Genomic DNA, 72,089 nt, shown 5'->3' with positions numbered 1-72,089 from the left:
AAGGTCCTTCACTGGCTTCGCCATGTGTTTGTTTTGAGAGCACTGAATGAAACCATGCACTCTTGATGACACAGCTATGGCATAATGCCGTCTCTCCTCCAGCACCTAGAGGATTACTTTGTTTCTTTATTCGCCCCTCCACCCATCCCGTACGGTACAGTGGGCCCAAAGGGTTTATCCACCAACCGCTTCTATCCCAGCACCCTCAGGCCCACACAGATGAAGAAAATAGAGGTGTGGAAAACGCAGCTTTTCTGCTGATCTGTTCCCGAGACCATTCGGCTCAGTTCTGCAGCCAAAACAAGCTCACTGTCAAGTCTCGGAAAATTTTCAGGGCTAAAATCGGAGAAGTTGATATAGCGCCGTCTTGCCAACTGGTACACGGCTGCAGAAGGGCTTAGAGAAGAAAATGACAGAAAGAAGGAGCGGGGGAAGGAAAGCAGGATGGGTACTTCTAATTTGGGGACTATTCATTTGGGCCTCAATCATTCTCTTAGACCAGCAGATATCAAGACCTTCTAAGACCTGCCAAAATTTTTCCTTAACAAGCACTTCATCTCCATTACCCAATTACGGTGTCTAAGGGCAATTTGAGTCAGCGTAGCTCAAGGTAAAACATATAATTTAAAAATATGTTATGTATATCTGGTGAATGAGTCTTGGCATGGCGTTGACTGGCAGAGGTTGTTCATAAGAATAAGAACGGGTTTTGAAGAACGAAGCCCTGGATTTATTCACATGAATCATTCTGTTGCTAAAACCGGGCAACTAGTACCAAGCAGCAGTTACATTTGTTTAACCAAAGGCCATTTAGATGTGGAACCTTGAGCGAGCTTTGCATATGAAAATGAAGGCGGTCTTTAGCAGCAGGATTGTAGTAGAGTTGCCAGAGGCTCATCTGGACTACTGTTAAACTTTGCTCCGGGGCTGCTCCGTGACACATGATTGCCTGATCGCCTCTTTGCATATGTGAACGAGCGCGAGCATGGATATATCATCCTGCAATAAACCAGAGAATTACCTCAGCGCGCAAAAACTCAGCATGTTCCATTCACTACATCTGGTTCACTTTAGCTCCAGCATCCCAAGGAGCTTTCACCTCCAAAAGCATGCACACACACAGCATATTAGGTTTGTGTGTGTGCAGGGGGCTGTGTTGCAATGGCTTACGTTGAATTCGCTCAACTTGAGGTTTTATGGCTAATGTTTTATTTATCAATAACTTCACCGTGTTATGCTTGAAAGAGCCATCCATATTCACAGGAAGAACCAAAGGGAATAGAAACGTCCAGCTCCACTTTGTTGGACCTTGTCAGCTCGTTTCCCTTTCAAGTGCTCCTCCATACGGAGTTGTGGTTTGTGATCCAAGCTAGCAATAAAAGAGGAACTGATGATGAATTTTCTTGAATGTTTTCTACATAAGTGCAGTTGGAACTTTTTGGGAGCCATTTTTAGCTCCGAAATGCAAAGTGCAGAGTAACCAGTCATGATATGGGGCCCTGACGGAAATTATGCGATTAGGAGGAGGCATCGCTGGAAGAAACCGGTTTATAAAGGTGTGCATATCTGGCAGCAATTGGGATGGATAGAGGGAGAGAGAGGAACAGAGCAGAGGAAAAACAGGAAAGGAATGCATATGGTGTTTATAGTCACACTCGGTTAAGACTGTCAAAGCCAAAGTGTATATCTTTGATTCCAGGCAGTAGAAAGTGTAAAGAGATGCCAAACCCTCACTGAATGCCAGAACTGTGTGTACTCCACGTCAGTCTAGAAGGAGCCCCTCCAAACGCATGTAAAACATTGAGGTTCACCTCTGTACCTTTAAAGGAGTCCCATAGGCAGACCGGTCCCCCTCTAATAAAACTGCACTCTGTACCATTTCCCTGAACTGAACAAAGATTTCTTTGTTCCTCTGGTAATACAGAAGAAAAAATGCCAGTAATACTGTTCCATGCTGTAAATCACTCCAAGCAGATGGGTCACAGTTATGGCTGCACTTTATTATCGCTTGGGCTTATGGGATATCAGTCACTGAGGCTCTTATGATTTTGGGAAGCCAAGGACTGTGCTGGTTGGACAGTAGCTGGGCTGCTTCCTAGATTACATCAAGTTTCTATTTCAACTCACTGCTCAATATGGGCCACAAATAAATCTAGACCTGCCTCTGTGTAAATCTCAAGAATTTTACAGCAGTACAGATCGCATGTGATAAAACACATACACTTTATATCGATGTGTAAATACAAGCCTGACTGCAAACAGCAAAGGTAGGTTTGATTATTCCTGAACACAATCAGATTGTTGCACATGGCACCTTGTTTCACCAAGGATTTCCTATTTAGAGAGGAAGGACCAGTCTGATCAACATGAAATGGGAATAATTCACTTTCAGAAACTAGTTTTACCACAATAACAGATCAACATGCAATAAAGTAATAGTTAATTCAAATAACTGCACAGCAGAATCCACAAACAGTGCTACCGGCAAAACAAAATCAGTGGAAAATGACTGTGGTCAGAATTTCCTTCCATCCAAAAGTAATAGGTTACCAATCATTTCATGGACCTAATACATAAACCAAAGCAAATGATCTGTTTCTGCATAAGGTTATCATTTACTTTTTACTGACAGCCTCAAACAAGATCTTCCAAAAAAAAAAAAAAAAACTTGCAACCGTTGATAAATCCAGTGTCCACTTTTTCCTAAGAAGAACTCATTGTGGTGCTACCTTAGAAAGATTCAAGCTAGTGATTTTGGAAAGCTTCTGTCATTATTGTGTGCAATATATCAGACTGAATTAATCTGAGGCTGATTGTATATACTATCAATTTATTGTGATTGGAGGGAATTGTGACCGTGAAGAATTGTGCATTTGAACAATGAAAAATGTTCACATTTTCCTTGCTGACTTTGGATGAAAATCTGCATAATGGGTTTAAACATCATACTGCACTTGAATTGATATCTACAAGCATAATCAAATTAGCCATAATATTTAATAATGCATTTGTGGAACTGTACGTTTCAGTTGTGGAAATCTGCTGACCATTTTACAGCACAGATTCCATGTTGATTTGCCTATAGCTACTATTTCATGCTGCTCTACTGATGAGTGTGAATCAGTAATATTATCTCAGGTCAGTTTTAAAATTTTTAAAATACCTATAAGCAAATCTGTATTTCTGTGGGCGTATAAAAACAAATCTGGGGCCAAAAATACAGGCAGACAGAGGGAGGAGAGGCACTCAGAGGGAAAAGAGGCGGGAGAGCAAACTTAATTTTAGCTGTATGTGATGCTGTAATCCAATCTCCACAGCAACTCTTTGTGTGCTGTGGAATAAGACTGTGGGCTTTGGCACTCGCTGATTCCTACCCTTGATAAAACTTCCACTTTCCACCCCCATAAGATGACTCTTTAAAACAAAAAGAACGGGGGAAAAAGAAAAAGAACATGGAGACTGAGGAGTCGGGGGAGTTTTAGATGACAAATAGAAGTCAGGCGAGAGATTTGATGATTTGGGGAGAGAGACTGATGTTAGAAAAACAGGGTAAGAAAGCAAGGGACTTAAAGAAAAAGAGGCAGCAAAAAGGGAAAAGTGTGTGAGGCAGAGGGGTGAACTGAAGTGCAAATAGAGCTGGGTGAGAGGAAAGGGACATTCCTGGGCCAGCTGTGGCTTAAATGGGAATTCAGAGTGGATCTGTCAAAAGAAATAAAATGCAGAGCTATTTTGGTATTTGCTCAGAGACCAAAATCTCCTCAGATGGAACTTTGATTGAAATTGTGACTTCAATAATGGTGATACCAAACTACTCTAGAGAGGTATTGCCGACAGAGACCGAGCACAGGTCAAGTCGGTTGACCTCTGACTGCAGCACCGCCATTCACGCCAGCTTAATGTCATCAGGGGGGCGACTCGGGGGCCAAGGAGGCAACTGAGGAAATGAGTAGCTATACTGTCCGTCCCCAGAGACAGGTGCTGAAGTGTTTAACAAATAAATGACTTGAGCGAGAGAGACTGAAAGGAATAGAGTCTGAAGCCGACACTCATTGTTAACACCGAATATGCTGCCAGTCATAACATAACTACTGTTCCACTGAGGAGCGATTGTTACTGTACTAACTATAGATCTCTCAGGGAAGCTATACTTTTGGCCGGAATATGATGACTTGTCCTCAGCTGACTCTGGTAGCAAAATACAAGGAGGTTATAACATATGGAGAAAGCTATCTGTTAGGATTCATTTTAATGGCAGTTGCTTGGCTGGCGCAAACCCACTAGAAGACTATTGACACCACAAGAATCCACACAGTCTTCACTAGCGACTATCCTGAGTGATGAAGTCCAAAGTTACAAACGGGAAGTCCATGTTTCATTTCACATTTTAAGAGCCCTCAAACTAATAGATAAATAAAGTCACTTCTAAAACTTCTATGATATAATGATTTAATTATTTGTGATTTAGATGTTGCTCTCAAATGTTCTTCTATCTGACACAGTTGCTAACACAGGCTCACTGGTAAAAGTTGGTGCCTCATTGGTGCCTCTTCCAACCTTTTCAAAAACTCCATAAAACATACTGTATCCACCTTACCCCACCGTACTCTACAATTCATTTCAGTTTCTTGCTAAAATGAACACCAGAAACTTTAAATTCTTTTCACACAAATCATCATCACGGGGGCAGATTTTCATGTTTGCGTCACATAACGAGCTCCATATGTATTTGCTGATGTAGTAAACTTGCTCAGTAGCTCACCTGGTACAGGTACTCGAATCACCATAAAACTTGAATCACTCAAAGACTTGTAGAAGCAAGCTAAATGGCATGGTTGTTACAGCAAATGTATTTTTTTTTTATCTCATATTTGAGTTTGCTAACACTGTCGGTTAGGTTTAGTGTAACTTAACTTGTTTTCAAATGTGACAGAGCATTTAGCGTTACTCAGTGGACACTTCATTTCTGAACTTTTGGAATACATACAAGAACCAGTATAATAAAATGCCAGCAGTTTTATGTTCATCTGTTCTCACTGGACACACATTTCACTTGGAAAGTGACGCAAAATCTGCAATGTAATCATTTTGCTGAAAAGTCACCACTGGCACATTTTTCCAATGAGGCTGGGTTAGATTTTGAAGAGGATTTTTTTAAACTTCTGGAAACGTATTCAATCAAGACCTTGATATAGAAACTAAGAAAGACAAAACTGGTCACTAATCTCAAGCTAGCTCACTGTATAGTATCAGAGATGCCTTTCAGAATGTAAACAAATGTGTCTTTGTATTCATTGGGTGACACAGATAACACAGGATTATGTTTTGTCTATGCTAGCTTTGAGTAGCCGTGCTCACAGTTTATCTCTGCTGGGGAGTGATGTGACCTGTCAACAGGCTTAAATTTTGGGAAAATATGGCACAGACGAGGCAGGGTTTCAGCCAAGGCGTCTGCCATTAAAAACACAAACCCTTAGTAAGATAATGACCTCTATTCACCTCATGACTGACAGAGCGTCACCTCCACACCTGCTGCACCGTAATCTTGCTAACTGTCTGTTACTACGGCATACGTGTATGAACCTGCATCTGCGTTAAGAGTCTGTGAGTGTTTTTGGCTCTTTTGTACTTGCATATGGACGTAAGCTCTAGGTATACATCCTGTTTCCAATGCGCACAGCGGGGCCATGCTGACCCCTGAGGGCCACACACGCACGTGGAGCTGGCAGGGACAGACACACATCCTGGTCCTGAAACAACAGGTCAGGCAGGCTTGGAGTCAAGAGCACCCTGCCTGTGGCCTGAGCCATTGTGTCACTGTTTATCACCATGGATCGTTGCCCAACAAAACATTCGCACATGTCATTGTTCCTACACATTGCCCACGCCTTCTCAGTAAACAGAGCGGGAAGTGTGTGTGTGTGTGTGTGTGTGTGTGTGTGTTCGGGATTACTGTTATCACTTCTTTGCTATTCACTTATGTTTAATAAGAAATTGTTACCATCTGCCTTTGTGTATACAGTCTGCAATTGTATATGTACAAGTATGCACAAGGTGTTGCTAGCATATACTGACTGCTTCTATGCGAGAATGTGTAAACTATGGTAAAAAAAAAAAAAAAAATATGCCAAGAATTTCGGCTGTTGTTATTTCTTTAATCTTTATTTGCCCCTCTGGATCAAGAATTTAATACTTATGTACTCTTTAGTATGAAAAGATAAATGTAAACTAGTTCATCTACAGTCAAACTATATGAGTTATGCAATGTCAAATGAATGAATAAATCAAATTAATCCTTTGAGTTTTACCATTTCAATGAAATAGTTGAACCATTTCACATTTATGCATAGATAGATAGATAATGCAGAAATAATAAAAAAGAAATTATTCAAAATACATTTACTTCATTGAATGTCAATTCCATGACAATTTATCAACATACATTACATTTTTGAAAAATGTGTAAAAGAAATGTAAATTATTTTTCATATTATTTAATGCAAGAGTAAAATATACTTGAGTTTTACATTTCTTTTTATGAGCTGAATCACAGCTGCAGTGAACTGAAGTGTGACACATACATTACAATAAATTCCTTATTAATTAACATAATAAACAGCAAACTAATACAAATATTTAGAGAATGCAACATAACATTGTGTATAAATCCAATTATTTTCCATAGGGACAATAAAGTAAGGTATACATGACCTTAAGAAATGTCGAGGTCATGGAATGATTTAAGTATGTGACGAAAAAGAACTGCTGAATTGTTTTGATTAACTGGATCATGTAAATAAACTGTCATAATTTATCCACCCTCAACTTGTTCCAAACCTGCATGAGTTTCTTTCTTCTGTTGAACACAAAAGTTGACGGCAGCCACTGACTTCCATAGTATAGAAAAAATACATAGTATGCAAGTCAATGGCAACCATCAACTGTTTGGTTACCAACATTCTTCATAATATCTTCTATTGTGTTCAACAGAATACAGGTTTGGAACAACTTCAGGGTGAGTAAATGATAACAAAAATTATCACTTTAAAGAAAATTATTTATTATCTCTAAGCTATAGAAAAAGCTGTGAAGCTATAAGCTAACAAAAAGTTTGTAATTACAAGTAGCTACTAATTAAGTAGCATAACAGTAGTTCAGATTTTACAGTAGCAAGATAATTTTCCTACAATTAGCAATGTGTGATAAAACATTGCTGCATTGCTGTTTTAATGTCAGACTACATTCCACACTAAACAAAGCAGCTCAGACAATAATCAAACACGCTCTACCAGAATATCTCTCTCACTCAATAAGTGCATTTGAATCATTGCTCTTTTGATTTCCCCCTGTTTCGCATTTTATGTTAGAGTATTAGAATACATTTATTTGAGTAAATTAATGTTTTACAGTTTATGCTATCACCCAAATTGAAATCCTTGATCTTTTAGTACTAGATAACTACTGATGTTTTGAATTTAAAGGGATAGTTCACCCATAAATGAAAATTACCCCATGATTTACTCACCCTCAAGCTATCCAATGTGTATATGACTTTCTTCTTTCAGACGAATACAATCAGAGTTGCAGTATACATATACATATAGAGGATTTTGATACACGTCAAGAGGAGACTGGTTTTCCTTTGCTGTAAACAAAACTTGGTTCTCGCGAGACTAGCATATTCTCACTGGAGCTACATCCTATGTCATTCGCTGGAACGCCACTCTCTCGTGAACGCGCGTACGACAGGAGCCAGAGATTACGCTTTATAAAGTTTTAAATATGAATATTCTTATATATACAAGCACATCGCTTCTCTTCAGAAAAGCCAGGACATTCATTAAATGAACTCTGATTGTATTCGTCTGAAAGAAGAAAGTCATTTACACCTACAGTAGGACGGCTTGAGGGTGAATAAATCATGGGGTAATTTTCATTTTTGGGTGAACTATCCCTTTAATCATGCAGTCTGACAATTACATAGCTTTAAAATTATTGCCCTCTTATATAAGTACAGTTAGTTTCTCTACAGCAGAGATTGGTAGTCAAACTTGTATCATCTGCATCATGACCAATTTCAGTTATACATTTGTAACTGATTAAATAGTAACAAAGTAGTGTAGAGATGTTACATCTCAAATTCTTGTAATTTGTTACTTATTTTACACATATATTTGTAATAGCTCATTTTCACATGGAATACATTAACTGAAAAAAATAAATAAATAAATAAACTGCAGTTATACATGCATTAATCTTCTGTATAAGAGCTTGCAGTATGGACTGGGGTTGTGCACCAATTATTTGAATTAAACTAGCAAACTGAATGTAGAATTGAATGCAATGAATTAAAAACGAAAAAGAAAAGAAAATCAAAGAAATGTATGTTGTCACAATTTTTAAGTAGAAAAGCAAAGTTTGTCAACACTTTAGCAAAGCCTTGTTTGCAGTTTGGTAAAAATAAGCTAATAAGCTTTTGAAGATTTATAGGGCTTAAATGCCTCAGATAGATTTCCTGAGCTTTGTTGATTATATTTAAGAATTTTCCAGTGCTAGTTGATCCAATCTGATTACAATTTTAGTAATTTATTGTACAATTAGTTATCGGAACTTATTTTAAAGTAACTATTCCCCCTCTAATTATGCTAATGCAGATAGCGGGCACTCTATCATAGCTAATGGGAATTGTTCGCAGTAGAGCAGAGACTGCAGGCTCATAATGGAGCTGTTTGACAGGCTCACAGCAGGCCCACTGGAGCAGATAACCGCAGAATTCAAAGCCCCTTTGTGGCGGGCAGAGCAGGACAGGCCCGTTTCCGGCTAGTGCTGCTCTGATCTCATCAGCCAGCGGACAAAAGATGGGCTCCATGTGCAAGCGGCTAACCACATCACACACCACTCCGGCTTCCCTTTACACTAGACAGAAACTCTCTAAGCGTGCACAATCTCTGATTTGAGCCCTTCTCACCCTGTCTTTCCTTCCTTTGTCTAAACCACAAAAACATGCTGTGGTGGGCATGAGGAGTAGATCCTGAGACACACTGACAGGCTTTTGTAACTGCAGGCTTGTTATGGAGTAGCTTATCTGTTGCAACACACATTTGAAAAAGAAGAAATGCAGTCGGTTTAAACGAAACATCACATTCTGTTGTTCTCAACATTGCAATAGCATGCAAAGATCCAATAAAGCGAATCAAACTTAACCTAACTTTGCAAGATCAAGAGAAAAAATGGCAACGAGCAACGGGATGTCAGGACATAACATGAACAAATTCATAAAAACCACTTATGGTTTAAAGTGGTTGGGATGGAGATCCTGCAGTCGTTCTCTTCTGAGGAGGGATTGTTACTTTCCACAACAATAACCTAGCATGAATGTCCACAGAAACCACATCCACAACCCTGTTCTCATGCTCAACATCAATTTTCGCTGACAGCCTGCTCGGTTCAGCCACTCACACACAACAATAGGACCGCCGTGCTGCCTGGCTGAAGACAGAACAATGGCAGCATTTAGAAATCAGCTACAACACCTCTGCAATGGCATCAACCCATGAGAGTGACTCAGGCTCTGACTCAGCTCAGCTGGTGCTGTCTATTGCTCTGTGGAAAACTTTGGGTAGTAACCAGGGAATGTTTTAAAGATGGAGACCATCCTCTAAACAGGAGGGCTGATGGAAGTGATTATAGACGTATGGGCGTAATTCAACTCCCCTCGGTCTCGGTTCTTAAAATAGCGTGATGGAGGGGGCGACGGGTAGAGCGGATGTGGGAGTTCCTGTGCTCTGATGTGGGGGCTAGGGCCACACGAGCATGGCGGCATGCCCACCCCCTGGGGAGGCGATACGCACATGCCATCCAGCTGAAATAAGGAGACCTGCAAGGAACTTTCAAATGGACGCACCCCTTAACACCAACAATTGGGAACCAACTCATGGAAAATATGGATAAAAAGAGTGCTGTCTATCATACATGTGGATTAAGAAATGTAAGGAAGCAGTAACAGCAGACTGTGGAAATCATCATAGAGTCTGGTCCACTTTGAAGTTTATTCTGGCGAAGCTAGTAAAGTGACCATTCACATTTGATTTTTTATTAGATGCATAGGGGGAGGTTTTACATGCTTGATACTGTGGTCTAAGTGAAAGAATGAGAAAGCTCTCTGAAAATTATTGTATACAACACACTCTCATGGCAATTACATGTTGGCAAATTGGTGAGTAATTCATATACATTTGTACAATCTCATTCTTATGACGCACTGATGGTTAAGTTTAGGGGTGGACATACTTTTGTTTCTATGTGATTCGCCAGTCTGGTCTCATTGTTTATGCGTAATGTTTACAAGCACAAAACATACATTTTTGTACTTTTTGACTGATGCTGAAATGTACAATTTGGACGTATTACAATGTTTAAAATGTAAAGTTTACTACATATTTTTAGCTGAAATTTTTTAAAATATTTACAAACCTTTTACATGAAGATATTAGTATCAATGTGTTTTTATAATTTTATCGAGAAGCGATTTAGATTTTTAGACCCCTTAACCTACCCATTTTATAGCAAATATAAAAAGATTTGTAATAGACCAAAATATGCAGGGAAATTACCATTTTAGTAACAATATAGCCTTAAAAGATGTTTTTATAGTCACTAATCTCACTCCTACCTCTACCATAACCATTTCTTAAAAATATGTACAGTATAAAGAAAAATATGCAGATAAGTGCAATCACAATAATTTATTGAAATTAAAAGTAGTCCAAATGACAATGCATTGGTGGAATACAGTAGTTTTGTATGAGGTGCAGGGTACAAGTTAAGTTGTTAATCACTGAAAATATTATCCAGATTATTGTCCTGATCCAGTCCGTGAAGGCGCGCATTTCTTATTCAAACACACCTCAAGAAACACGGCAAGTCACAATCTGTGACGAAGCATGCGAGAGCCAATGAGCGTTCAATTTTTTGCTGTAAAACCTGTCGTAAAGCTTTTGAATTTGTAACAAGTGCATCAGCGCGGGTATTGCAGCTTATATAAACCAAGATTAAGCTATAGTTCAATTTGGACATTTAAGTAATTTTTTTTAAATGTGTCTTAGAAAAAAAAAAAAAACATCTTGGGACAAAACAATCGCACTGACATATCAGTACAAGTTTCTTTTAGTTAAAACAGCCCAGTCATGCATTGTAATCTGGGACTAGGTATAAACCTTGTCTGTGAAACTGGGGGGCTAGAATTTTATTGCAAACCTTGCAAACTTTAGCAAAACAGTAACCACTCCAGCATCAAAAGCACTCATGGTAACCTACTTGTCATCTGAAACTGAGACTAGCAGCAGTAGTCTCTACAAAATGATAGATTGGGAACATTGTGCCTGGTTCCACTACCTGAAAATAAATGTACGCAGTCTGTAATTTGGGCTCCTGTTAAAGAACACAAGAAACGTTTTATAAAGAGCAGTAGCACAGGCAGCCAACTCAAACCAGAGTCGGGTCAGGTAATAATCAGTGTCTTTGACACACATCCAGCCATATCCATGAGGTTAACCAGGCAAGACTAAATACCCACCAGGAACACAGACAATCAAAGCGATTCAGCATAGAGCTCAAATCAATCCCTAATTCTAAAAGCAGGGTTAGGTTAAGAATAGACACATTCTCAGCTTTCAATTAAGTTCAATGTGGCTGCCTTTCCCCTTAAACAAAACTAAACTGAACTGGCTTATACCTTACAAACAAGGCCTAATCTGTGTGGTTCCAGTGATAAACAGACATATTCTCCTGCTATCAACAATAATAATCAGGTATATGTCAAAAACATAGTGACACAAAGTGACAGCGTTGTTGTTTGTATTATTTAAGCCCCAGCATGCACATCACAAGAGCTCATGTGAGAAGGAAATGCAGAGGCATTGAATTAAATAACCCTCCTCCTGCATCATATGACAGAAAATTATAACCAAACATTGTAAAGCGTAAACACACAGACAAAGGGTGAAACACAAGGGAGATAATCTAATTTTGGTGTCCTGTGATGTGCGTTTGAAACCCTCTCTTAGTCCCGGGGCCCTCGAGGGTGCGCCTTTCCATTTGTTTTTGATCACAAGTTCAAGGCCTAAGACTCAGCCCCCCAAATTAAAGTTGTGTCCTTTGTTTGCACCTATTTGGCAGTCACAGCTTCATCACATGCTTTAGCAGCACAGATCATAATCATAATTTTATATACAAGACAACTTGTGGCTATGTTGCCCTGTGGTGCAGGTTGTCTAACTTTAATGAATAGTGGGTGGTGTAGATCTTGGTAGCTTTGGCTAAAATTGTCAACTTAAAGAGAGCATATCAAAATCAGCACTGCAGCGGTCTTATACAAGAACACCCTGATGATCACACAATAAGAACATTGACCAGTGTTGCTGCTTAAGCACATACTTAATTTAATAACAAAGTCAAGTGGAAAACACATACCGACAAAACAGACAACGCACTGAAATCTTGGAGAAAGCAGAAGTGCGCCTATGAAGAGTTTCTTCAAGAGAAAAACAGCAGGCAACATTTTATATCCTTAACAAAACAATGCTAACTATACTCTGTAAATGCAATGGGTTTATGGGCAGGAAAATATTTCCTTAATTCATTTTCCTTGAAGCAAAGTCTTAACCACCTGGTGTTTTCGTTCAGAGATTTATGGGTGAAACTATTAAACTAATGACATCTGAACAGTGTGTTGTCCTTAATTTTCATACATAATTTCACTCTTTACCAATGGAAGACTACTAAAGCGATTCTAACGAAATGAAACAGAGAGGTATGTAAACAAAGACTTCAGCCATAAAAAAGTATAGTAAAAAGTAAGCCATGTCAAAGGAGATTTTATGGAGTGCTGCTAAATGAATCAGACAAGATGTAAGAGTCAGTGACTTGCATTCGACATTCAATCAGGGTTTGTGCTTGATCCTAGAGTAACCAAGTCCCTGGATCCAGCTGTGCCTGAGATCCAGAGGTGTCCAGGGCTAGCCAACAGGCTCAGAGTGTGAGGAGCCCTTCCACTGACCCCTCCCGGCCTCCCTGTACGTGTTTGGATTGGCTCAAAGAGATCCCAGGGAATAGCCGTTAATCTACAGAAGAACGTCTTTTAATTATTGGAGAATTCTGAAGGAATTGAATAATGAGATCCAAATGCAGGGTGCGGGTAGGAGAGGGTACAAGGGAGAAAGGAGATACGACTCTGTGGCTAGTGCTGACCCCTGGCTGGCCCCACATGTGTACGCCTCCAGAAGATTGGCTCCAGGTTGAGTGGGTTACTCTGAGCTGGAACAGAAATCCTGAATAACATTCTGACTAATGGGATCACACTGATTCTAACGACTTTATCCACTGACACCACTAGAGACCATTCCTTCATGATGCAGTGCAAGGATCTGGAGTGCAGCAACCTTTGAACTCACACTGATTGGCTTCATGCGAACACAGCCGTGTACAAAGCCAAAAGTCCGACCTTAGGCGACCATTGCCGGTTGAGATCTAATAGTAGTAATTCAATAGCACTCCGCAGCAGACATACCACAGCACACTGTCAAATCCGCATACAACATAATACCAGACCAGCCTCATTCGTCTTCATTGGATGTGACAGGGAATCACGATTATGATACATGGCATTACATCTGTGTTCCTACTCCCAAGACGCAAGGAAAGTCTAGACAGATAGAGTAGGCTTACCATGAAAGGCGCTTCGCTGCAATTTAGAAAAACACCACAAAAGTAAAGTACAACATCCTCCTATTATCTACATCTGAGGACAACACACTCTCAGTGGACCACCCCAAAAGACGAACTGACCCCGTGTCTCTGGCTGCTCAGTGCTGGAGTTAGGCCAGACCAAACTATTTGTCCTCCCTCTACGGGACTCATTGCAGAGCACTGGCTCTACCGCTGCTCAGTCAGGCGCCGGAGGACCATCCGGCAGCCATCGGCTCAGTGAGAAACATACTCTTAGAAGGGGGTGGGAAGCACGTGAAGGCCGACACCACACTCCCAATAAGACTCAAAACACACTAGAGGATGCAAAGAGCAGACAAGGGTCAGGGGAGCAACGGCCTCATCACCAGCTGGCTGTTGTTTTGGTGATGAGCTCATTCTGGACAAGAGCCAGACAGGCCCTGAAGCCTGAGCCGTCCTTATGAGGTCACCAGTAAAACACACGGAAACCCTCCTGAGTCAAACGCAGTCACAAAAAGGGTCGAACGTTGACAGAAACCCCAGTCATGTTACACCAATGACGAAAGTTCTCTTAGGCAAAGAACAAACAGCACTGGAAGAAAAAGTCCTGAGAAGATACAAAAAACATTCTCAATGTCAGTCACAGGGTGAGGTCATGGCAGGTTGGCTCTGTAGGTTTCTGCCAAAGGATTCAAGGAAATGCCAAGAGAGGGCTGCTATTTTCAGGTTGCATGCATGCTCTGGAGCCAGATTATGCAGTCCGATGGGCCGGCCAGTAGTTTCAAATTTAAAGAAAATATAGATCTGAATTGTAGACACTCAGTGGACAATTTAGAAGGTATATGTGTTCAACTGCAAATACGCAACTAGCCAATTATCAGCAACTCAGTTCTCAAAACCAACTCAATAAACAAAAGCATGCAGATCAAGAAGGTCAAGAGGTTCAGCTTTTGTTGAAACCAAACATTAGAACATGACTGAGTTCAGTGTACCCAGTGGCCTCTACAATCACTGGACCTAAATCCAACAGGGCATCTTTGGGATGTGGTGAAAGAGCAGAACAGCCAAAGCATATTTCACAGAAGCTTGGCTAATTCAAGCTTGATTTCACATTCCATTGTGTTTCCCAAAATGTCTTCATAACTGGGGATCCTTAACGGTGCCAATAACAATTTGGCTATTACTTAAAAATGCAGTTCTTATTGTTTTCTTCAGAAGTTGCCAAATGATGAGATCATTTCAGATGTCAACATAAAACATAATCAGACATTTTCTTTTTTACAATTCAATAAAACTTTTTGTACATTTTTTTTGGAAGCGCCACAAATGCAGTCGTTTAAAATTAGCTCTGCTTTACGTGTAGCTTCAAGGGATAGTTCACCCAAAAATGAAAATTCTGTCACTAATTATTAAATTCTTCATAAAATTACGGTTGAGCCACTGACATCACATGGACTACTTTACCGATGTCCTTACTACCTTTCTGGGCCTTGAACATGTCAGTTGCTTTGCTGTCTATGCAGGGTCAGAAAGCTTTTGGATTTCATCAAAAATATCATAATTTGTGTTCCAAAGATGAACAAAGGACTTACGGGTGAGTACTATGAGGGTGAGTAATTAATGACAGAATTTTCATTTTTGTGTGAACTATCCCTTTAATATGGTTGTTCTGTCTGACAAAAATCATGAAATCTCACTTGGCCAGAAAGTAATTAATCTTTTCTGAATTGTTGAAATATTGGTGTCGGAACAACGTTAACTCAGAGACTAGTGTACACGGAGAGTTCTTGCAGGAGTTCTACACATGGATAGTGTTCACAAACGGCTGTAAGGCAGTATCCACACTAGAAATGGAGTAAAGACATGGACCCATGCAGCAACAATATGACACAATTTAACAAACAGATAACAACGGCATATGAAAGTAATATTAGGTCCCTTGAGTATTTATGATCGTTCCTGAAACAGTATCACAAGAACACACGATACGTGGGATTCAACACTTGCAATGCAGTGTCATCAGCATTTATGTGCTTGCGTAAAGTTTCTGGCCTTACTCTCCCTGGAATATCTGACACACACACACACACACACACACACACACAGAGAGAGAGCCTTCTGAGAGGAATCTGGTAACTTCAGACAGAAAGTGACAAGGAAATGAGAGGCTAATTGGGGACAGTCTACTTTATCAGAAGGCAAGCCCACAGACTCAAAGAGGACAAAGACACGGGAAGCCACAGTATTCATTTCATTTACCAGCACAGGATTCAGTAGCTAATCTATTTTAACAAGATAAGATAGAACATATGTGGAATAATGCAAACAAAAACATCCCTGCTCAATCAAACACCAACAGCATGGGTGTTATGACTCCAGGCATAATGACACTGATTTTAAAGGGACAGTTCACTCAAAAATAAAAGTTCTGTCATTCATGTCCTTAAGTAAATGTCATTAAGTCAAACCTGTATGACAGGCAAGAATAAGAATTGCTGGAAACACTTTATGATAAGGTTTCATTAGTTAACGTTAGCTAATGCCTTCACTAACATTAACAACGAGCAAAACATTTGTTACAGTATTTTTTTTTTTTTGTTAATGTTACTTGCAACTCATTAGTTCATGTTAACACACAAGAATATAGTTCAAGTTAACTAATGTTTACAAATGGAACTTTATTGTAAAGGTTTGGAACAAGACGAGTAAATGATGACTGAATTGTCTGTTTGTATTTCAGTTCAGATATGCGTGAACAGAAGTACAAAAAAAGGTGTGAGAACAACACATTGCTAACCTGAAGAAAAAAAAAACCCAATACAGCTAAAACATGTCAATTAAACTAATGTATGACCTCATTAGCTAGTCTAGATTTGACATCAACAGCATGTCAGCAACTGAATCTGACCTCTCGAGTCAATTAGCAAGATGATCTATAGGCATCCCTCCGCACACGCTATATAAAAACGGCCTGCCCATTAACCTGTGGTCTATAAAAGCACACGACTTAGCAATTAGCCCACATTCCCGATGCGATCCAGCAGCCTCCGTCCCCAAATTACTATAATTCCTAACAACAACGTGGCAATTTCTAAAGCAGGGAGCGCATGCCTCTCAAACTGTTCATTAAAGCTTTTGGAAAGATGTAAGGACCGTGGTTTCCTGGAGAATGACCGCATCAGCTGTCATAATCATAATTATAGCATCTCTGCTATTTCTACTGTAATCATATAATTACAACATATCTGGTATTTCAATCATATAATTACATTATTTGGCCATCCTCACAAAAAGATACCTTTTCTGGGGCCTCTATATTTTCGAAAATGAAATATCTGCGGATGTCCACAGATATTTATCTAGAAGCGTGCCACGTGTTTGGCACTGGGTCCTCTTGTTTGAGTCGAGGAGTCTGCTAGCTTTGATAGATGGTAACATGATGTTGAACGGGCAAGACTTTCGTATCTGTTTTCTTGAAAACATTTCCTGTCGACTCCTATTGCACCACACACGGGGCATGAGATCTGAAAACATGATCTTTTAGAAACAGAAATCCCTATCTGAAAACAAACAACAGCTCGTTGGTATTATAACAGCGCTGTTATGAAATCATGATCCTCTCACAGTTCGCTCAACTAGTTTTTCATGTTTTTGGAATATTATCTCTTTAATAAAGTGATTTCTTAACTCTCTGTGGGACAAAATGTTATGTTCCTCTTTTACTGGGCTTTGAATTTTATTAACGCAGACAGCTGCCATGTTTTATCAAAACAATGAGCTCAGGCAAAACTTTCATTCTGTAAACATTTTTCTAAAATGCCCACACATTTTGGATGTGCATTACTCTCAGTTTGGTCTCAGAAAAGTAGCTACCTTAACGAGAGTCGAGGTCTGTTAACTGCAGACCCTCCACAGCTTCTCTCCATAAAATCCTGGTCATTATCACGAAGGACTCGCCAGCCGGTCTGTGGCCAGGAGACGTTAATGAGCACAGGGTGTCATTTCTCTCTCACCAGGTGTTAGGAGCTCCAGGACTCGTGTGCTGTAGTTCCACCTGGGCGTAATTAAACGTCCCACAAATTTATAACGATTTTATAAAGGGCCCCACATATGCAGTTACCTAGGGCTGTGTCCAACAGGGCTGGATTTATGACTCACTGTCCAACTCTTCTATTTAATGAGATACAGAAGAGATGGTTCCTATTAGAAACTGCTGAAATAAACATAGCAAATTAAAAATTAATGTCCCATGTGGAAATCATCATTTGGGTATGTGCAAGAATATCATTCCACACAGGATACACCACAAAAGTGGAACATCTGCTCATGCTTTGTAAAACATTATTGTGAACCCTTTTTTAATTATTTAGCATTGCTATCCATAGAAAATTCAGTTTGTCTTGATTTTCCCTGGAAACACAAAACATTCATTAGACCGATTATCCAACAACAACAAGGATAAAGAATACTTCAGTCAACATTAAAAATATCACAATACATCAGTGAGTCTGTGAAGCCAACATGACTAAATTTCACAAATGAATGTGCATATGATTTCAAGAAATCCAAACCTGTCAAAAGTGGCATCAAGCTAAGCTATTATATCATGTGACTCAAAAAAGGGAAAGAAATACAGAAATAATAGTTTTATTTTTAACAAAATGGGTCAATAGTTTGGAAAAATTAAGATGTCTTAATGTTTTTTATGCTCAACCAAGGCTGCAATTATTTGATCAAAATACAGTATAAAAATGGTAATATTGTGAAATATTATTACAATTTAAAATAACGGTTTTCTATTTGAATAGATTTTAAAATGTAATTTAAACCTGTGATGTAATGCTGTATTTTCAACATTACTTCTCCAGTCTTCAGTGTCACATGATCCTTCAGAAATCATTCATACATACATACTTGATTATATACATATAGTGTTTAACCTTTTTTTTTTTTATGGAGAAGTCTCTTATGCTCAAGACTGCATCAAAATACAGCAAAACAGTAAAAATGATCCTTCAGAAGTCATTATAATATGCTGATATAATAATAAGAAATGCCTTGAGCATAAAATCAGCATATTAAATTGATTTCTGAAGGATAATTTTTACTGTTTTGCTGTATTTTGCTGCAGTATTGAGAATAAGAGACTTCTCCATAAAAAAAAAAAAAAAAAATGGTTAAACACTATATGTATATAATCAAGTATGCATGTGTGTGCATATAGGAACTTCCGGCTTACTTAAGTATGAGACTGTTCTGTTGGCATGATATAAAATTACTCATACCTTCATATGTACTTACCAGCATGATGGTAGGGTGTATTTTGGTGATGTAATCGAATATGATGGAAAAGTGAGATAATTAGGTTTAATTAGACATGCTGTTCTTGTCCTGGACAAGACGTCTTAAGAAGAAAGTCGACAAGGCCTCTTCTTGGAATGATGTTTCTGAGACACATGCTGCAAACTCTGCTCCCTACAAGAGGGCACATTGTTCTTTCCAAAAACACAACTAAATGAAAGTAGATAATAATCAAACTCACAAGGTCTGAACGAGCAGAGTTGAGAAGAAATGTGTTTCGGCTACACATATTTCTTTCTCCTGGTACTTGCATGGACTTTGTGTGGTGTGACAACTGAATCGGCCGTGTGGTGCAGAGATGAAAGCTGTTATTCATTCGTAAGTGTATGTAACTCTCAGAGGTGCAGTTACAATGATGCAGTGCAACATGGGATGTACTTATTCTTACGAAGAGAACAAACAAACAAAAAAAAAAACTTTCCCAGAAGAGTTGAAGTGGTTATGGACAACCAACTGCTTATACTCAACAAGCACGTATAAGTATCTACACAGTTTGGCCATACAGTCAACATGAATCTAAGCAGTTAAAGCTCCTTTCTTGTAAAGACAGCAGGTTCATAGCTTGAACTTTATTAAAACACTATTAAAAGAGAGACTTTAACCTCAGAATAGTGCAGATCACTATGGGCAGCAGCTAATCCTATAACAAACAGCTCAGGAGAGAGTGGAAAATGCCCTGTCGCAATATCACCGTGGATGAGAACGGCCCCCTCCTCATCGGCCTCTTTAAAAGGCCTCCATTGTACGGGAGCCATTGCCATGGCTACTGTCGGCCAACTGTAAGCCTTTCAGAATTATTAGCATTCTTCCTGACTCTCGGCACTGTAGCAGAGCCCCTCACTATTCCAGAAAACCAGCCAGATAAAAACGCACACGTCTCAGAATTACTAACAGATCTTTCCATCTTGCTCCCCTCGAAATTAATTAAATTCGAATTAGAAAAGGTTGAAGTGGAGAAGGTGAAACCTCATACTAACTAAACATCCAGGGTTTGCGTAAGGTATATGGAGACTGCAGTACTGCCTTTGCACACGAGATGGAACAGATTTTTAACAATGACAGTGTTGAATAAAAATCAGAATCAGTCCTAAACCGATGCGATTTGATAGGAAGAAGTGATAAAAACTTTCTCTTCAATGCAAATTGAAGCTTTTGTCATAAATGCCATTTATCTGTCAAAATATGTAATTGATTTGTCAAAATACATTTATGAATTTGCTGGAGAGCTGCTTTATTGTTGAAACTGGTATTGTAATTATAACATTTCCGGTTTCTTAATTAAAGCAACTGTATCTAAGTTTTACTTGTTCATTTATTTATTTACCTTGAAATGCGGTTTCAAAATGTGGCCTAATGGATAGAGTTGTAACCCAAAGGTCGCGGGTTCGAGTCTCAGGTCCGGCAGGAATTGTCGTGGGGGGAGTGAATGACCAGCGCTCTCTTCCACCCTCAATACCACGACTGAGGTGAGACCCTTGAGCAAGGCACCGACCGAACCCCCAACTGCTCCCCGGGGCGCCGCAGCAATATGGCTGCCCACTGCTCTGTGCGTGTGTTCACTGCTGTGTGTGTGCACTTGGATGGGTTAAATGCAGAGCACAAATTCCGATTATAGGTCACCATACTTGGCTACACGTCACTTCACTTGCATGTGTATGAATGGAAGTCAATGGAACGAAAAGAGTAGTGTGACTGGCCCTTTAACCTCCAAGTTCTTATTTCTGTGGTGTTCCACACATTTTGCAACATCATTGGTCCAATATCCCTTAATTTAATACAATACTGTGTTTTTCTGTGATCGTGGTTCGTTGAAAAACATTTTCGTTTCCACAGTAGAGAGACAAATACTTGTCACTGGAAAATTGTTGCACCTTGTCTGGAGGGTACAAGTCATTTTCACTACATTGTCTCTACATCGTATATGTAATAGATGTAATTTAGATGGAGACACTCATCAAGGACATCATGCAATTGTGTCCCTGGTCTCCACCCAGATAATTTAAGCACAATTGTCCTTTATCTTAGGAGGACAGGCTGGTTTAGTAACAGTGGAGACTATGACTTTGGAGACTCCCTGTGCATAGGGCATAGTTTCACAAAACCTAATCGGCTTAACTGGTGCTATTTATAACGGTATTACCAAAAATGTCTCCGTATATTACATTATTGTAAGAAAACCCAATCTGGCCTTTTTAATTGGAAAATGCCCAGTGGTTTTTCCAGGACCTATTATTACTCCAGTACATGCACAACTGTGTAGCCTTAATAACAGTATAAATTTGAATCTGCTTCCCAATTAAAAGTATAACCAACTTTTAAACACAAGGCATAGTCATGATGACCTAACCAGGATATTAAAAGTTGAAGGGATGGTTCACGCAAAAATAAAAGATTTGTCATCATTTATTCACAATAATAATGTTCCAACCCCATGACTTTCTTTCTTCTGTCAAACATAAAACAATATATTTTGAGAAAGTGAAAGTGTTTTTTATCCATACAATGGAAATAAATGGTCACTAAAATTGTTTAGATACCAGAATTCTTCAAAAAAATCTTATTTTGTGTTCCCCAGAAGAAAGTAAGTCATACAGGTTTGGAATGGCAAAAGGTGAGTAAACGATGACAAGATGTTCATTTTTGGGTGGAACCTTTAAGTGTTTCATTGTCATTTAATAGCTCATGTTGTTCCAACCTCATATTTTATTTTCCATGAAACACAATCTACAAACTTCTGTTATACATACAAAGAAAGTGGATTAACAAGATTCAAAAACAAAAGTATCTTGATTAGTTCATTCAGCATGTATGTTATACTTCACATCGTCTAACGTCACACAATAGCCTTATTTGAGAAAACAAAATGTGCTGTTTTTCAAACCTGTGGCATTGGAATTGCACATATGACACATATTCAATTTTAATATATGTTAGTGAGAAGAAAGATACAAACTTTTAGATATCAATCTGCATATGTGATGGACATCGGTTATGCTCATCTTTGGTATTTCCTTTGAAAGCATCGTGGGTGAAACAGCTCTTATTCAACTTATAACACAGATGTTTTTTTGCGCATAACCCCCATTGATTTTGCCTTCAAACACAGCGTGATGCCTCCAAAGGCGTGAACGCAATTTGGTTTGTTCCTCAAACAAAGCCATCTTAAATGATCACTTTAGTATAACTTCAGAAGACATTTACTGTACATTTAAGCATTTAGCACACTTTTTCATTGTTTTATTGCATTCAAGGTAGAGCATGCATTTTGATTTGATCAATTCATGCATTTCCTGGGAATCGAACCCATGACCTTGACATTGCCCATTTTTTTTGCATGGAAAAGAACAAATGGACAACAACTCTTTGTTTTTGATGTAAGAAAACAACACAGAATGGCATGCAGGCGAGTAAATAATTCCAAAATTATTCCTTAGAAGAAAAGACAAATACTACTGAAAGTTCAGGGGGAACGCAAGGACATACTCAAGTCCAAATCCTGATTACCCAACAGGCAGTAATCTAAATCGAACTACTTCATCTACTGTGCTTCTCTAAAAGAATGAGCCCCATCCACCAAAGACTTCAACTCAACAATCAGACCTTTGTTTTAGCCAGGAGTGCTGTTGTGTGTTTTGAGACCATGTGGGTTCTTCTCTAAGCTCCAGTAAAGCCTGTGCCCAAAGTGAGAGGCGAGGTGGGTTGGGCTGAGTGTGAGAGCACCAGGCTTCCTCGTCCGGCCCACAGTCAGATATCAACCACTCGGATACACTCCACCAGAGGAAGCCAAGACTGGAATAACCTTGCCAAGCTGCATCTGTCCACTGCCAGGGCTTCCTCTCCTGTAAATGTTAACACTTTCCCTGGAGTATAATGAGGTGGATTAGATTGAGTTTCATTACTAAGTTGCTTGTCTGGAAAGCTGTTGTGTTGGCTGTGATGGAAGGGAACTAATTGTTTGAGAGTGTGAGAGAAGAATGTAATCTACCTACAGGTCCCTGTGCACCAATGTTCCCTCAAAACCCAATTATCAATTTGAAAGTGTGAATATGAGAGTCAAAAGGCAGCAGTAGTATTTTGAAACAAACACGAGATGGGCTTCAAGAAGTTGTCCCAAAAAAATTGTCATTATTTGCACACCCTAATGTCTTTCCACACCTGTATGACTTCTTTTGTGGAACAAAAGTATTTCAGATAATCTTGATGTAGCTTTTTCCATTACGCAACAGTTCATTAGTTCCAAATAGAACTAAGATGCACCATTAAAGTATCAGAAAGTTTTCAAAGTATCAAAAATCCACCCTAAAAGTATAATGACCCGAGTCAGTAAATTGGAATAAGATTGGAGAATGAATCAGATATGTGACCAGTCTCAACAGGTTTATTGAAAACACAGCCTCAAAAGACTGATTCATTTGCTGATCGGTTTTCTAGTTCAACTTGTTGATTCAAATATCACGAAGGTGAGTAAATTATGACAGAATCTTTCGAATTTTTGGGTGAATCATTTTTTTAATTTGTGTTGAAGTGGGATATAGATAAGCCACCTCTGGAATTGGATCTGGCATTTATAGTGGATCCTCTACCTCATTTGCCTCTGAAAAGAAATGCTATGATCCACACATGAAAAATCATTTATAATAATGATGTCAGTAATTTGCAATATTTCTATAAATGCACTTAAACAGAGGATCACTACTACATTGTTTCTACAGTGCTGTAAAGTAAGCTTAACTCTGTGGTTTAGAGCCCCCATAAGTGCGAGCTCCAAGACATTTGACTTAATTTAATGATGACAGCTCAGACACTGTTAGATGGACATTATCTGACAGCAGGGAGGACATATGGACGCGGTCCCTGATGTCCACAGAGAAAGCAGTGCAAAGAGGACGTCAGGTGGGAACGGATTTATTGGGGAGCAGTCTGAAACAAACAAACAAACAAACAAACAAAAGAGAAGATAAATGCACTAAGATCATAATAAAGGCACCACTTTAAAATGATATTTTGCATTTGAGCGCCTACAGATTGAGGTTGAAAACTGGTACTGCAATAATCTGTTTGTTTTTTTTCATGGCTTTATTCCAGAGGTAGATGACTGATGCAGAGATATTATATTCTGTGGATATTAATTTTCTAAAAGATAAGATCAAGTGATAAAGAAAAAAATAAAATCAACCTACTGACAATTATTCAATATCTTTGCATGGAAAATGGAAAAATACTATGATTTATAAATATTTATCAGAGACTTATATTTGTTGAATGGCTTGAACTGATTCCCTAAACCGAATCTTAAGTGAATGCAAATCAAAGGTAATGTAATTTCCTAATGAAGTTTAAATATGAGATGCTTTTTAAATCATCTCTGTCATAACTCTCTCCTTCTCATGAGTTACAAGACAAAAAGGATAGCAAGATTAGTTTAAATACTCTTAACAAACCTACTGGTCATATAAAAAGTACATTAAATTCATTACAGCATTTACAATGTTGCTTAATTTTATATTTCCAGCAAAACCATTAGAAATTTTGACTATAATTTAAAACTGAGATATTCAAACTGGCAAAAAATATGTATAAAAAGAGTCAATATGATTTTTTAAGAGGTCTCTTGCTTACTATGGCTGTATTTATCTAAAAACAGTAATATTGTGAAACATTATTACAATTTAAAATAATGGTTTTCTATTTGAATTTATTTTAAAATGTGATTTATTGATAGCAGACATTACTCCAGTCTCCAGTGTCACGTGATCCTTCAGAAATAATTTTAATATGTTGATTTGGTGCTTCTAACTTGGTGACCCTAAACTTTTGAACTGCACACACACACACACACACACACACACACAACCCCATTAAAAATACATACGTGTTATTATATGATTACTAATAGTTGACCAGTATTATCAATAGCCCCTTTCACACAGTAATACCAGTAAACTGCCATAAATTACTGGAACGCCTTTAAATACAAAATACAATTCATGCCGGTAAATACAAAAATGTGCTCTTTACACAGGCAACAATGTTCCGTATTTTTACCGGTAAAGCATCATTCACACATCCACATTAACCAGAAATGACCTCTAAACGGCTGCGCCTCCCGGCATTGTGTTTGTAAGCATGGAGGGATAAACATGATCAGTGTTTTTGTTGTTTTTATTTCTGTGTCAAACGTTCACATTCATGCAGCGCTTTTGGCCCAGAGACATTGCATTACACGACTTCAAACCGAACTACACAGCGCGTAGTAAATGCGTCAGAATGTTATGAATGGCTCAGAGCCGTTGAATTTGGATTTCAATGCTCTGGATTGGCTTCTGAATACCAGTAAACTGCATGAACAAATTTACCGGTATTTTTGAAAAGGTCCTGTTCACACATGACCTCTTAACTGTAATTTACTGGTAATTTACCAGTAAAGTCTGTATGTGTGAAAGGGGCTTTTATGACAGCTCATCTATTTCACTGTTGCTATGGGGTGTATTGTGCATGTACATGTGAACAACCACAGCTACCCAGTCTTTATACTTTTTGAGAAAGCTATATTCTCATCAGATTATTAACACATTTTCTGTTAACTGAAACCTGAAGACCAAACACCCACTAATGCATACAAATACCTTGTTCGCCCACCAGTGGATGAGTAACGCAGGAAGCAGCAACCCACACCACAAAATGTTCTCACATAAAACCTCTTCAGTTGCCTAAATGTGTTACCTTGGCTACCAGAGTTGGCCTGGGCACTCCCAACCAATCACAGAGCTGATTCCTGTGGGTCCGCACTGTGGCGACGTCACTTTCCCTAATACAGGAAACAAGAAACGACCATTAAAATGAAAAGTCCTCCTCGTGATCCTCCAATAAGCCCCGTGTCAACACTCACCAATTAGTGTCGCTAAGCGAGGCCATGACATCAGCCAGCACTTGCTCATCGTCAATGACATCATCGTAGGTCAAGAACATCTCGTATACCTGGCTGGCTGTCGTCTTCCTGATCTTCAGACCCAAGAGAGACAATGGAGTCAGAATTAAATACGGGATACAACACGAGTGTCTAGACTAAGTCTGGACTGAAGTCGCCTGCTAATGGTCTCACCACAGGGAACGGGTGACAGAGCAACATCAACAGCTGCACTAAGACCTTCGTCCTCACGTCACCCTTGAACTGCACCATTCCACAGAACCTACGGTCAAAGAGCCAATCAGAGAGAGAGAGCTCAGGCATGATGACCAATCACAGAAAAGATCACACTAAAACCAGAAAGCACATTTCAAATGACATTTTAAGAGTGATTAAATCAAAACGTAAGTTGAAAATGGTTCATGAAACAGTGTTTGAAACATTTTTTTTCAAAACAAAATTTTTGAAACCAAAGATTCTGGAAAAATGCGTTTCTGAAAGTCTGTAATAAACATTGATGAAGAAACACATTTGATGTGAAAATAAATCACAAAGGCAATTAGTTTGAAAAGTTCATAAACGCATGAGGTGGTGTGGAACTGAAACAAATGATTTATCTAAAGTGATATGTTTAACATAATATTTAAATTAATAACGGTTCAATACAATCACTTCATCAATTATTTTATTTTTCTGAATTTTTAAAATAAATAGAAAATAGTACAAACATTGATGAAGCGATTGTATTGACCGATTATTAAAAAGTAAAGATTCTGAAAGCTTTTTACACTGCTTGAAGGAGATTTCATAATAATTTAAGGCAAGACACTCCAGGTGAATAGAGTAAAAATAATTAATAGAAATAACCATAATTCAAGTTGATTGATTACATTAAATATTAAAAAGTATTACATTTTTTCAATGCTATGTTTAAATATGTAAATGAGGTATTATCCAAGTAAATTTGCACTAATTTGTATACATGTCCAAAAATAAATCTGAACACTGGATAAAGCCAGGTTCAAAATTCTTTTTTCTTTTTTTTTTTTACATTAAAGTTTTTAGATAGGAGATTTTGGCAGAGATTGCTGCATGTTTTCACTATGTTTTTAAGAAAAAAAAAAAAAAGAAAGGAAAAAAAAAGTATAAAATCAGGCCAATAATATAAAAAAACCTCTCTGTAAAAACCTTCAGAATACAGACAGCAATACAACTTTAAGGTTTGTTGTATGCAAGTGCTACCTGAAGTGAGATGGAAAAAAAATTCACTTGAAAGTATTTTGGATGTTTCTTTCCACTAATATGTAACAAGTTATGAAAGACCAAATAGCTCAAAATCTTAAAATTGACCAGTGCATGAAAAACTATTTGTTTGCCTCTAGTGTCATATGTGTCACATATTATATTTTATAAAATCTATTTTTAAAATGTTTAACATTATTATAAAAATGGTGATAAATGGTGGACACCCAACTTGTCATGGACCCATATATCTACAGAGTGCTGTAAATGCAACTTACACAGCAATACTTGACAACAACTTCTGGACATCTTTGGACTTCTTGATTTCCTCTTTACAGAGCAAGAGTAGCTCCATGCAGAATGGATGACTGAAAACAGAGAAATTACCTCAGAACAAAACAAACCAACACACACATCCACCCTCAGCCTCCTCGTTTCAACACAAGACTTGGCTGGGCTCATCTTAAGTTCTCCCAAAGGTTCCCTGTGTGAGTTCTTTCTGTGTATTTCTGTCATGATATCATCTCTCCTGCCGAGCTCTGGATGGTTTGTGTATCTGAGCCAAGGGAGGCAGTAATGTACACTGGGCTTTCCCACGCTCACCTCTCCTCGCTGGCGAAGAGGTCAAAGCAGCCGTTAGCCAGGAGCTGGTCCACCATCTTTAGCAGAGGTACAGAAACTCTGCAAGCGAATCAAAATAAATATCTCATTTAGTTTGCAGCCATCAAGTTCCAAAAAATTATCACATTGCTATTTAATATATAAAGCATTTTTTGTTGGATTTCCAAGTATATATACCATTACCAAGACGTATTATTGCCCATACTGTGATAGAAGATTTTGGTCATCCCTGCATTTGTTTTGTGGCTAATCTATGTTGTGTTTTGCAGTGCAGTTGTACCTGTCATTGCGCAGGTTATCTCTGAAGATGCGTAACAGCGTGTCTCCAAACTGCTGAAGCGCTGTGACATCCTGCTGAATGCTCTTCAGATACTCGAATAAAGACTGAGAGGAATAACGCACCTGCAGACACACACAAGCATGTTTTCACTAGTGACAAACTCTTATATCCATTATTATTTGTATGGTAACATATTAGTTTAGGGACCAATTCTCACTATTAAGTAGTTGTTTATTAGCATTAATATTACTAGCATATTTGCTGTTTATTAGTACTTAAACAGCAAATATTAATTATTTATTCTGTATAACCATATTTTAGATCCCTTAATCTTACCAATACCTAAACTTAACAACTATCTTAGTGACTAGTAGTAAGCTTCAAATTATGAGTTTACTGAGGGAAAAGTCACAGTTAATAGTTAGTTAAGACAAAGGTTTTCAATCTCTTAGGGCACCAAATAAGTCAAGATTGCCACTAGCGCCTCATCTAGTTTTATGTAACTGATAATGTGAAATGATAAATGGTCAAGGGTGTGCTATTCTGTACCTCACAACTGTGTTGTGAAATCTTGCATATAACATGAAGAATGTTGGTTGGTTGGTTGTTTTAGATATTGTAAAATAAAGATTTCAGCCTATTTTGCAGGATGTTAAACCTATCTAAAGGGGTCTTACTCTGTGTATCTGTTTGCACAATTAAGGCCATTGCATACTGAGTGCAACATTTTCCTCTGAAACTTTTGTCCATCATCATCATAAAAAAAAAAAAAAAAAAAAGGCACCAGGGTTTGATTTTCAAACCTTTACTCGTATAAACTCACATTTTTGTAGTACTGAACTGTAAGGTGCTACACATGTGCCTTCCATGCCATATTTACACAAAACATGGCATTTAAATAAAGTTTAATCTTGCAAATGCTTTGATAAAGAATGAATTATAAAGTAATAAATTATTCATCATTATATACGACTCCCCTGCAGCAGTGTGTTATTGTGTGTGAGGAGTCAGATGGGGCACGGTTATGTGCAGTATCAGTCCAAACTCTGCTGTGTGATCCAGAGGGAGCCGAGATTCAGAGAGAAGCTCCATCATTCAGCATCGAGTCTGTGAGAACCGCTCATTTATCCAGCAGTTTTGGCTCGGAGAGTTCACGCAGTTCCAGGCTGAAGGTGAGAGCGTAACCTCTACTGTGGCTCTAATCAAAACTCTGCCGGTTTTTAGGAGAGGACTCATTTATAGGTCCAGTTGGCAGATGAGTTGACATTTACTATGCGCAAAGCTCCTGTTAAAGGCCTTCACATTATTTTTTCTTCATCAACAAACACTGGTGGCTATAAATAACAAAAGGGCTTAATACTGTATCAAGCTCTCCCAACAGCCACTGGAGCACAGGCACTGAGCCTAAAACACTAACAACGTGGAACAAAGGAAAGATGGAGAAAGAAAATATACATCTACCACACTTTATATACAGAAATAAGATTTTACAACTTGATCTTGCTGTTTTAGAAAAAGGACAAACTACCTGATATTTATTTGCCAACTACTTTTTTGTATGTGTTTTCCCCCTGTATTTGGTTTATCTGCATTATCTGTTTCACATTTTCAAAATATTTGAGAATTTATCCCTATAAAAGAAAAAAAAGTGCCATGTCATTGTCCTCTATTGTGCAAATACATTAATGCGTTTATAACTATGGTTTAAATGTGCAAATACATTCCACAGAATATCAAATTACTAAAATGATATCAAATCTCCAATCCAAAAATAAGCAATAATAATAATAATAATAATAATAATAATAATAATAATGTGAAAAAACACAGTACCATTTGAAAATTTGATGTTTTTTTTGTTGTTATTTATAGTTTCTACAAAAATATTAAGCATTTTATAAAGCATTTTATAGCTTTTATTGGGCTATTACTGCATGTTTCTTTGTGAAATTGAAACATAACAAAACTAAATTGAAATTTTAAAACAAACCCCAAGTTACACAAATAAAATAAATTTCTTCATATAAACAAACTAAGGCTTTGTCTGTGCTCTTTCCATTTAAAACGAGAGGCAACCACTGCATTTTAATCATCATCCAAACAAAGATGCAGCACGAGCAATTTTTAATCTAAATTAGATTGTATAATTTCAAAATTAGAAGCAAAAACAGAATGGTCTGATTTAAGTTTTGTGCAACTACACATAAAATATATATTTGCATTAAACAAAAAGCAGATGAGCTGAATGAGACGCAGGTTCACTCTCTGCCAGCAGGTGGCGCTAATGAACAGCAATGATACAGTGTTTCCTGGGTTACCACTGTAAACAAAGCAGAGCTGCATTATGAAATCTACTTTACTTTAATATGCATAATTCAGAGGCAAGATCGTAAATAAATGCAGTCTTGGTGGGCACTGGGCAGCAAGAGACCTTTAAAAAAAACAAAACAATAAAAAGTAAAAAAAAAAAAAAAAAAAATCTTATCAACCATTTTGAATAGTATTGTATAAATGAGGGAAAAACAGCAGCTAACAAAACAGGAAAATAAAACAAGAAAGAAAGTATAGGAAAATGCTTTAAAAAAAAAAAAAAAAAAGAAACCTTACAGAGTAAAGGAGAAAGGAAAAGATCAAGTGTATGAGCTGGTGAGCTGAAGATCCCTCCAGGGGCCCTCAGTCACCACCGAAAGCATGAGCGCAAATGTGAAGGGACTCTGTGCCAATCCCGCTTGCTCTGTTCCAGCTAAATTTGTTTTGAATGAATCCTGGCCCACTGGAGGAGCTGTGGTTTTGCCTCAAAGCCGTTTACACCCTGTGCACTTTGAGGCCAGGATGGGCACAGACTTGCATTTGAGGCAAAATTTCAGTTTATTCAAACACATGTGAGGAATTTTCTTAAAACACCAAAGCGTTTCAACACCAGCTTATTTTTGAAAACCCAAAATAACGGACCACTTTTGTGTTGCAATTCTTGCAAATCTGAAATGAAGCAATGCAAAAGTAATACTACATGGTCTAATAGTCTCAATTTCCCTGAAACTATTCACACTCTTGACTGCGGTCACTACAGACAGACTCTCTGGAGAACAGAGTGTCGACGGCTCCCTCTGTTGGTCACTGCTGTGTCTTTTATCACCATGCAATTTATTCTAATTGATCCCTTTCTGTGACCTCACTGTTTGCCTCATATGGATATTCTGATGGCTGTGGTCTGGTTATGTTGTAGATTTATTTTTAATCAAGATTTTCAACCAGGGGTCAGTGAAACGCATTCCGGGGCATCCAACAATTGATTGATTAATGTATTTATTTTTAGAAACGAATGTGTTTATACTGCAAGGATGCATTAACTTGATCAAAAGTGACAGTAAAGAAATTTATAAAGTTTTCTAAAAGATTTCTACTTTAAATAAAAGCTGTTTCTTTTGAATATTCTATTCATCAAAGAATCCTAAAAAAAATTAAGCAGCAAGAATGTTTTCAACATAGATAATAATAATTGTTAAACAGCATATCGGCATATATGATTTCTGATGGATTATATGACACTGGAGACAGAAAATGCAGCTTTACCATCACGGGAATAAATTACATTTTAAAATATATTCACTTATTTTTTAATTGTAATAATATTTCACATCATTGCTGATCAGATAAATGCAGACTAGGTGAGCATAAAAAAAATCTCATCAACTTACTTTAAATAAAACATTTCCATGTTCTTTCTTTCGGAATGAACAACTAATTTATTAACAAATTATTTTATTAAGTGCTGTTGTCAAGCGATCACGATTAAATCGCATCCAAAATAAAAGTTTTTGTTTACATAATATATGTGTGTGTAGTGTGTGCGCGCATGCATGCATGCATATTAAATATATATATATATATATATATATATATATATATATATTGACATACACACATACATATATATATATATATTGACATACACACACATACATATATATATATATATATATATATATATATATATATATATATATATATATATATATATATATATATATATATATTTATTTTGAAATATAATTTATATAAATATTAATATTTTATATATAACTACAACATGTACGTGCGTGTATTTATATGTACGTAATAAATATACATAGTACATATTATGTAAAACTTATTCTGGATGTGATTAATCGTTAGACAGCACTAATTTCATTATGTGTTGCAGTAATGTTTGTTATTGTTTACAATAGCACTGCCAGTCGGTTAAATTGTAATTCAAATGAACTTTGACTTATTAAATTATTAATTTATAGGACTAAAATTATATTCTAAAGTGCAACTGAAAAAAAAGTCTTTAGACCGTCTGTTTTAACCTTTATAAAGGTTAAATTTCTGTTTATAACAAACTACACTTTAAGCCTCTCAAGGAAAAAAAAAAAAAAAAAGTATGGACTGAGGGTGAATTGTGGTTTAATGCTTGTGTTTATGTTGTGCAACCTACTGTAGATTCGGTGAGGCCACCCACAGACACAGTGAGGCCCAGGAGCGTGTGGTACTGGTACTGATGCAGGCGCAGCAGCTGTGTGATGTGAGGGAAGGCCTGTGATGCAGCGTTCCAGTTCAGGGAGTTTCCTGTCTCTCTACGGTCCATGTGAAAAAAAAACAAAAAAACACCAGAGGTCAGAGATAAACATGTGTGAAGCATTTGGGATGGGTCTCTTATTCAACAACAGTTAAAACTGTAAGCAGTGAAAATAAAAATATGTACTTTCCAGAAACTTCAATGCAACAGAGCACCTCCCAAAGTTAATGACATAATGTAAGCCAAGTTAATACCTGACGCATTTGATCTGTTGCACGCAACCCAGAGGTGCAGGGAGATGACAATATATAAGACGTGAACAAAACAACAAAGACTCCCAAACCAGAATAAAGGACACACAAGTATTAATAATTAATTTGCGCTTTACATAAAAAAAACAAAAACAAAAACAAAAAACATTGACCAACCTTTAATAACTGAATAAATCTCCTCCAATATTTTTACAATCAGAGAGGATATGTAGGAAAACTAATAGTTTGATACAGTCATAGAGATTCAGGATTTGAAGCCCTTAATTCTACTTCAGAATAGCACTTATTATTTTGATCTTAATCTTCCTATTAAAATCGAAGGGAACACACTATATCAATTTGTTCTCTAAAAGTAAGAAGCACACAACGAGTTGTATTAGCAGCTGTTTGAAAACTGATTTACAATACCTTTTCATTCATTTTACACACTCACACACAAATTTTACTGTACCTTCTGATCACACTGCAAAAATGTGATGTTCTTCTTGTTTTCCAGTGCAAATATCTACAGACTTTTTAAAATTAAGATACACAGAGAAGGGAAATGACAGAGAGGAGTCTTGTATACTGTCAAATTGAGTTTATGAAACAAATCTGTCAATAGAGTCAGACAAATCAACTTCGTTCAAAAGGAGTGCAAGGTTTTAGACCCCACTGACAGATACTTGTTCATGTTTTAACCATAAACTCACTTTATTTGGTTCAATTTCTCATAAAACAAGACTTCAAACTATCAAATTATCTTCATAACTGTCTTCATTTTACATTAAGTCTTGATTTAAGGATGTTTAAATATTAGATTTTTATTTTGAGTCCTTCATTTGTAAAAGGAGAATTAAGACCGTTTAAGACCTGCAGAAACCTTTCTAGAGCAAACTATACTCTTGAGTAAAAAGAAAATACTAAAATAGTCTATTAATGTGGTATATAAATCAAAAGTAAAAAAGTTTCTAATGCTAGGGTCAATAGTGTTGTGTTTTATAGGAAATATATTACAGAATTTAAATAGCAGTAGGTGTGTTAGTAAAACTAGACTGTTTTAACACGCTGCCGAGTACGATTACACCCCTGTGGCACTCACGGAGGGAAGATGCTCAGTAGCTCCTCCCGGTGAGGAATGTGAGGTACTGCGGGCTCTGTGCTGTGAAGAAGACGCAGGAAAACGGTGCCGGCGTGGGCTCGGTAGCGGTCGATCTTCTCTGCAGCTTGCTGAGCCAGGCAACACATCATACGCTGAACTCTACACAAAATTAGAGAAATATCTGTGAGCGGTCTGCCATGCTGCATTACGCTTACTGCGACTAGATTTAAAGGGTTAATTCACCCAAAAGTCAAAACAGTGTCATCATTTACTCACCTCAAGACAAGTTGTTCCAAAACTGTATACATTTTTCTTTCAGCTGCTGAACACAAATATTGACTTCCATACTATGAAAAAATAAATAAAAATACTATAGAAGTCAATGGGGACCAGATACTGTTCGGTAACCCATAATCTTCAAAATATCATCTTTTGTGTTCAACAGAAGAAAGAAACTCATAGAGGTTTAAAAAACAATTTAAGGTGAGTAAATGATGACCTAATTTCCTAACTCTCCCTTTAAGCAAGATTGACAGCGTCTCACAGGTCAGAGGAGAGGAGCTCTGGAGCAGACGCCACCACCAGCAGGGTCACGTCCATAAGGCTGCTCATTGCTGCCGCCCTCACCCTGAAACAGAACGAGAGCGAAGATTCAGAGCTACACCGTGACTGTCAAACTGCTTTTGGAGAAACACAAGCACACAAAAGATGCTTCAAATATTTGATGACACTTCGTTAGTCACAAAGGCAGTATGACAACTGCACATGTTGTTTGTTGACACTTCCAGCATCATGTTGAAGGTTTGCTGTGCCTGGAGGCATCTGTGGGGAATGTGAGGAACGTGACACTCGTGGGGCAGCGAGGACAAGGCCGGAGGGCAGTGACAAACAATCCGTTTACTGTTATATTTAAAAGTACACTTCCCGGCAAATCACATGAAGTGGCTATATTAAACTGATTCAACTCATTATATAATGAGGATATAATAATAATTATTTAATTATTATATTATTATTTAAATTCACATTTAGTAATTTAGCAGACGCTTTTATCCAAAGCGACTTACAAATAAGGACAATGGAAGCAATCAAAATAGCAATTATTATTATTAGATAATTATAATAATGATTATTACTATTATTATATTGTAATAATATTGTTTTAACAATACAACAGTATTACTATAGTAATATTTGTGTATATATAAAATATGTATTTATTTCTTTTTATAATATTTTTGTTTAATTCTTATAATTTAATGAAATATTGTAATGATAATATCTATTATTAGTATTATTACTATATTGTTTTTTATTTTTTATAATACAATAGTATTACTATAATAAAAAAATATATATTTATTTACAATTTTAATTATGATGTTGATAATAATAATAATAATAATAATAATACAATTATTATTTTAAATTGATTTACTATTATTTTAGTGTAGTACCACAATACCACTGACCAGAGGAGAACTGCCCCCCGACTGAACCTGGTTTCTCCCAAGGCTTTTTTTCTCCATTTCTGTCACCGATGGAGTTCTGGTTCCTTGCCACTGTCGCCTTTGGCTTGCTTAGTTGGGGACACTTAATTTCTTGCAATATTATTGACTTGATTGCACAGACACTATCTGAGGAGAACTGAACTTAGCTGGATGATGACGTTACTGATCTGTATTGTATAAAGCGCTATATAAATAGAGGTGACACTGCTGCAACACAAGTACTGTATGCACCTCTACAAAGGCATGTGAACGTACCAGGCCCCTACGTCCCCTCTGCTGTCCGTGCTGTAGTCGTTCGTACAGCCCAGCAAGGCTTCATACACAGAACTTATGTTGTCCTCACACAGGACACGGTCGGGGCTGCCTCGCGCACACACTCCTACAGTTACACACACCCTGAGAAGCACAAGAAAGCACAGGACACATGGACATGCAATGCAAGATGGGACAAAGCAGTGAACGGAGACATGAATTTCAGGTCCTGCAGGAAGGTGCAGGCGTTGACCGAGCTTAAGCTCAGGCAGACTGGTTCTTCAAGCGCAAAGGAGACATAAAAAGGTGTTACTCACTGAGACATGGCTGTGGCCGCATCCCTCCTGGCTTCTGTTAGTCTTTCTTCTTTCTGCACAACCTTACAGGTGGCCTGGAGCCCAGCCAAGATCTAGGGAACACGATTGAGAATGCAAACTCAACCTAACAGTTCAGATACAGACTTGAGCAGACGAGACATTATGAGGTCTGACCTTCTGTAGTTTGCCATGGATCATAAAAGGAGGCAGTGAGCCCAGGGCGAGAGCGCAGCCACAGCGCGTCAGAACCTCGGGACTCTCCAGGGCTGACAGGTATTGACTAACCAGCTGATCTGTATGGCAACAAATGGATGTAAACAAATAATAAATGGCCAAAAGTGTGTGTACACCCAAAAACACACCCATAAATACTTGTTCAGCATTTCATATCAAAACCACAAGCATTAATCGCTCCCATTGTTTAAAGTGTATTAGTTTCCTGTACCTTGCATTTTCACATGGGCTACCCCTGGTTCAACCTGATAATACTGCCGACACAATGCTGCCAGTGCTGACACTGCAGCATCCTTCAAAAACATGTAAAATTTTTAAAACGACCATATTGTTGGTACAGTTGTAAGCTGTTCTGGGTGTTGAGTTGTGGACTGTACCTGTAAACCCCGTCTGGCTCCGCCGGAGAACAGGTGAAGGGTCTTCAAGCTGTCGTCTATTAGCCATTGCCAACCAGCTGCAAGAAATCAGAATGTACATTAACTCAAATCGGCTGACAGCCTCACAAATCCATTAAACAATCACTCTTCCATGAGACATTTGTGGTAGTGGTAGTAGTGGTTATATATTTTGATTATCATGGCAAAAACTGAGATGCAATAAAATAAGATTTACATAAACAAAAAAATAAAAACCAAGCAAACAGAAAAATACAGCAGTTCAAATTATAAAATTTGAACTGCTTTAAAGATTTTAAAAAATGCAAATGTAAAGAGGTTTGGTTGACTCACTGATAACTGGGTCATCTTCAAAAGGCATCTTGGATAGAGAGAGCTTTTCAATGAGGACACAGACTGAAACAAAAACAACGAGAGAAAACCAGATCAGGATGTAAAAAGGCAATAACTGGGCCTCTGTTTCGTTGCATTGTAACGTGAATGATTCAGAGACATCAGTAATGTCTTAAACATATTTTTTCTCTCTACTAAATCACTGATTCTTAAGACACTGGACAAAACATGTCTGAGCTTTATACGTCATTAGTTTTAAAAATGACGAAGTCTCACATAAATTTACCATTTCATTCCATTTGATTTTATCTCCATCAAAATAATGACATTAATAATATAATTGACATCTCTTAAACCACCTGTAATCATATCACAACTCTGCACTTAAGATACAAATATATAATAAACTTTAGAAACACAAATAAGTATTTCTTAAAGAACTGGCAGATTTACGAATCAATTGTAAGAATAAACTTCTTCTAAACTTAACTGCTATTTTCTTCATATTTTTAAAACTTTAAAATAAAATTAAGAATGTTTTGTATTCCCAAAAACATCCCTAAAGAATCTTCCTATCTTAAAATTGTTCTAAAGACTTGAGAATTTTAATTCTTAAAATAATTCTTAAAAATGATTGGAAATAAGCTATTAAAGTTAATATAACGTCCAACTTTCTTAAAGCCCCAAAGGTAAAAAGCTTAATAAAAGTATCAGGTTGTGTCAAATATTAAAAATTATAAAATAACACTAGACACATATATATTACTAGGAATGTGCACAAGTACGTTAAAATGACCCAATGGATCAGTAATGTAAATATGCATTTCAAAATTCTGTAACCACACTACAGGATGCATTTACTTCAGTGAGCACAAAAAAAATAAAAAAATAAGTTTTTTTAAGAAAACATTTGAGACTTGAGTCGCATCGGACTCAGCGAGCAAGGTTTCTGTGCGTGATGAATTTTAAGCATAGCGAATACGAAAAAACGCACATGAAAATTTCGCACTCAGTGTGCAATGACCTTAAGTGATTTTCTGCACAATTTGGGGTTTTATTCATGTCTACAGCAGAAAGCTAAATTTTGAGGTCCGCTCAAATCTCTTACCACAGACTGAGTTATAATAGTAATGAGACTTGCTTTAGAATTTAGTTTATCATTTCAACACAATCAATTCTATACAGGGTTCCTACACATTTTCCATTTCAAAATTCCATACTTTTCCAGACACAAATTTCCAAACCTCTCGGTAGATTTTCAGACCATATTTAACATAAATGGTTCATAGAGCATTATTTTCAGCTTTATATTTGGTATATAGTAGTCATCTGTAAATTATTTTTATTTTCTCAGGGTTTTTTTTTTCATTGATTTTCTCGAAGTGACAACATACAGAGTCCCTAATATAAAAAAATAATAAATAAATAAAAAATACAGACTTTTACATGCACACAAGAAACTTTTTTTGTGCCCTCGTGAAACTATTCACATGTGCATGGGAATGTTTTGCATGCTTACGCATTACAATTTCTAGTTTAATATAACCTATTTCCACTGCCATCTTACTATGAATAAAACGAGAGCATGGATGCACATGAATTAACAGAGATCTACTTGCTCAAAATTTAGCTTTTCTTATGGTAGTACCTCTAATATTAAGGCCTAATGTCAAATTTAACACATCCTCTGTGGCGGCACAGAAACCATGACACGAAATGGGCTGATGGCATATTAGTGCTGGGCGGTATGACCAAAAATTTATATCACAGTATTTTTCAAAATTATACCGGTTTCACGGTATATGACGGTATTTTTTTTTTTCATGCATGACCCGGTGTTAACCATATTTTCTACTGATTGAGAGGAATAACTGCAGTAGATTGACTTAGAATGCCCTATTTTACTGTCATGATGAGCGAATATTGTAGAAAAATTCCACACTAAATAGTGACTAAACACGACCCATTAATACATGTTAACCAGGAGTCATTCTCATTTATAATCGCGACATCGTCTGATAAAATCAACGTGCATCTAATGTTACACACGCTCGCTGCACAGAACAGACGCAGAGAGACGCGACACTGCGCCGGGAGAGTCAAGGTGCGTTCACACCAGACGCGAATGAAGCGTTAAGCGCGAGTGATTTACATGTTAAGTCAATGCAAAGACGCGAATAGACATCTTGCGGCGCGGTTGGCGCGATTAACCAATCAGGAGCTTGCTCTAGTAGTGACGTGATTACTACGTAGCGAGGGAGGCAGAAATCCGCAAAATGTTCAAGCGTCCACCTACGCGCGAACAGCGCGATTTATTCGCTCAAGTCGCGTCTGGTGTGAACGCACAGTCAGACCTCGCGCTCACGGGGCAGCACTGGCGACATCTTCCAACTGAACCATAGCTAAGGTTTATCCAAAAATGTCGCTAGGTTTGTCAGTTTGTATATTCTATGGAAAAAAGCCGCTAAAAGGGTCTGAAAGTTGCTAAATATAGTGCTAAAGTCGCGCTCGTGTGTGTGAGACGCGGGAGCTGATGGCAGCGCGCGGTGGATATTGTGGATGAGTTCTTCTGTGTCATCACGTTCTACAGCTTCAGAACACGCTTAGTAACACATACAGCTGTGTTCTTGCCACAATGCAATAGTGAAAAGAGACCCCTCTCAAACAGTGTCGCGTTCCGAAGGTTATTTAAATAACACCGGTATTGCGGTATTTAAAAAATTCATATCATAAGAAAAATAAACACCGGTATTCGGTATGAACCGGTATACCGCCCAGCACTATGGCATATCATTTGCCAAGTTCAAGGGTCTATAAAAAAAACTGGTACTGTAAAAAAAAAAAGTGTTTAAGATTTGGCTTTCATTGGGGCAATATGCCATATTTCAAGGCCTTAGGTCTCTTTAATGCATAGTCTGTGGCGACCAAGAAACCACACCGCGAAATGGGCTGATGGCACAACAGATGGATCAGTGTGCATTGTCCTATATGCTACATTTAATGGTTTCTTGTGCACACATAAAAGTCTGTAATTTTTTTTTTTTTTGCAAAGGTCCTTGAGTTATGTAATACAGTGCTAAGAATATAGTGTGAAGAAAAACAAAATGCTTCTAACTAGTGCTGTGTGATTTGGAAAAAAAATTTAAATCTCGATTTTTTTCAGAACATTTAACTGATTCTTGATTTTTTTTTTTACGTTTTAACTAGTCAACTTGAAAATGTAACTACAACATGATTCAAGTAACTTTTTCTTTATTAATCCTCTATAGAATAATAGAAAATTCTATTCCAAGTCCAGCACACATGAATTTGTTAACATATAAATGTTAAACAAATCACTTGTTAAATATCTTTGCAGAAAAGATGCGTGAACTACAACTACATCTTGTACAAACTCGTCTTCTACATATTGTGTTCAGAAATAATGAGGAAAATGCTTTAAAAAAATAAATAAATAAAAATAAATAAATAACACCAGTAGACTATTATTAACTATAAAAGTTCTGTAAAAAGAACAGCTGCTTTCAGTCTGTCACCATGATGCAAACATGAAATATCAGACATACAGTAGTAGTTCTTTACAGGTTTTTTATTCGATTGCGCTGCTTTCCATTGTCTTTTCTGTGTAAACATGTACGTGTTTGACTGCTGAGCTCACGTCCCTTGCATGAAACGGGTTTATAAAAACACTGCACTCAAGTTAAAAGAAGTTCACTCCCGTCTTCTTGCATGTTTTACCTATTTCACTGCCCGCGTAGCATGTTTGTCAACACAAAAGTGCATTCTGTGCGAATGGCGCTTAGCAATATATTTATGGTCCTTCACAGAGCGCGTCACATGTGAGCGATAATCATGTGCGCCGGCATGCAGTTGGATTATTCTTTTCTCTTTACTGTTATCATTGCCATATTGCCAAAGTGTCTAATTCTAACATTTGGTAATATTTCTATTCAAAATCGCGATTCCTCGATTTCTAAAAAATAAAATCGTGGCAAAACATTAAATTCGAATTAATCGACAAAATCGCCCAGCCCTACTTCTAACCTGCATTTTGCATAATGAAAAAGCGAAAAAATTATAAAAAACTAAATGGGGTCAAAAGTCTGGAAACACAAACATTTTTCCATATATTTCCAGATCTGGTAAATACTTAAATCAAATTCCATACTTCTCCAAACTCCGTAGGAACCCTGTCTATAGAATAACTGTAAAAGATCGTTAGTTTCTCACCAGCTGGTCTCATTAGCTCTCCACCAAATCCCCTAGGGTAAAAAAAAACATCAGTTACAAGCTATAGACAAATTAGTGCCTCTAAAAAGCTTTGATGTCAATTACTGCCGGGTGATGAAGCAAGTGCTTACCTGTACTGCTTTTTATCAGAGAGCTGAAGTGAAGGCACATATGGAGGATCAGTTGCAATAAACTGCTTTTTTTATATATATTTTACAAAATAACACAAGAGACTAATTCTGCAGACCTTTTGATGAATGTTTTTTAGGCCATCAATGGTGTCAGAGGACAGTGAGTCAGTCAACGAACTACAAGGAAACAAATGCATTAAATAAAATAAAAGCATGGTTAGGCAAAGCTTTAACAGAAAAGCCGGTGTAACCTATTGTTCTGGGTTGCAAGCTCATAGACGGCATGAGTGATCTCAGCGCAGGCCAGGATAGCGCCGTGACGGCCGTGTAAATCCATGCCTGTGGCCATGGGCAGCAGCTGGGGTAAAACTGAAATCATCAAGACAGACAAGATGCAACAAACTTTCACTTGGTCTTTTTGTGTAGAGGTGAAAGAGATGTTGAGTTGGGCATATATTAACAGACATATGGAGCTGTTCTCACCAGTGTTGGCCATGTATTCAGGAGCCCGGAAAGTTAGATTGTGCAGGGCTTTTGTGGCCAGCTCTCTGATCACCCTGATAAAAGCAAACACAGCCTCAGTTAAAAATATAAAACCAAAGAATCCACATGAAACAGTACACATATACTTACCCATCCCAGTGATTGACTTTCATAGCCACCAAGTGGTCAATTAAGGGTTTGGTGTATTCCTCAAAATCAGCGATGTAGACACTGGAAAAAAAGTGTCGTAAATTAGTTTTACACAGCCATTTTCCAACATCTCTGACTGTTAGAAATCAACAGGCTGATTTTGCTACTATAGGACACATATGTCAGTGACAACTGTTATGAGTTCTGTATGTGTGTACATATGTATGTGGATGGTCATATCGTAGGGCATTTTGGAGGCTCGTTTGAAGCATTTGTTTCTGAACCTGGCAAATTTTGACCCCTTAGTTTTGTTCGTTTAGGCATATACGAACATGCCAATCATGCTCAGATCTATACCAAAAAATAATCAGTCCAAAATCACCTGAATGAGGTGGTCTCAGCTTGACTGAAAATAAACTTGAAAATGCCTTAAAAGTGAATCTGTTTCTTACAAACATGCAGTTTTTTTGCTTCAAAAGACGTTAACTGATTGCCTGGAGATGTGTGGATTATTGTGATGTTTTTAATCAGCTGTTTGGACTCCCATTCTGACGGCACCCATTCACTGCAGAGGATCCATTGGTGAGCAAGTGATATAATACTAAATTTCTCCAAATCTGTTCCAATGAAGAAACAAACTCCTGAGGGTGAGTATTTTTCAGGAAATTTTCATTTTTGGGTGAACCCATCCAAGCTAACTTTTAACAGCGGGCTGCGCAGTAAGCCTTCAGTATGGCTCTTTGCTCCCTAAGGCTAGCATTTTTCACATTGCTCTTTTAATACATTAAGGTGTCACAGTCAAATGGTGACATTTTTCTGTTGGGTGGGACATAAGACACGACAGCGTAGCCGCTGCTTCACTCATCGATGCATTCAAAACATACCGTGACTGAGCTTTGAACCGAAGTGTTCTGAGAATTGGGGTGTATGACTGATCTACCTGCTGCTGTAATGTTAGCAGAGTGTACCATGAAGAACAATTGGGATCAATTAAACAAGTCAAAACAGCTCTTAGTCACACATTGTCACCTTCTTACTCCTTACCTGATAATTAAGTAGCAGTTATTCAGGTTACCGACCGTGAAGTAGTCTGCCGCTGTAAGAATGTCTATGCCATGGGGGAAGGTGCCCTGTGGAGACAGGATATCTCCGAAGATCAGATTAGAGATACACAGACTTCATAGCAGGCTTCATAGAATACGGCCCGTTGCACTACAGATCAGTGCAGGTGTTTATAATGGATCTGAATGGTGTTTATGTAAGTGTACTCTTTCGTTGTACCTGTCTGCCCACATTCTCTTGGAAAGCAGCCTACAAACAGAGAAAAGGACACAAACTTTAAGTTTCCTGTAATTTCTTATGTATACAGTTAGAATATTTTCTCCTATCCAGAGGTTGCGTTGTGCAAACATTTTCATTTACAAAATTTGAAAGATATTACTTCCAAAAGCTAATGATTTTCCTTGTTTACTTACATTTCCTCAGTAAGGAAAGTAAATGTGTATTGGAAGTGAAAAAAGGCATGACCAGGCGACAGACCGAAGTAAGGATTTAGGAAGAAAAATGAGTTTCAAGTGTATTCCAGCTAAATAATTTTACGACATTGTAAGATCACAATATTTGTCTTTTTCACATTGTGAGAACAAAATAATGAGGAGACAGAGGTTATTAGCACTAAGAGCAAACAGCAACAAATGCTATTTAAACTAAGTGGAAAAAAAGCACTATTTTCTTTGTACTACGTATAAATTAATATTTGTAACGCAACCTCTACTCCTATCCCAGCTTAGTACGCTAAGACAACTATAAAGAAAAGCAAATTGCTTAATTTCACTGGCATCAAAATTGCATGTGAATTGCGTACTTTTCTGGCGCCTATGTTAGTAGGGACCTATGATTGCAAAATCTAGACAAATTCGACAAATGTCATGGAATTAGTCAAAGACTGGATGAATTAATCAAAAGTAGGTCAGTACATTTAAATCGTATCTGTGAATATTAAGTCGCAAAAAGACTATTTAAATATGAATCTTGCATGTTTTGTGTGTGAATGAATGGTGCAGACGCGCAGGTTTTGTTTACTACACATACTGAAGCACACGTGACGTTTGCTGTGATTTCAGCATCTGCCGCCTCATTAAATGAGGACATAAATATATGAACAACATCCCCAGAACTGCTCTGAGGGTCACTTCATGAGCATGTTACCGTTTCATTTGAATAAAACTATCGTCATATAATATACACACAAAATGAAACTTAAATGTCCTTATGGCAACTCATCAAAATAAAAGTTTGAGTTTGAGAAATCGTCAGAAACTTATTACTTTTGTGCAGTAGAATGTATGTACCACTACTTTACTACTATTAATAAAATTATTACAACTTTTTTAAAGGACTAATTCTTCCATGTTTTAATTTTAATTTTAATAGTAAACACCCTTGGGTTTGCCAAAAATAGTTTAACAATTTCTTAAAAAAAAACAAAAAAAAAAACTATAGGGCTATTGTAAAAATAAATTGTAATAAATAAAGTGTTTATGCATTAAATTAATTAGACATGCTTAAACACAGAATTTGGTAGCAAAAAAAAACATGAAAAAAATAAAATAAAAATATTTCAAACCTATTTTTCCAAATGTTTTTGTTAAACTTTTAACAAATTGATGTTAAATTGTATAAGTTTCAAATTTTGATTAATTGGCATGCTTTCTGAGTAAAAACATTTAATTTTACCATTAAAAAGGAGCCCAGAAAAATTAAAATGGAAAAAATGGAATTTTGGAAAAAAATTAAACGAATTTTATAGGGCCCTATGTATGAACACTCTTATTTGCTGTGCACTGGTGGTGTGAAACTGATGTAACACTGACTCAACCAATTCTGGCAGTTAAGGGTTGAACTACCTTCTTTTCTGACTAATGAAAGACAGATGGATCGTTTGTACCGACACTTAGTAACCAGTTCCCAAATTTTTACACACTTCAGCTTCAAAGAGTTTTTCAGGATAAACTCACAGAGGCGGCCTTTCTGCAGGTGATGTTCCTGTCAAATACAGTCGCGATGACAAGTGCGCTGTGAAGGAACAGGCAAATGAGAATGATTAGTGACACATAGACATTTATATACAATGACAACAGCAACAAATTAATTTAATAACAACTGTTATTAAAATGTTTGTGCATCCTAACTCTTGGCATTCACTGATTGCATTAGTTTGACAGCCTGAGGTGACACACATTCAGTGCCTTCACTCAAACACGTACTCTAAACCTTCAGATCTTTCACCTATAGTTCTGAGGCATATCACAAACAAGCATGTACTTCTCATCTCAAAACTCATCTATCATTTCAGTGCCCCCATAAGCCTGTTGCACTCTTTTCCCTTTATTCCACCACTCCTCCTCCTCCTCAGTTGAGCTGTGTGAACGTGCCCGCGAGGTATTCCCACCGTCACTCACAGCCTGGGAGAATGAAGTACACAAACATACACACGCACAACCCTACGGGCTTAACACAGCCGTGCTGGTTTCGATGTACAACTGATAGTGGCCTGGAGCAGCATAAAATGGACAGAGACTGAACATGCATGCAGAGCAAGTCGTGTCACTCTTATTGTTTTATAATAATGTCTTACATTTTTACGATTGTGCAATTAGTCAGGAAACCATCGAAACATGCTGCCTGTGCACTTTACATTACTCTAAGCTTAAAGGGATCGTTCTTCCTTTGACGTACTTTCTTCCAACAAACACAAAAGGAGTAATTATGAAGAATTGTACTGGTCAAACATTAAAAATGCAATTACAGTGAACGGAGACTGGAGTTTTAAAATTAAAAATTGAGGTGGCCTATAAATCTTGCATGCTATATTCCAAGGCTTTTAAAGTCATACGATAACTTTATTCAAAGAACAAACCAATAGTTGTTATTCACCGAAAAATATTCACTATACTGACTGTTATCCACTGCAACCAGATCATTGAGTTACTCAGTCAAGAACTTGAGTCAGGTTCGTCAATGAATCTAGACCGGTTTTGTAAACTGCACAACCGATACATACACTGCAAAGATTCAGTTCGCTCACAACCAGGATCTGCTACTTTTCATTTTACATGAATGCACAAAGGAGACCTGATGAATGTAATATACTGCATGAGTAACATTAAGTCATTTTAAGGTGCTTTTGCATCCTATTTGAAGCTTCTGCCTTCATTTAATGCAATTGCAATAAAAAACCGAACACAAATTTTTTTTCACGTTCTTTTTTTCCTTTTCCGTTCCCCTGAAAAAAGAGAGTCATACAGGTTTGAAACAGGTTAATTAACTAAAGTTTGAGTAAATAATGACAGAATTATCATTTGTGAGAGAACTTTTCTAGGGGAAAGTGTCCCAAAAGTCAGAGGGGACCATGATGGATGATTTATTCTCCTTAAAGATCGGTTTTATTTGTGTAAATATCTGCATATACGCTACAGTTCAACAATTTAGAGTCTGGGAGATTTTTTTATGTTTCTGAGAAAAGCCACTTATGTTCACCAGGGTTGCATTTACTCAATAAAAAAAATACAGTAAACGCTGTAATATTGTGAATCAGTATTACAATTTAAAATGACTGTCTTGTTTTTTTAAATATTTTTTGTAATATATGGAATGCAATTAAAGCTGAATTTTCTGAATCATTACTGCAGTCTTAAGTGTCAAATCCTTCAGAAATCCCTCTAATATGCTGATCTGCTGCTCAAGAAACATTTCTTATTATCAATGTTGAAAACAGTTTTGCTGCTTAATATTTTTGTGGAAACTCTTGAACATTTTTTCAGGATTATTTGATGAATAGAAAGGTCAAAAGAACAGCATTTATAGGCATAGCATTTACACACACAGTATACACACACACACACACACATATATTTTCTCCAAAATCGGGGAAAAAGACAATAGTGTAGTTTCATGCAATGACACGGTTTCTGAAAGCGTCAGTAAGCTCATAGAAACAACCTTTGACTGCTGATGAAATTAGAACAGGACTCGACAGGCCTACAGCCTGGGTGCCAAATGGCGACCGAAACCCACGACAACAGACGAAACCTGGCAGCACCGTGGGGATAGGGAGGAGGGAAGTTACGGGGAGGGCCAACAAACTGAAGGAGTAATGCAAAGTGCACAGTCAGTTACACACAGGCCCACACTTGTCCCAAACAGGGAGGGGGGGACCCAGCGGAGCATCTTTCAGCTGTCATTCTCGTAATATCATTATGTTTTTATGGTGACTGAAAGGCTTACTGTTGAACCTGGGAGGGAAAAAATGCTTTCTGCTGATGAAACTCTTTCGCTGAGCTGAATCACCACTACATCACCACACAAACAGAACACGGTAGAATTAGAAGAAGAATTGCAATATACAGTTACGCAGCAAAGTTAAATACAGCAAACCCCTAACCATAAGTCTGAGTGGTAATAATACTGCCAAGCACCGCAATTAAAGAAAATAGACAACTTTCTCATGGGACACCACAGAAAATACGTTAAATAATGCTTGCTGTCTTGAAACTTGTGTGTCAATGTTTGTTGAAATTACAGTTCATTTTAGACCCTTGGCAGAAATAAAGACTGTCAATTCATATTCCTTGTTTCGCTGTCACACAAAAGCATTCATAAGACTTGGCATATAACACACACACACACACACACAAATCATATAAACTACAAAATTTTGCTTCTACTGTTATTATACAACAGTAGACAACTTGAAAAAGAGCTCAGTGAAGATTCTTCAAATTTCTCCTTTTCTGTTCCACACAGAGACAAAAAAAGGATTTGGGGGTGAAATATGAATCTAATTTTCTGTCTAAATTATTAGCTTCATGAGGTTTATCATCTTTTGTCAGGTTTAGCAAAGCAGTATCTTCTCCCGCTTTGTTCTCTGGGCACAGTTTATGGTTGTTGATTCTCACTCCATTTTAAGTTTGGTAATTTACTAGACCAACAGACTACACTATAGGGAGAGGTTATGAGCTGTGAGAGGTGTATAAACTGGTTTTAAGGCGGTAAATAACTACAGCCAGGCGAACAGGTATGAGAAGAGGCTGTTGAGCGTTTTTGGACATTTATAATACAAGCCTTAACTTTCCTCCTGGAAGTTCAATTCTCATTAAACAATTCTCCACAGATGTTCACAAAAATAGAACACTCAATTCTTGAGAAGGAATTAAGTCAAACAGCAGTTTTCTTTCAAATATAATTTGCTGTGACAGGAATGTTCTTAAAATAATTATCAGGTAGTGTGATGAAAAAGGTCCATTTCTCTTACTACATACTACAAGGTTTGCTGACTAAAAAACAAAGAGTCCTCAGTATGGGGGCTGCAGCCTCACTAATCAAATTCCACAGCCTAACCTCACTTACAAAAAAGGTATTTTCATTGGAGAGAAAGTGTAACCATAAGGTCAACAGAGCCACCCAGGTTGAGCGGTCATTTTCACCCATCACTGAAATCAGATCAGCTCTCACCACAGTTGGTTCTGGTGGAAAGTGCTTTCATCCTGGAGAACATCCAAAAACATCTTCACAAAGATCTAAGAAAGGTCACGCCAAATGCTTGAATAAATAGTGGGCGTACAGGAGTCAGTTTCCATCAAGGGTTGAGAACTTTAGACCTGATCCACACAACCACCACACAGGAAATCTAACGAGCTGGACTATTTAAAATAAAAAAATAACAGTAAAGTTAAGAGCCAACAGCAATATATTAAATCATTTTCGTAAACGCGAACAGTCTGCAGCACAAACAGTATGAGACAAACTATTTTGTTTGTGCCTTAATTAGCAAATGTAATAAATGGCATAAATAACACATATAGGGTCAGATTTACTAACAGCTTGAAACCAGCACAAACCGTCTTTTGGCGTTAAAATAGTACTGTCAGTATTTACTAAAGACGAGCAGTGAAAAATTAGCGCTGAAAAGGCGTTAAAGTTATTTTTGCGCCTGACCTCATTAAATATGTATCTGTAGGAGTTTCCCTTTCAGATGCACAATTTATGGGAGGAGAGTATTAAAATGAATCACGCAACGCGATTTACTAACATTTGCGCTCATCAAATTACTGGTATTTGCGCATGTCTTAAAGCATGTCTTAAACTAGTTTGTGCTTGAAATGGCTGCAATTTTTGTTGCTAGGAGGAGGCATGGCAAAGAACAGAGTGCGCGGTAGAAGGGACAGGATTTTTTTCCAAATGTATTAATTTATTTGGAATGCCAGAAGACCACATTATTTGAATCCGAACATATCCTTATGCTAATTTGTTCTTTAATTTGCGCGTTGTCAGTAAATTTGTTGTTCTGAAGTTGCGCTCTCAAACTAATTTGCCCTGTTTAGTAAATCTGGCCCATAATGTCTCAGTAAAGCACAGTGGCTGAAGTGGTGGTGGTGGGTTCGTACCTGGCAATCTGGTTGACATAAGGCTTCAGTTCATTTGGGTCATAGGCACGGGCGAAAGCCCAGCACACGTAGCAGGCAGCATCTCGTACATTCGATCCCCAACTGCATGCGCCTCTTTTCTCATCATATGTCAGGGCTTTTAGAATCACAGGCACCACTGTCCAATACAGACAAAATATTAGCACACAAAAAGAATTAGTTTTGCAATCCAAAATATTTCAAAAGATTCATATATGCATTTATTTAAAAAAAAAAAAAAAAGTTAAAACGGCAACATTGTTCAATATTACTACAATTTATAATAAATGTTTTCTATCTGAATATATTTTATAATGTATTTTATTTCTGATGCAAAGCTGAATTTTCAGCACCACTACTCCAATCTTCAGTGTCACATGATCCTTCAGAAATTATTCTAATATGCTGATTTGATGCTCAAGAAACATTTATGATTATCGTTGTCAATGTTGAAAGTTGTGCTGCTTAATGTTTTTAAACCGTGATACTTCAGGATTTATTGACGACAGCATTTATTTGAAATAAAAGTCTTTAGGAACATTATAATTGTCTTTATTGAAACTTTTGATCAATTTAATGCATCCATAAAAGTTTTAATTGCTCAAAACATATCTTTTAAACTTTTTTTTTTTTTTTTTTTTGATTAAATTATGATTTAGATTACCAAACATTTATAATAAAATGTGAGCGGTGCATAAATAGACGCAAACACACAAGTGGGAGAGAGTATTGATAGTTGACCTTTGGAAGAACCTCATTACAAGGAACTGTCTTCTAAAATCTTAGGTGGAGCCAAAATTGAGTTTATGATTCATGCTGTATATGCAAATAAACGTGAATCAATTTTTCAAAACAACACTAAAATCTACCATTACATTTGGTTAAATTAAACGAAGATCCAGATCTGGCAAAAATAACTGCATTTTCATAACCATGCTGAAAGACACTTCACATCAGGCATAGAGCACATTTGGATTCATGCAAATCACACTGGTTGTCCTCAATATCTCCACACCCCTCTGACAACATCCTCAAACCTGCTTCACACCTAACTCTACCACTCCTGGGCTAATTCAACCATTCAGGCAAACAAAAGCCACAAACAGTCTTGTCTGGCTTCTCATCCATGTGGATTCTCACTAGCAGGTGAAAGAGGAGGCAAACTAACAACGTATCGTGGCTTGGGGCTTGCCTAATGTCAGGCACATTGATGCTGCCTCAGGGCTCTACTGCTTGGGCATAGACTCCACCCCACAGAGTCAACACCTCAGAGAGAACGTGAGAGACTCATCAGACTCATCAGAAACTAGACGGAGCACCTAAACGAACACACACCGCTCTCAAGGTCGACCACAGCGGCCAAACTGTTCCACTGTGGGACCATCATACGATTCAGGAGGTACACTGTGGACATACATCCATCGACGATACATCCAACATCCCAAACGTTGAGTCTAAATACAGGTAAGGCCGCAATTTCCAATGGCAACTCTTCTTATTGCTGCTCACATGTACTTTTAGCATTTGTAAAGGCTGAACTGCTGATGTACTTTGTAGCAGGTGTTTCAGGGGTAGATCTAAAGTGCTAACTATAGATGCACCTGCTAGACTACATCTGGTAGAAAATATTCTAAAGTATTTGCCATGTGGTTTTACACATACTCATAATATTCAGCCTATGGTCTTAATAACCAAAGAAATTCAAAGTCTCTTATTATGCTGAAATCACAAGTTACCGGTGTACCCTCAGAAGAATGACTAAGAACCAAGAAACAAGGAAAGAAGACATACAACAGTAAAATTAAATTTCACAATACAAAAATCCTTTTAATTTGTGCCTTAAGGAGGGAGCAGTTTCGTATGAAACATGGGAGACAAAACCTGAGCCACCACTTCTTGCGACAGCTTGTGACAAACAGGTTCCTTAAGGTGGAGTCATTTTCTGCATAACTTGCCTCGCAATCTATTTCTTCAATCTTCCGCTTCCCAATACAAACCTTCAGGCCTCAAAATCTTTGCACACTTACCGGACCATTATGTATCCTGATTGTAGTGCAGAATTGTCGAAGTAATTTCCTTCAAGCACTGAAGCAGTCCAATTGGTTACAAATGTTATAACAGATGAAATATCATTCCAATAGCTCTGCTAGCTTTTCTGCATTTACAGTGTAAGTGAGATCAATTTTTAAATGTCTGGAGTTTGTATCCTGCAGGTAAGGTCATGGGAAACAGGTGTATGTGGTTTCCCACGCCATCAGGTTTTAAAAAGGGGAGCATGTTCCTACAGGCCTACCCTGGCTTCGGCGGTGCAGCTAGAGCATGTCATGCTAACACGCAGGCCAACAAACAATACAGAACAGCTACAACCAAGTTGAAAACTTTCTTTTTATTGGGTCACTACCTTTCTGACCCGACAAACCGATGACGCTTTGCTCCAGGGTGTGGTAGAACGGTTAATTATAATTATTATTCTTTCTGTTGCCAGATAAGCTGACAAACCACGGAGCATTGGATTTGAACCTCTGCACCAGTATGGACACTCTCCAGGGAAGAAAACCGAAGAAACCACATTACATTCCCCGCCCTCCTGGCAAACCTTTCAAATATCAGTGCTTCCAATGTCCCTTCACCTGCAACATCAAGTCTCATCTCTTCAACCACATGAAGTATAACCTGTGCAAGAACTCCATCTCTCTGGTGTCTCAGCGCATGGAACAGACTGGGAAAACACCCAGAGCTTCCCAGCATAACTTCCCCTTCAACTATAAGAGTAAAGAGCCACTCCTAGAAGATGAAGCCAGCAAACCAATGGAAAGGATCAACGACAAGGCTGAACAAGAGGAGATGGGTAAGGGACCAAGAGAAAAGCCTGGAAGTCCCTTCAAGGAGGTTACTAAAGATGTCCCTGAGCCAATCCGTGAGACCAGGGACAAAAATGCAGACATGGACATTGGACAGAACAAAATATCTTCAGCTTTCTCACCAGTTGCACGAACATGTGAAAGCGAAGCTCTCTCACGGTCTCCACACAAAGATGATCAATCATCTTCAACCATTCCTCAGTTTTACCACCAAGTGGCACCATGGGTTCCACCTGCTTCCACAGCACCTCTTCTTCCTCTAATACCGGACTATCCTTCATACATTGTACCCGAGAGGCCCTTGCATTCTCTCTACACACCCTACTCACACAACCAAGGGAACACCCCAGCCTACCAACTCACACCTCGAGAGACCCAGAGACCTCTGGTTCCATCACCTTTGGTCCCACCTAGTACTTCCCTTCTCCATCCTTATCACTATAGATATGGCCATTCTATTATACCTGGTCCACCGCTACCCTACAGCCTCTACCAACACCCTGAATTGTCCATGTCCTTACAGAGAACCAGGTACCTTCCTCTGGATGTGTATAGCAACAGATTTTATCCTCGCGAGTACGGAGGGCATCTAGTACCCCTATCTCATCCTGACTCTTATGGCAGACTTCCTGAGGACAGGGCTTTCCAGGAGCACAGTACAGTAGACAAAGGTACTCGCCAGAGTCCTTTAGAAGGGTGTGCCGCCTCCGGGTCTCCAGACAGGCCTAGTACTGCAGATGTAACCCAGCGGATCCCGGTTACATTTAGACACACTTCTCATGGGGAGTCACTCCCAGTCAATCAATCACAGCATGCTGATCCAGGGGCTACTACAGCAACTGAAATCTTACCCAAGAAATCATGTGGACAAACTCAAGAGAACTTGTTACAAAAAAAAAAAGAGAGGTATGTAAACTCTATGTAACGCCCCAATAACACTTTACACCACAATCAAATAAAAGAATATCTGGTTAGGTTGCCCACAAACAAGTTAACGATTACACTACTCTTTACATAATTAGAAAAAAAATAAACATTTGTATCTTGTCTTATCTTTCTAGGAATGAACCACAAACCACAGCCTCCACAAGAAGCCGTGAGAGTTCATCAGAAAAGGAAGACGAAGAAACTGAGGAGGAGCCAGGTCCTCTTAACCTTTCCAAGAGGGACCGGGCCGTATCCAGCAACATGACACACCACTACCCTGACCGAGAGCTCCATTATGATTCAGAAAGTAGTCAGGACGAGGCACCGCTCAACCTCTGCCTCAGGGTACAGTCCAATAAACAAGCCTTGCCCAACACCACAGGCTCTGAAACTCCAGTAAGACAAACCATTATAAACGCTGAGGTATGCACAATTGTTCCACCCAGAGAACAAGAAATAGACCCATGTGACCAGAGGCACACTGCCGCCTTTGCTTTGTGTCAGCTAGCTAGCTCAAAGGACATTATCAATGACTCTTCTATTGGCCAACAAGAAACAACTGAGGGCCAGAACAGTCAAAGTCTTCCTTCCCCAGTCAAAGACACTCCAGATACACCAAAACAGAGCACACGGGCACTGGGACAAAAACGGGTAAACAGTAGACCTCTGAGGCACACCACCAAAAGAGCAAAGGTCAAAGAACCTGCTCGAACTCAGAGAAAGAGGTCACAAAACTGCTGATTCAGAGATCTCAAAGTGTGGACTGCTGCTACACAAAAACAAAGGAGCAATGCTCAAGATCAATACTCAAAGAGACTTTACAGGAAGACGGCCAACATCTACATTGAAGTCTTCAATTATTATTCTATTTATGTCTGTAAAATTGCTTGTCATTAGAGCTCAGAGATCATGGGATCAATTCCAAGTGTACACATGAACTGACAACTTTAATGTAAGCTGCTTTAGACAAAAGTATTTGCCTAATGCATAAATGTAAATATAGATAATTCCAAAATATTCTTAGTGTACAACATTAAGCACTGACTGGAAGAAAAAGGCAGCCAAGATTGTGCACTGAGAATTTTGTGTGCGTTAACAAAACATGTAATAGATCATTAAAGGGAGCTGGGTGGTGGCATTTTTTTAAATAAAGGATCTTGTTAAACTTGAAGTATTTGAATTAAGTGTTTGCATAAAGTGGATTATGTTTGCCTATGAATGTTTTTGAAACTGAGTATGTACAATGATTATAGCTCTGATAAACTTAAATCCAATAGCTTTCAAATTGAACACAATAGTGCAAGAAAAAAATGCAAGCCAACCATCTGAGAGACGGGAAGGAAGCAGCAGTCCTCTTCGGCCTAGCTCTGCAAGAGCCAGGCAGCCCCCATGCCAGGCATTATCTGTTTCCTGGAAACTGTAATATGTAAAGACATAACGTCATGAAAAATATCTCACTAAGCATTTGAAAATACTTGAGCCACATCATAACATCACGCCGCACCTGAAACACTCCAAAACAGACTCAACCACATCATCTGCAAGCTCTTTAGGTAGTCTACCAGTTACCCTTCCAACCCTGTAGGTGGTTAAAAAAGAAAGGGAGTTAAAAAATAATCATTTTACTTTGTTGAAAAGATTTAGAGCTCTAGGCATTATTACAGAGAAATATGGCATTCAAATATAGCACTATCACAGCTAGACCAGACAACTGTTCTCACCCCTTGGCAGAAGACCATCTCACTATTGTCTCTTTGTCTTTCAGACCCACCAACAGTTGTTCTGCGACAATGAACAAGCAAATTAGCAGTACATGAGAGCAATTAGCAATTTACCAAATAAAACAAACATGTGCATGAATACTTACCAATTATATTCTCTACATCCTGAGGTATGTCATAGTCTTCCTCCTGACTGACAGACTCTAGATCAGGTTTTGTAGCCTCTACGCTTTCAGTGACAGAAGACTGGGCCAGGTTCACTGCGAGTGACCGACTTCCTCTCTGGTATCTGGATACAGTCATACAAATTCTTACAAACTAGCTAATACTTTTAAGCATCCTTTCCTTCATTTCATCAGATTTTGTCAATACGTCGCTCCTCATTTACCTCCATTTGGCCAAACGTGGTTTTAGAAAAGTCAAACCAAGTCTCTGGACAACTTTTACTCCCAGTTTACGCAACGTGGCCTGGTTACTCTCAGCTATTCTCTTCTGATTCAGACACTGAAGCACTGTTGGGGCTTTGAACAGTCAGGTAAGGATTAGTAAGCATTTATCTACAATCTTAGACCAAAGAAAGACCTAAAGGATATATACACACCATATTGCAGGAAATCATCACGTTTCCCATGCTTGAAGAGCTGGGCCTGGTGAGAAATAATTTTGACATGCAGTCTTTTTAAAATCGAAACATATGAGATTAATTTCAATTATTTTAAACATTTAGTGAAAATCTATGTAAGCCTGCGGTACACTCACCCCTGGCTGGGAAACACGGTACTACCCTATTTCAAGTTGATGTTAAGTCAAATTTATCAAACCCATTTTCAACATGTCTGAATCCCGTTAATCTTAGTGCCAGCAGCAGTCTCATGTAATTATCAGGTTTAAAAGTGCACCGCACATGTTCCTGCTCGCTGCCTTGTGGCACTTAAAGCATATATGCAAAACACTGATGGCAGTTTTAGCACCGCAGGCATTCTCAACACACGGAGCCAGTTTTGAGCGCCTCGGGTGATAGAGACACGCTTCACAAAAGAATAACAACACTAGGATCATTTTCATAGCTCTCTGGACTTCAAACTACACAGGATGTTTCACTGCAATGAAAATAATTCTGATAAAGATCAGTCACTAAAATGAGTGATTATCAGCGTTTTAATAAAGCAGTGAAAAACAAGTAGGAGGGCATGTAACCGCTGCCTAGGCTTTGGCAGGTATCACCTGCAAATATGTGCAGCTACTGATGTGCAGCGGAGGAATTATAGGCCTAAAGGCCCATTTACACCTAGAACAAAGACTATAAAGATAACTACCTGTATTTAAGCATCCATCAACTTCTGTTTAATATAAGCATGTGCTGCAGTTTTGTCATCTACCTCTTCAAATGCTCGAGTCGCATGGATTCTCATTAGCTGTCAATGTTTTTATCATTCACCACCTGGAAAGTGATTCCAACACTCTTGTTCCCATGTGTCATTATTGTTACAAATTGTGGTGTGGACTTTTCTTGAAACTTGGATTGTTATGCCAAGTATTTGAAGGTTCAATATTCTAATTCTCCTGAAAAAAGAGGAGGAAGTGGAGAACATGAACAGTCCAGCATGTGATTGGAGGCTCACCAGGGATTGCAAAGCTCCATCAAGGGTCACAGTTCCCTCCATGGTCATCTCACTGGTCTGAGAGATGGTGGTCAGACACCAGTCAAGAAAATTACCCAAAAACTTCAGCTTCACATCTGGACGGGTCACAAACCTGTGCAGAAAATACAAACCCTTCAAGCAAAGAGCTAATCTATAAGTGTTTAAACAGTGCCCTCTACTGGTCAGGGAGTAAATCTGTCAGTATTTTGCAATAAACACAGCTTTTGGATATTGTAAGAGTAATTCTATAACATCAGGAAATAATACTGGTCTGGGAAAAATTGTAATTTTTAGATTTTTTAACCAAACAGCCATTTAGACAAGTGGATTCAATAATTAAGAGTAAAATTTAAATAAATGGCATTCGCCAAATGAATTCAAGGAAGAACAATATTTAATCATTTTCATTTATATGCACCAATATACTGTACATTGGTAGACTAAAGTACTAAACAGCAAAATGTATCTGTTTATACATTTTACTAAAACATTTTATTACATGAAGACTTGTGAATCGCAAATCAGTGTTTGAAATAAATTACCAGTTTGCATTGATTCCTAAAAATGAATTGTCTACTGAAGTTTAATAAGAGACATTTTAAACCCTTTCAATCTTAACCCTCTCATACTGGTAAAACACAGAAGCATGATGAATACTGTCTAATGAGACACTCTTTAAGAAAATGAAAGGAAATAATAAAAACAATGCAATGTTTACGCTGCTGCTTAATTTGACATTGCCAGCCAAAACATTTACCCTGATAATAAACACACATATGCAGAAATAACTTACTTAGATACCAGCACTGATGCAGCATCTCGAGATTTGTCACTCACTCTGAGAAAGGACTGCAGCAAAAATAATAAGTCATAATGGCACATAGGTAATGTTAAATAAAATTTTTAAATATTTACATATACAGTATGATTCGCAAAACTGACAAATTATTAATAAAAAATAATGATAAACTATTTTGACTCATTGACATACAATACAGATGTTGAAGTCTAAGAGCGGTCTGTGTTTGTGGGTGTTACCTTGGCCACAGCCAGAATACGATCCATGATGGGCTCTCTGTTCAGCCCGGGGTCAGTGGACAGGTGGCCGTCCAGACGGGACAAGTCAAAGGGAATGAGACACGTCATGGAGAGCCAGAGGAGGAGTATGTAGCGTGTTTCCCAGGTCTAATACAGAAACATACAGTCACTAACTAGATGATTTTGTGCTCTTGGGAAGGGTAAATTACAAATAACACAAGGACGCTATTCTTCCAGACATGACATATGGTGCCCCACTGCAACTAGTTACTACCTGAAGTAGTGAACTGCTACACAATGGCAAATGGCAATATTGAATCCGTGAGTGAATTTATTTAAATTCTGAATAGATTAGAAAGTGCACAAAAATCACTCCCTTTATAATCACTAAGAAGCTGAAAACTGAACAATAAACCTTTTATTCACATCTAGGGCTGGACGAAATGGCCAACATTGATATCACGATATATTTCTTAATTTCGGTTGATTCGATATAATTCCGATATTGATATGAACACTATTAAAAAAAGCCTCATAAAAACTGCCAAGAATGCCCACAACAGATGTCTGTACCTACCAACTTATGAAAAATGAATTTGCCAAGGCTATGAACTCCTCCTATAAAACTATATAATATTTTAGGCGGCGGAAAAAACAGCACAAATAAATTAATGTTCACCTTTTATTTGTATTTAGCCTTCATACAAACAAGAAATGTGAAATCACTGTCAAATAAACATCTCAGACTCACCTTATTAATATATCTTTAACTTCAAACTATAGGCTAACATACACTACCAGTCAAAGGTTTTTGAACAGTAAGATTTTAGTTTTTTAAAGAATTTTCTTCTGCTCACCAAGCCTGCATTTATTTGATCCAAAATACAGCAAAAACAGTAACATTTTGAAATACTTACCATTTAAAATAACTGTTTTCTATTTGAAAATATTTTAAAATGCAAGTTATTCCTGTGATTTCAAAGCTGAATTTTTAGCATCATTACTCCAGTCACATTATCCTTCAGAAATCATTCTAATATTCTGATTTGCTGCTCAAAAAACATTTATTATTATGTTGAAAACAGCGGAGTAGAATTTGATTCTCTGTCAGTAGGACGCGCTTTGAGAGCGGTAGAACCAGCGGTTTCTCCAGTAATGGCTGTAATCTAAGCAGCTTAGCTCGTGAACGCTACTTTATCAGAAAAAATGAAAATGCCATCAAAACTATTCTGAAGACAGTATGTTCCCTTCAGAGATACATTCATATAAATCACCCGCTTTTTGAAACCTGCAGTGCTCATATTTATTCAACGAAGTCAAACGCCACAAATAAATCAATGTATGGGAAACACTGGTAATGTATATCGAAATATCGGAAATGTGTTTAAAAATCATATCACCGTTATTGAAAAAAATGATATCGCGATACATATTGATATTGAATTACTGTCCAGCCCTATTCACATCACATCTACACTTTGTTTGTTATAATATGAGGATTTGGGAGCTTGCATAAGTCAGCACTGAACAAAACTCCAGCATTTTGAATGAAGAGAGATTCTGGTCAAATTAAAAACTGTTCAATCAATCAACAAATATGTCTGTGACGTTGCTCAATGCTGCAAAAACACATTGTATATAGAAACCTTTGACCAGTGGATGAAAGCCCTACCTGCAGGGATTGGTTACATGTTTGTGACTGTAGGAAACTCTATTTTTGAGACTGCCTGCAGTTTTAAAAAGACTGCAGACACTGCAGTTTTAAAAAGAAATACTCAGCAGTGGTGTTGACTGATGAATTTGCACATGGTTATTATTAAATGGACACCATAGGGGGTCTTTAACTAACATTTTAAGTGAAATTTAGGGAGAAATCCATTAAAAAAAATAGCCTATATGAGCTGATTTCTGTAACAACACTACACGTTAATTAATTTAGCTTGCATGATTATGTGTTCCACTGCGGGGCTCATTACAGAGCCTATGATAAGTTATGAAACTGAGGGACTAACTCACCTCAGTGTCTTTTTGGTCCTGTCTGCATAAAAGGTCCAGAACTGGCTGAACATCTGACACCTCGTGGGGGAACAGCTGCATGAAGATCTTGTAGCCTCTGACCTGTGGAAGCACCAGGAATCACAAAATCAGACAGAAACACACAAATCACTATATCGTGACTTCAAATAGAGGTTATCAGTCAAACGTAGAGAGCCGTGCACCGCCTTGCCTTTGAGATGATGTAGAGGAATTTGAAACAGAGATGGACCAGAAGAGGTGGAGACTTCTCATTGCGGATCATCTCCAAGAGCATGTTCAGCATCCACTCTGCACAAAAACAAATACAGCATTACTGACAGTGTTCAATCACAGAGCACATTCATCACATTCACGACTTCAACTTACCTAAGTGAGGATCCAGAAGATGTGGCTGTTCCTGGTAGTGATCCATGATAACTGAAAGAGTTACCCAAAGCACAGCTTGACATTTTATACATGTCATCTTATATATAACACCAACAAAAAAAAAAACACAGACAGACAGACAGCTAAAGAGACAGACAGACAGACAGACCTTAGATAGATAGACAGACAGACAGACAGACAGACAGATAGACCTTAGATAGATAGATAGACAGACAGACAGACAGACAGACAGATAGCTAAAGAGACAGACAGATAGACCTTAGATAGATAGACAGACAGACAGACAGATAGATAGATAGACAGACAGACAGATAAATAAACAGACATATAGACAGACAGATAGGCCTAAACAGACAGACAGATAGATAGACAGCTAGAGACAGACAGACAGACATATAGACAGACAGATAGATAGATAGAAAGACAGACTGACAGATAAATAGACAAATTAATAGACAGATAAACAGACAGACAGACATATAGATAGACCTAAACAGACAGACAGGCAGACAGACAGACAGATAGATAGATAAATAAAGAGACAGATGGACCTATCCATCTTTCCCTACTGTCTATCACAGTGACCCTCAGCCTTGTGTGTTTATGTGTTAAACACTGTGGTATGAAACGTTCACACAATAAGTTCTTATTTGTTACACTGTTTATTTAAGTTTATATTGTTATAATGTTTTTATTCTATTATTTTGATCTCATTGTTATTATATTTCTCCACATATATTTCAAGCTTTGGCAATATGGTATTTTTTACAGTCATGCCAATAAAGCAATATTGAATGAATGAATGATAGACAGACAGACAGACAGATAGACAGACAGAATCATATACATGAGAGGCGGTCTTACCCAGAAACCTCTCGATGGTGGCCTCTCTGCTGACCGTGTCGTGATGAATGTCCGGCAGGCTGCTGAGGAGAGCTCGAGTCTCCTCGCCTTCACTGAACTCGGACAGCACACACGCCTGCACCACCAGCTCTGGCTCCTCTCCATTACCGTTACACACACCCTCCATCACCGACATCAGCCGTCTCTGGTATGTCAGCGATGTCTCTGGCTGATCAGATGAAAAGTGCGCTAAACGTGCGTGTGTTTGTTTGGAGAAGATCTGACCGAGTCCCGCTGAAGCCGCTGCCGCTCACAATGACGCACTCATTTCTCTTCAAACTCCAGCTCCGGTCACTCTACTCTTCGCAGCACACTGGAAAACATACATTAAAAGCAACTCGCTGTCTTCTTCAAGAGATTGACAAACCGTCTTACATATGACATAATCTGAAAACACCTTAGTGAAAGAAGTGTAATGCATCCCGCGTGTTATTATGATCGCGCCCCTCCTGTCTGTCACGCACGGTAACGGCAAGCCGAGAGGATCAAAAGAAATCAAACACGCGTTTCCACTTCAAGTTAAGAGTCTTTACAACCTGAAAGAAATGTTGCAACGGATCTCGTAAATGTTTTAAAGCTTATATTCCCTTTCATACATTTTTTTTTTTACCACCATATCGTAGTTAATATATACTATAAAGAACAATAACTAAAAGAGCCTACCATTAAAAAGGCATCAATACACTCATTGACGAAGATCTATCTATCTATCTATCTATCTATCTATCTATCTATTCAATTCAACATTGCTTTTTTGGCATGACTGTAAAAAATACCATATTGCCAAAGCTTGAAATATAGGCCTATGTGGAGAAATATAATAACAATGAGATCAAAATAATAGAATAAAAACATTATAACAATATAAACTTAAATAAACAGTGTAACAAATAAAAACTTATTGTGTGAACATTTCATACCACAGTGTTTAACACATAAACACACAAGGCTGAGGGTCACTGTGGTAGTCAGTAGGGAAACACTGAGGTCAGACATAATACACATATTACACACATTATGTACATTCACCTGCTGTCTCTCAGGCTGTGGCACGTCCACACACACACACACACACACACACATTCACCTGCTGTCTCTCAGGCTGTGGCACATCCACACGTATCTCGCAGCCAGTGCTACTGTCTGTCCCTCTCCTAGTACTATCTTTATTTGTTCTGTTTCACTAATGGCTGTAAAGTTCTTTATTAAGTTGGTGAGTTTGTTGAAGTAGAGGTTTCTTATGGATATGTATTTATGACAGTGAAGGAGGAAGTGCGTCTCTGTCTCGATCTCTCCTGTCTCACAGTGAGCACACACCCTTTGCTCTCTGGGTAACCAGCTCTTTCTGTGTCTGCCGGTCTCGATGGCTAGTCTGTGTTCACTGAGCCTGTACTTGGTCAGGATCTGTCTCTGCTTTGTGTCTCTGACACTCTGGAGATAATCTTCCAATTCATAATTTGATTTTATGGTCCGATATAGTTGTAATTTACTTTGTGTTTTAGTCTCTAGATCCCAATGTCTCAGATATGTATTTTTAGATTGTTTGATAATTTGATTTATTCTGATGTTTGGGTGAGAAGCAGTGCTGGTCTGAGATTGGTTAGTGTTAGTAGAGTTAGTCAGGTTAGTAAGTCTCAGAACCAGCTGACTGAGTGGACTCTTTTCGGGGTTCAGTTCTTGGGTTTGTATTGCTTTAAAATGTAGCGATTCTGTGGGACTTGATTTTAGATGCATCCAGAATTTGAGGGATCTTTTTTGTATATTTATAATCAATGGGAATCGGCCTAATACTGCCCTACATGCATTATTGGGTGTTCTCCTTTGTAATTTTAGAATAATTTTGCAGACATCTGTGTGTAGGGCTTCTGTTGGATGTCTGTCCCATAGCTCTGATCACTGAGTGGACCCCAAACCTCACTTCCATACAGCGCTATGGGTCGAATCACACCATCAAAGATTTTACACCAAATTGGAAGCGGTATTTCAATATTTTGGAATTCTTTCTTGATTGCGTATAGAGCTCTTCGAGCTTTATTTTTGAGAGCATTCACTGCCATACTGAAACTCCCCGACGCGGTGATGATCAGGCCGAGGTAAGTGTACTGCATCGTGTGTTCTAGGGCGGTGCTGTGATTTGGAAGGAAGCCAGTCTGACTAGGACTCAGGACACTGTGTTCGTTAAGGAAGTTTACCATTCTATGGTTTAAAATACTGCTGAATAACTTCCCCAGATTTGCTCACACAAATGCCTCTGAAATTATTAGGGTCCAATTTGTCTCCACTCTTGTAAATTGGGGTAATAAGTCCTTGGCTCCTGAACTAAGTACAAGGTTGAATAATTTGAGCACAGCTGACTGAAGCTCAGGTGTGCTGTGTTTCAGCATTTCACCTAGAATGTTGTCAGGACAACAAGCTTTCTTACATTTTTGGCTTTTGAGTTTGTTTGTCAAGTATTTATATGTGACTGGGAAGTCAAGTGGATTTTGATTATTTTTAATTGTGTCTTCATAGGTTTGCAGATTTTGTTTGATCAGATTATAATTGTCATCGAGTTGTTTTGGTGGGATTACTTCATACAAATTTTCAAAATGTTTTGTCCAAATGTTTCCATCTTGTATTGGCAAGTTATTCCACACATCCCAGAACTGATTATGATTTATTGAATGTCTATTTCTTGTAAACTTTTGGTCAGATGGTGTTGCTTTATTTGTGTCTTTGTATTGTTTTAGTTTTAGTTAACAGTATTCAGTTCTTATGTTGGTGTTGTATGGTTCTTTATGTTTCAGACTTGATAATTTTCTAAGTTGTTTTCTTAATGTTTTGCAGTCTGAGTCAAACCATTTTTCATCTTTTGTTTTTTTTCTTAGTGTATTTTTGCCTTTCTTTTTCAATTAACTTATATATGCTGCTTTTTTAAATATGTAATTGATTTCCTTTGTAGCCAAATTAACACCATCTTTAGTTGTTTCACATTTTTTATTCATAAATATAGTGATTAGATTCTTCAGAATTCAGGGCAAAGATCTGTCTATAAATACAAAATATAATATAATAAATAATATAAATATCTGCCTATCTATCTATCCATCCATACCCATTTTCAAAAACAAAACTTAGTATCTGGCTTAGTGACTGGTAATGGAGGTAATGAGCATTAACCACTAAATAAAATCAATAACACACCAACACAAAGTTCTTTTAAAGTTTTATTTCAATGTCCAAACATCCTTTATGTATCTGCAAGCTGAAAGTTTACAGTGCTACAAGCGCAGTAGCTCTTTTAATAAGATGTTTCAAATCAACAGCCCATTAATAATAATTAGTAAGACTGTAGTGAAATGCAGCTTATCATATGATGCTACTTAGTGCACACATTTTAAATCAAGTCTTGTAAATGAGGATCTCTTCAAGAGCATATTCATGTAATCAAGTTAAAGCGCAATTCACAAGGGAATGATCTATTTTAACCAATTTGTTAACTGGCCATTGTTTGGAAGCATAAATTCACAGCTTTATCCTTTAAAATATATATATATAATATATAAGACGTTTTTAATCTGTGTAAATTACTTTAAGACTTTCATCTTGTCGGTGCATTTCCATTAGACTGGTAAAGCAGGATTAAGTTCACTTGGTCATGCACTTGGTCATATATTTTAATACATCAGGGTGCATCTACTTTGTTAGATCCTTCATGATCCGTAGAGAAGAACCCCTGTAGCCACCACCAAAATGATTCCAGTGGTTCAGATAATGGAACAGCTGGTATAGTTGTTGCCTCTTTGCAAAGCCAGCGGCCTTGGGGATCTTCTCATGGTAAGCATTGTAAAACGAACCCCCAAAACCACCAAACATACCAGCTATAGCCAGCTCGAACTCTGAATGGCCATAATACGATGCTGGGTCAAAGATGATGGGACCGTCAGAACATTCAGCCACATTTCCTCCCCAGAGATCTCCATGCAGCAGAGCTGGAACCACCTCCGTGTCTGTAAACAGCTGAGGGATCTTCAGCTAAACAAAGAGATTGTCTGAAATACATATGCAGCACTGTATGTGGGCTTAGAGACTGCATCGTTAGCTTGTCATGAAATAAAATTGATAGTTCACCCAAAAATGAAAATTCTGTCATTATTTACTCAAGAAATAGAAGAAAAGCCAGTAATTAAAGTTTGGAATGACATGAGGGGGAGTAAATGATAACAGACTTTTCATTTCTGTGTGATCGGTCCCTTAAATTTATTCAATGAACGACAAGCTAATGAATTTTTTTTCATAGTTTTATGACCAAGTCTTGTGTTATAATTAAAATAATAATAATAATAAAGCTTTATAATACATTTCCTTTTTTTTTGTTCTTGTCAATGGATAACGTAGATTTTCTGTTTTCCTCTGAATATTTTTAGCAAGCTTTGGATAAACATTATGGATAAATATCAAATTGTGAATTTATTTTGTGTACTTTTACACTTCATTTCATATAAGCCAATTTTTTTTTTGAATAACTTGCGCTAATGAATTATTCCCAATAAAACCCAATTTTGTAAATGCACTACAAAAGTCAATATTTAGATTTCATGTTGCCTTAAAGCATTAATATAATCTTTGTTATAACATTACTGTATATTAATGTTTAAAAGAATATATGTCTTTACTCCATCTGAAAACTAGAGACAGTATCTTTTTGCATTTGAGTGTTATTATGCTGAAGCAAAAAAATTCGAGCAGTTTGGTTTACTTGGAGTTTGGCCCACAATTCCCTGGCTTCTCTGTCTCCATACGACTGTTCCACCAAGCTGAGCTGGTGCTGCAGTCTTTGCTGAGCGAAAAAGGACACCCAATCATCCTGCCAATCATTTACCTGAAAACCAAAGGAGAGATAAAAACCTCTTGTACATTTAAATATGAACCACCCCAATTGTTTTTATGATCAGACACCCTAGTAATGCTGACCTGAGGGATATAACCACAGCAGGTAGCCACGTGAAACCCAAACTTGTTGGTTATTTGAACTTCAGATGTTCCTGATCCTTTTCCTTTGTAAACACAGAAACTCTAATAAATAATAATGTAATCAAAAAGTCTCCATCAATGCAATATCTATAAAGAACATTACCGACAGTCTGCTGTTCCTTGTTTTCTTTCTCTATCTGTCTTTTGTTGTAAAGATGTAGGTCAGCTAGTTGTTCCCCCAGTTTTGATGAGTATCTACATAAACATTAAATATGATAAAAAGAGCACATGCCAAAATGCTAATGGAACATTGACCAAATTCTCACTCCTGTTATGATGGGTTCACATGATTTTGAGTCATACTTATTTAAGCTCCTCATATCCACGTGTTCCATTACGAGAAGAGCTCCACTTCTCTCAAGGTCCAAGACTTTCACAGGCCTGGGTACTTTCACTGTGTTTGTACACAGGATCGCTTCCAAGCTCGCCATCTCTCCATCAAACATCCTCCTAGCCTACAGAGAGAGAGAGATTAGAGAAAAAATAAAATAATAAATAATAAGTCAATGATTTGTACTTTCAAATAGTTAGAATGACAGATTGATACTTTGATTATCAACTGATAATGCATATTACAATAATATACAAGTATATGATATAATGCTCAACAAATCATTAATTTATGCACTTTCAAGTAATATATAGAAAGTGGCATTGCATAATGTGCAACAGATCATTACACTTTCAACCAGTAAATAAATCCAGACTTGGTGAGCATAGAGACTTCTTTCAAAAATATTGGAAAACCAATTATTCCAAACTTTTGTGGAGTGTGTACTTTACTATACCAAATTATTACTCCAAATAGCACTGCAAGTGTGCAAATCAAAAGCAACGCGTTAAGTTCAAGTGTATATGTGCTCACCTCATTCTTGTGGTTGATCTTGACGAACACCCTGCCAGTGTCAGTGTCAAAGCTCTGGCCTTCACTGATGCATCCTCCTCCTGAATGACCAGTGCTCTTCAGAAGAGAAGTGCCCAGCTCCCTCTTCAGCAGCGCCTCCATCTCACTGCACATGCTCGTACAACCATAAAATCGACACAAAACCAATGCGTTTCTGCAAGACCGGTTTATATTGCGACCCTACTTACAAGTGCTGAGTAAAAGTCCCTGGATGTTTACACGCGCTAGTATAACAACACAGGCGTGCAGGATTACTGTTGCTCAACGACATGTCAAAATAAAAGTCTGTGTTTTCGCGCTGGATGACAAATGAAAAATGTTTGTGCTCGTGTTCGAGTTAGTCATGGGTCCGTGTCCTAGGCCTAATGCTCCCCTGTTGTCTTTTCTGTAGATTCTGCATTGTCCTAATATAGTGGTACAATACAATAGGTCTAAATAATAAGTCTCATTTTGCCTTTCATGGCAAAATGTGCAATAACCTTATATTTATTTGTTACCACCTCCATCCCATATCCCTGCATCTCATTCTATTACTCCATTACTTCTATCATCTATAGCACAACTGTACATACAATTTATTTATTTTTCAATCTTTGTATATTTATATTTACATATGTGTATTTTTTATTCTCATATTATTTTTATTGTCTGTGTGTTGTTGTCTCTGTGTACTGGAAGCTTATGTCACTAAAACAAATTCATTGTATGCGCAAGCATACTTAGCAATAAAGCTCTTTCTGATTCTGATTTCAGATGAATCTCTTTTTCTGGGATTCTGCGGTGGTTATTCAATTACTCAACTAAATTGTAAAATTTAAATATTTTTAAAAATAGTTTATTTAGTATTTTACATTAATGACACTTTTTTTTTAATTACCAAATGTTTTATTTTCTATAATATATCTAAATATGTTACAGTTTAAAAGTAGGCCTAAATCTTCCCACGATCTTACATATACACAAGAAATGTTTTTTTTTGTTTTAAATATAGTCCTATGTAAGGGATAATAAATGGCTCCACTTCGGTGGTTCTTTGCCGCCATGTCACGCATTTAAAACACTTTTATGCACAGCAAGACGTTGATTATCCTGCTTATTCCATGGTCATTTGTCAAGTTATCTAAGTTAAAACTAGTATTGCTCTTTGCAGCGCAATATTTGGCCGAATGGTAATATTTGGCCGTCAGTTATGGCACGTTAGCGCTAGCATTCTACCTGTTTCAAATCAGACACAGAGATGAAATAGTGCAGTAAGATCACATTTATTTGAATGAATTATAGCATTTATTTCAATGAATTGTCGATCGATCGATCGAGAGAGAGATAGATTACAGATGACAGATATGTGTGCATTAGGCCTTGCGTGCCGCGTCTGCACATCTCTCAAACAATTAATTACTTCAAAAACAGCGATTTTACCACCTCATTGCTGATAATGTAGCGATCTAGTATCTAGGCCAGTGGTTCTCAAACTTTTTATACCGAGTACCACCTCAGAAAATGTTTGTCTCTCAAAGTACCACCATGATGACCAACATTAAAATACAGTGTAGTAGTCCTAACTATTCAACTCTGCACAGTTCAAAAAGGAGGCAGTTTTATTCTTAATAAGAATAATTATTGTTGTCAGTCACTTTAACATTATAAATACACAGTTTGAACAATTAACGCTGCACTGCGCTTACATACAGGTAAATACAAACTTAATAATGATTTAATTAAAATGTGTTGTACCTAAAAAATTTAAATGCATTGTGTTTTAACATTAATTTATATTTAAAATAGTGATTCCTCTGAGTACCACTAGAGGGAGCCTGAGTTCTCATACCACACTTTGAGAACCATTGATCTAGATGCTATTTTATTCATGGAAATCTGGCTGTGGCTGTCCCTCAGGAGTTGGCAGGCTGCTATAAATCTTGCTGCTATATTTGCACATTCAGATTTTTCACCAAGAATGAAGGAGAGTTTTTCAGTTGGGGTGCAATTATTAAATTGGGGAAGTATTTTGTTTGTTTTGGGATAGCAGTGGTTTCTGATGTTTTGGTATTTTGGGCATTCTGTGAGGAAGTGCAGCTCTGTTTCGATCTATCCCAGACTGCAGTGGGAGCAGGATCTCTCCTCACAGTTGAGCCATATCTGTCTGTGCCGTCCCGTCTCTACGGCCAGACTGTGATCACTGAGTCTGTACATCGTCAATGTTTTCCTGAGTTTCACATCAGTCACTGTGCTCAGGTGGCTTGCCATGGTGTACTCTAGATTTAGTGCCGAATAACATTCTAATTTGTGTTGGTTTTTGATGGTGTTTGTCCAATGGGTGTCGTACTTGTGTTTCTCTGTGTTGATGATTTGTGTGGGCCGAATGGTTGAGAGTGTGTGCGAGTCCTGAGGCTGGCTGATCTCGGTCAGTCTCAGCACCAGCTGAAGGAGGGGGCTCTTTGTGAGCTTCAGCTCTTGGTGTTTTAGGGCTTTATAATAGTATGTGCTGGGGTCGCTTGTCTTTAAGTGTTTCCAGAATTTCAGAGCTCTTTTTTGAATGTTTAGAAGGAGAGGGTCTTGGCCTAATTGTGCCCTGCATCCATTGTTTGGTGTTTTTCTTTGGACTTTGAGTGTTCTTTTACAGAAATCTACATGTAGAGTTTCAATCGGATGTTTTTCCCAATTTACAAAGTCAAATTTTATAGATGGACCCCACACCTCACCGCCATATAATGCAATTGGTTCAATTGCTGCTTTGAAAAGTTTGAGCCAGATTTGGACTGGAATGCCAATTTTAATTGACCTTTTTATGGCATAGAAAGCCCTTTGAGCTTTCTCTTTGAGCTCATTCACAGCCAAAGTAAAGTTACCTGTTGAGGTGATTTTTAGGCCGAAGTAAGTGTATGTTTATGTGGGTTCAATGGTTCTGTGTGATAGTGTGAATGTGTGTGTTAGTCCCTGAGGTCTAGAGCATTTCTGGAAGATCATGACTTTAGTTTTTTGGGGGTTGACCGTCAGGGCCCAGGTCTGAGAGAAATACTCCAGCAGATTCAGGCTGTCCTGAAGCCCCTCTTTAGTGGGCGACACAAGAACCAGGTCGTCTGCGTAAAGAAGACACTTAATTTCTGTGTCATGTAGAGTGAGACCTTGAGTAGGAGAGTGCTTTGATTTATGTAAATGTTGAAGAGGGTGGGGCTTAAGCTGCATCCCTGTCTCACTCCACGCCTTTGAAGAAAAAATTCTGTTCTTTTGTTTCCAATTTTAACAGCACATTGACTGGTTGTGTACATTGATTTGATCAAATCAGAATTTCCCCCCTACCACTGTCAGTTAGTTTCAGATATAATCCATCATGCCAGATTGAGTCAAATGCTTTCTTGAAATCTATGAAACAAGCAAAACATTTTCTTTTGTTTTGATGTACATATTTATGAATTAGTGTTTGTAGGGTAAAAATGTGATCAGAAGTTCGACATTTTGGGAGGAATCCAATTTGACATATACTCAAGGCATCGTGTTTCATAAGGAAGTCTAACAGTCTTGTGTTTAAGATGTTACAGAAAACCTTCCCCAGGTTACAGTTCACGCAGATGCCTCGGTAGTTGTTGGGGTCTAGTTTATCTCCGTTCTTGTAAATGGGGCTGATGAGGCCCTGGTTCCAGATCTCAGGGAAGAACCCTGCACACAGAACATCACTGAAGAGTTTCAGGATGGCCAGTTTGAAGCCTTGCTCTGTGTGTTTCAGCATCTCGTTCTTGGGCTGGAGGACCCGTAATTTGACTTCCAATTCTTTCATTGTTATGGGGAAATCTAAAGGGTTTTGGTTTGTTTTGATTGATTTTTCCAAGATGTCTAGTTTTTTAATTATTTAGTTTTGATCAGAGTTCTGAACTTCAGTTGAGCTATATAATTCTTGGAAATGATTTTTCCATATCTCTCCATATTGGATAGCCAGATCTTCTTGGTTTGATTTGTATAGTACTTCCCATTTATCCATTTGTTTGAATTGATTGATTTTTCAATTTCTTCAAACTGGTCCTGCAGAAATTGGGCTTTTTTTTTCCGGCGAAGTGTGGCTTTGTATTGCCTTAGTGCCTCGCAGTAATGAGGACGGAGGTCCTGGTTTTCTGGTTGACTGTGTTTTTGGTTGGATACATTTCTGAGGTTTTTTCTCAGAGCCTTACAGTCTGAATCAAACCATCTGTCAGTGTCCAATTTCTTTTTCTTTGGTTTTAGAATTGTCATATCACTTCTTTGCGCTGTCTTGTAGAATCTGTCATTTATATCTTTCACTGCTAGATTGATGCCGAATTGATTTTTAGGGTATTCCTGTATTTGGAAAGAATGTAAGAGGGACTGTATTTCTGAAGATTCAATAGCATTAATGTATTAGTCGTACTGTTTTCTGTTCATTTGAATGACATAATTTTGTGCATTTGATTTGGTGTCCTGATTGGTTTAGTGTTTCAGATTGCTTTATATAGAGGGTGATTTGGCTGTGGTCTGAGAAAGGTTTCAAGGGTCTGACTGTGAAAGCTCTCAAAGAGGAAAGATGGAGATCTGTGATTGCATAATCTGTGCTGCTACCAAGAGCTGAGCTGTAGGTGAAGTGACCGAGTGAGTCGCCTCGCAGTCTTCCATCGACGATGTACAGAGCCAGATTCTGACAGAGCTGCAGCAGCTGCCTTCTGTGAGAGTTCACTGGCGGATCACAGTTCTGTCTGGGGGGGTGGGAAGGAAAAAATGTGTTATTGCCGGTAATGAATCTGGTGCCTTGTGATTCTATGAAATCGGTTCTAGAATTAAAGTCACCCATAAGCAGCACATTTCCCTGGACCTGGAAATGGCTGATTTCTTGCTCTATGTTTTAGGAAGATGGGCTGAGATGTTCATATGATGCCTTTTTTGATTTTCAGCCACAGGTGGTACTGTTCTCTTTTGACTAACTCAAAAGAGTTAGTCAAAGAGTTAATAAACAAATAAAAAAATCAAGCAAACAAAAAATTGTGTTTTAGATAGTGACAGTATTCCACCAGAGCATCAGTTTTGCTGTGCTCTACACTTAAATATTAAAATAACATTTGTTATTGATTTGTAATGTAAATTATAATAACATGTATATCTGTTAAA

At 37.8% G+C, this 72,089-nt stretch overlaps 3 protein-coding genes across 3 annotated transcripts; 1 reads left to right on the top strand and 2 right to left on the bottom strand.

Annotated features, from left to right (window-relative positions):
• Positions 1-21,738: 21,738 nt before the first annotated feature.
• tbcd (tubulin folding cofactor D) lies at positions 21,739-61,548 on the bottom strand. The gene is made up of 39 exons (XM_058770208.1): positions 61,025-61,548; positions 60,140-60,190; positions 59,964-60,061; positions 59,753-59,854; positions 57,737-57,883; positions 57,492-57,547; positions 56,678-56,810; positions 55,657-55,702; positions 55,444-55,576; positions 55,202-55,344; positions 55,056-55,116; positions 54,839-54,913; positions 54,657-54,751; positions 49,529-49,685; positions 45,101-45,158; positions 43,365-43,394; positions 43,128-43,213; positions 42,084-42,164; positions 41,934-42,007; positions 41,702-41,819; positions 41,567-41,627; positions 41,451-41,473; positions 41,320-41,351; positions 37,090-37,152; positions 36,739-36,815; positions 36,573-36,654; positions 36,302-36,420; positions 36,128-36,219; positions 35,814-35,954; positions 34,592-34,675; positions 34,048-34,206; positions 32,614-32,752; positions 28,134-28,255; positions 27,836-27,913; positions 27,511-27,600; positions 26,186-26,273; positions 25,973-26,085; positions 25,807-25,891; positions 21,739-24,003 (listed from the first exon to the last, which is right to left on the bottom strand). The coding sequence occupies exons 1-39, from the start codon at positions 61,197-61,199 to the stop codon at positions 23,989-23,991; spliced, it is 3,582 nt and encodes a 1,193-aa protein (XP_058626191.1). The 5' UTR covers positions 61,200-61,548; the 3' UTR covers positions 21,739-23,988.
• Positions 49,767-54,604, top strand: znf750 (zinc finger protein 750). Its single transcript, XM_058770209.1, has 3 exons — positions 49,767-51,010; positions 52,032-53,313; positions 53,469-54,604. Exons 2-3 carry the CDS (start codon positions 52,079-52,081, stop codon positions 54,073-54,075), a joined length of 1,842 nt encoding a protein of 613 aa, XP_058626192.1. The 5' UTR covers positions 49,767-51,010; positions 52,032-52,078; the 3' UTR covers positions 54,076-54,604.
• A 2,707-nt stretch (positions 61,549-64,255) lies between the features above and the next one.
• Positions 64,256-67,410, bottom strand: fn3krp (fructosamine 3 kinase related protein). The gene is made up of 6 exons (XM_058770235.1): positions 66,942-67,410; positions 66,380-66,531; positions 66,180-66,271; positions 66,017-66,099; positions 65,802-65,924; positions 64,256-65,077 (listed from the first exon to the last, which is right to left on the bottom strand). The coding sequence occupies exons 1-6, from the start codon at positions 67,092-67,094 to the stop codon at positions 64,739-64,741; spliced, it is 942 nt and encodes a 313-aa protein (XP_058626218.1). The 5' UTR covers positions 67,095-67,410; the 3' UTR covers positions 64,256-64,738.
• Positions 67,411-72,089: the final 4,679 nt, after the last annotated feature.

Source organism: Onychostoma macrolepis, chromosome 03 (assembly GCF_012432095.1).
Source record: "Onychostoma macrolepis isolate SWU-2019 chromosome 03, ASM1243209v1, whole genome shotgun sequence".
Taxonomy (NCBI): domain Eukaryota; kingdom Metazoa; phylum Chordata; class Actinopteri; order Cypriniformes; family Cyprinidae; genus Onychostoma; species Onychostoma macrolepis.
This window is presented reverse-complemented; position numbering and strand designations above follow the sequence as displayed.

Coding starts and splice junctions, on each gene's coding strand:
- znf750 (XM_058770209.1), top strand. CDS start 52,079: ATGGACACTCTCCAGGGAAGAAAACCGAAGAAACCACATTACATTCCC. Junction 53,314..53,468: donor TTACAAAAAAAAAAAGAGAG/GTATGTAAACTC, acceptor TTATCTTTCTAG/GAATGAACCACAAACCACAG.
- tbcd (XM_058770208.1), bottom strand. CDS start 61,199: ATGTCGGTGATGGAGGGTGTGTGTAACGGTAATGGAGAGGAGCCAGAG. Junction 43,214..43,364: donor AAGAGAATGTGGGCAGACAG/GTACAACGAAAG, acceptor CTGTCTCCACAG/GGCACCTTCCCCCATGGCAT. Junction 41,628..41,701: donor CTTGCAACCCAGAACAATAG/GTTACACCGGCT, acceptor GTTTCCTTGTAG/TTCGTTGACTGACTCACTGT.
- fn3krp (XM_058770235.1), bottom strand. CDS start 67,094: ATGTGCAGTGAGATGGAGGCGCTGCTGAAGAGGGAGCTGGGCACTTCT. Junction 66,272..66,379: donor GATATGAGGAGCTTAAATAA/GTATGACTCAAA, acceptor ATGTTTATGTAG/ATACTCATCAAAACTGGGGG. Junction 65,925..66,016: donor GCTGTGGTTATATCCCTCAG/GTCAGCATTACT, acceptor TTTGGTTTTCAG/GTAAATGATTGGCAGGATGA.